Below are 72,089 nucleotides of genomic sequence, written 5' to 3' on the forward strand. Positions count from 1 at the left end.
TACAGCGCTGAGCGAATCATCGGTGCTTTATAAATACTGTATAATAATAATAATATAAGTACCTGTAATAATAATATCTGCGCGACACCTCATTTTTTAATCTGAATGTTTTAAGTCAGGTGCATTGCTTTGATTGTAAAAAATTTTGTGCAACCCTGGGCGCACTGGAAAGAGAAATCCCAAGGAACGTACAGTATATCATACCACAGTGAACGTTGGAACAAAAATAAAAAAAGAAACCGCATGCCTTCCTATGCACAAAATATAGACATTAAGCTAACTCTATGCCTTTGCCTTCCTTAACTTCAACATTTGTGGAAAAAAATAGAGAAAATGCAAAAAATAATGAAGCATATACTGTGGAATTGCAACACAAGCCATGTTGTAATGTTATCTTATTAAAATTACCTTTCTTTTTCAATCTGATGCTGTAATCTTATGAAAAATTCAATGTAATATGGCAACCTGATTGTGTTCTATACACTGCTGGTGTAGAGAAGGGTCCCAGAAATTCATATTCCTGTTTATTTGATTGGTTCACTAAATTTCCCAGATGTTTTCACTAAGATATAAGTAAAATTTTTAAACACCCCCTGCACAAGGGATTTCAGTTTGGGTTAGGTACTCCCCAAGGGTTAAATGATTCTTCAGGGATGTAGATACTGCAGCTTTTCTCATTAAAATACTGAGAGTACACCAGCTGATTATAATGAGTCAGCCCCTCCCATTCAGAATCAGTCTGCAGAGGACATGGTGAAACAAAAACAGAGAAAACTTCATGGTAAAGGGCAAGGCAGGAATCTGCCACAAAGTTTGATAAAATCCTTGAGATGTACATTGGTCACCCAATAGGGATTGGAGCATACAGGTGGCGCAAACACCTAGTGCATTATCCAAGTTTTATTGAAAAGTAAAAAAGACGAAAACATACTCACAGACATATCATGTGTGTAAAGCTTTGTATGATAATAGAGATGGCCACTACAATGGGCAGGGTGTTCCTACTGTCAGTGTGGTCGGCTTGCTGACACGTTTTGGGGATGAATCCCTTTCCTCAGAGCTAATGATGGAAGCTTAGCTTAGCTCTGAGGAAAGGGATTCGTCCCTGAAACGCTTCAGAGAGCCAACCACACTGACAGTCGGAACACCCTGCCCATTGTTGTGGCCATCTCTTATTATCATACAAAGCTTTGCACACATGCTATGTCTGTATGTTTTTGTCTTTTTTACTTTTCAATAAACCTTGGATAATGCAGTAGGTGTTTGCGCCACCTGTTTGCTCTTTTTAAGTTGTTGATTTCCCTATCTGAGGAGGGCTGCATCTCCAAAACGCTATCCATAGGCCACCTTTTGCCTTGGTTCCCCTGGCCTTCCTTTGGCAATTGATTCCCGGAGTGCTGGAGAGTACACTGTTACCCAATAGGGCTTGCATTCTTCTCAACAAAAGTAGAGTTACTCTTTAAGTAAGAACTTGATTAACTAGGTTGGGTACTAGTTAGCAATCAGCAACCGCTGAGATAACAAACCCTTAGGTCAGGAGTATGTAATGTACAGCACTGCTTATGAAATTCAGTGGTATTTTTGCAGTATGTTCACATAGTGTTCAGTGTGGTATCACCTTATATTCCTTACATAGGCAGTCATAGGTGAAGTGCACCTTTTCACTGATTGTCAGTGGAGAAGTGTCTCCTACATTAGTGGTCAATGGTAAAAGTGGTCCTTTTAGGTTGGTGGTCAGTATTGTGTGCCCCTTCCATTGGAGGACATTAGAATGCCTTCTTTTGTTGGTGGCCGATTGTGAGTGCTCCCATCACTTTCCATTTTGTCACCTGACCAAACAGGGAAGGAGCTGCAGAGAAATATATTATTATTATACAGGATTTATATAGCGCCAACAGTTTGCGCAGCACTTTACAAAATGAAGGCAGACATTACAGTTACGATACAATTTGGTACAAGAGGAAACAGAGGGCCCTGCTCGTTAGATATGTTGCATTATTACCATCTCAATAACTAATAAAAAGCAAATTTTCAAAAACTAACTTTTTTTCAGCCTTCTGGACATGTCAGGGCCCACACTTAAAGTGATATTAAAGGCTATAATTTTTTTTGTTAAAGTAAAAAAAAGAGACAACCTTTAAAGCTCTCACCCCCAGAATTGCTCCATGGATTGAGCCTAACCGGACTGTATCTTAAATCAAAGGAATAATATACGTTAGTTTGACTAATGTACCACAATATGATTGGTTTAACAGTAACTACTTAATAATTGACCCCCCCCTTTTTTTTTCCTTCTCTCCCTCCCCTCTATGACATTATCTTTCCTATCTTTTCATCTGATGCTCCCTTCTCCTTTCTTTTCCTTCTTTCCTTCACACCTTTTTCTTACCCAACTGACTATATCTCTTATAAGGGATGGAGTGTCCTCTCGCATATAGGTGTGCATGTCCTTTATAAAAAAAAAAACCTACATTTTTTGGATACGGACACATACGATATGCACGCCTTTAGATGATATCGTTGTCCTATGCTTCATTGTCCTATTATGTGAGCACTCCCTACTCAATAGATCAGCATCCATCCTAATTTTCTAGACTACCATTTATAATCAATACTTTACTGGTTTATATCGTTCACCTGTTATAATGTGTTATTTTGCTTCAGAACGATTCACACTTCAAATGAATATCTGATAACCCGTCTGCGTTACGGGAGAATAGGCCAGATGTATATACGCGGACTGTGCTCCGTATCTGTATATGACCTGATATGCCTTTTACTTCAATAAATACCTTTTGGAATTAAAAAAAAAAAAAAAGAGGTTATACTTAGCTGCTCTGTGCAATATTGTGGCTTTTATTTTAAGGTTTTATTTAAAAGGTCCCTTACCTCCTCTTTGGCAATTCCCTACTGGCACTGTCTGATCCTCCTGCTCCTCCTCTGGGTGCCTCCCCAGCAAGCCGGATGCTAAGAAGGCACCCATGTGTATGCGCTCCCAAGCCGAGCGGTGTGCATGCATAGATACACACAGCGCTGGTAAGCCATGCCCATGCTCCCTCCTTGCAGGAGTTTGACTGGCAGCAGAAGGAGCTCCCTTCTATCTGACACAAAAAATGTTTGCTTTTAGTTATACTTTAATTCCAGAAATAAAGATTACAGCACTTCGGTACTTAAGAGTATAGTAACAACTTCTGCTTACACCATGTTATCCTGGAGAAAGGGGCCCTAAAACATTTCCCAGTCCTTAGCTGCATAATGATGTGAGGAAGCATAACTTATCAGATAGAGAAGAGTCTGGGCCTTCTTCAATTTAAATTCTCAGACCACTGAGAACCATACAGAAGAGGTTGGACAGTTCCCCAATAACCCTTGAAGTCTTCATCTGTTATATTTCAGTTTCATACATGCAGTATCACCTACAAATAATTTGTATTTATTCATTCTATGCAGGCAAAAACTGAAAGGTTATTTGCCCAGCGTAAACCTTGATTGGTATCATATAAAATAAAAATGGTGAAAAATAAGAAAAAAACTTGTACTCTTCAATGGGCTTTTGGCTACTGGCAACCATTAGAATTCATACACAAAAACCATTTTTATTTGTTAGTTGTATAGTTTTTTTATTTTGAATCTTTAGTAAAATCTGCATGGCGGCACCACGTAAGTTCACACGGTAGGTTCTGGCACTGTTCGCTCAGTTGGGCTACTGATGTCAGTGAATCTTGCTTCATTTTGCCTTTCAGTTCTGTATTGACTTTATATCCATGTACCTATGCTGTAAAAAAAAAAAAAAAAAAAAAGAGAGAGAAAGTAAAAATATTCAACAGAGAAATACTATTTGCTATTTGTTTTTGCAGCACTACCTGTATATACCCAAGACAATCCAAACTATTGTGTTAGAAATTGTTAACTAAAGCTGACCGTAGACAGTTCCTCCAACTACACAAACGGGTTGGATGGAGGAATCCATCAACCCCTCCTACCCAACTGGGATATTGTATTCTGACAGTGGGGCCCGGCGCTGTCAGAATACACTAATTAGCAGCTGCAGCCAATTGACTGCAGCAGTTGATCATCAAAAGTTTTCCGGCTTGTTCATTTGACAGTCATCAATCTAAGGGAAGGTCTCACACTAATTGAAATTTGTCCGGTCCTTGCTGAACTGGTCAAATTTTGATCCATCTATGGCAAGCTTTAGTCTCCAGACTAAAAAACCCTGTATGATGACTATATAAAGTCTCCTGAGGAAAAGGACATCATGCTTATAAACTGCACATTCAGACCTATTTATCAGATAGGGACACAAAGGAAGAGGGGATATTTGCCTGCAGCCCAGCCTGGTTCATATCTTCTTACTGACATACATATGTATCTGCATCTTTACTGACCTGGGGCCCATTCTGCTTTGCATAGGTCTCAGAGGATCCACATAAACCACCAATAGTCTAATGCATTTTATAAAGAAGATGTATACTATGTATGTATGTGTGGTTATATTGGTGCTGATATCACATTTTTATAGGCATTTTTGCACACTACATAAGCACTATTTAAAAGAGACAAAGGGTCAAATTTATATCCATCGGTTGATTGGATGGCTGCATAGAATTTAACAAAACAATACAGCTTTTAGCACAAACAACACTTTCTTTTGATTATATTGTCTTGCAAAAAAATATTTTATTGTCTATTAAATCCATAGAATATCTATCTATCCATTCAGTTGTATCCGACCCTTGGCAATTGCATGGACCATCACTCGCAAGCGACTTCTTCCATGAATTCTCTTAGCAATTATTGTACAGGGTAGGTTTCCAGGTCTTTCCCCAACCCCTACCATGCAGGAGATCCCGCATGGCCAGGGATAGAATATAAATAAATATATATATATATATATATATATATAAACTGTTTTGTTTTCTACTTTGAAAAGTATTTTTTTAAAACAACTAGTGTAGTAGATAAAAATGTCTACATTGTTCTTTGATTTGTCCAATTTATAACAACACTAAACTTACAATAATAGAACAAAGCATTGGTGGACCTACTTATAATCAAAATAAAAGTTTTTTTTTTTTTTCATTTGGAGCATTTTTAATGTGATAATAAAATAATTAGGGAAAAAAATTAATTCAATCATTAGAGAAATAGCTAAGGGGGGGGGGGGGCGCAAGGCCCCAATCACAAGTGTGACCTTTGCGACCTTGGTAGTTCCGCCACTGGTGTCAGTAGTTTTCTTTATTGTTGTTGTTTTATTTTATTTATTATTCTTTTTACCATTTTTAAATTTTTTAAAATTATTTTTTACAATTTTGTTTTTAGGAGCTCTTTGGCTTTGGTGAGATATCAGGGGTCTAAACAGACCTCTGATGTTCCACCTTTGGGACAGAGAAATGAGATTAAGGAGACAGCCCTCAATCTCATTCTCTGCATCCTCAGCTGCACAGAATGAATGGACAGGAATAGGTCTGTACAGATTTCCCTGCCCATTCATAAACTGAAGCATAGTAAACACAGTTTACTGTGTTTCAGTTATGAATAGATAGAGTCAGTGATTGGTACTGATCACTAACTGTCTGTTGAGAAAATGAAGGGGCCGCTAAATGACAAAGCAGAAAGAAGCTGGATAGGAGGAGATATGGGGGAAGCTGCATATAGAGGAAATGATCTCTCGATTTTCCTCCTGTAACCACTGAATTCCTGCGGTCGAAGCTGCCCTGCCTCTCCTCCTATCCAGGCGTACAATTGACCACATGGGCTCCCTGAAGCATGGGGCTAGGTCTCAGTTGCGACCCCTGTAGGTACACCTCTGGATACAGGCATGCCATAGAGTATAAAAGAGTGCCTGCCTCCCTGCATGTCTGTAGATAGATGGGCATTCCATTATACTCCACAGCAGAGAGTGCAATATTGCAGGAATGCATGCCACATTCAAGGTCCCATTCACAGTGCTGTGTCACATTTGTCACCCATGTTTTTCTGTGCTTTTTCCGCAACAGAATATGGCAGTTTATTCATTTGAATGGGCTGCCCTATGGGGGACAAACGTGCCAAAAGAAGCTCTCGGACGTTTTCGGGCATTAAGTTTCGCACACGTTTTACCATGCCGCAAAACACGTGTTTGCTAGCCATATTTGGGGTACCATTAACAATTAATGGCAAAACAAGTGTGATGTGCATTTTTAACACATTTTTTGAGCATTTCAAGAATGCACATGGAGAGTTTCCGGAATGTGCGCCTTAAAGTGAATGTGCCGCTATAATAAAAAATTCCTGAAATTGGATTCAGTGCCCACTGGATAGGTAAGTACCGTGTTTCCCCGAAAATAAGACATACCCATAAAATAAGCCATAGCAGGATTTCTAAGCATTTGCGCAATATAAGCCATACCCCGAAAATAAGACAGTGATAGGCGTGGCTATGCAGTGTACGGGCGCGGAGCCGGGCAGCCCTTCTCATCTCCCCCATTGTGACAGCTGCTATCTCGGAGGTGAATGGAGAGGTTGCGGGCAGCCCCATGAACAAGGTCAGCTCCCAGTCATTCTGTGCGTGCTGCAAGCCAATTCATAGAGGGAGATGGTGAAGAGGTAGAAAGTGAAAGTAAAAGTCTTCTCAGTGAAGTGAGGATCAGGACGCTCTGCTTTAGGTACCATATTGTGTGGCCTCGGGGAAGAAGTAAAGCTGTGCCTGCTGTTTTACTCGGCACTGTGGGTCTCTCTCCCCCAGCACCAACCAGCAACAGTCTGTGGGTCTCTCTCACCCCCACAAACACCAGTAAAGCTGCTGCTCCCCAGCACTGACCAACAACAGTCTGTGGGTCTCTCTCGCCTCCCACAAACACCAGTAAAGCTGCTTCTCCCCAGCACCGACCAGCAACAGTGTCGGTCTCTCTCACCCCCACAAACACCAGTAAAGCTGCTGCTCCCCAGCACCGACCAGCAACAGTCTGTGGGTGTCTCTCACCCCCCACAAACCAGTAAAGCTGCTGCTCCCCAGCACCGACCAGCAACAGTCTGTGGGTCTCTCTCACCCCCCACAAACACCAGTAAAGCTGCTGCTCCCCAGCACCGACAAGCAACAGTCTGTGGGTCTCTCTCACCCCCCACAAACACCAGTAAAGCTGCTGCTCCCCAGCACCGACCAACAGTTTGTGGGTCTCTCTCACCTCCACAAACACCAGTAAAGCTGCTGCTCCCCAGCACCAACCAGCAAAAGTCTGTGGGTCTCTCTCACCCCCCACAAACACCAGTAAAGCTGCTGCTCCCCAGCACCGACAAGCAACAGTCTGTGGGTCTCTCTCACCCCCCACAAACACCAGTAAAGCTGCTGCTCCCCAGCACCGACCAGCAACAGTCTGTGGGTCTCTCTCACCCCCCACAAACACCAGTAAAGCTGCTGCTCCCCAGCACCGACCAACAGTTTGTGGGTCTCTCTCACCTCCACAAACACCAGTAAAGCTGCTGCTCCCCAGCACCGACCAGCAACAGTCTGTGGGTCTCTCTCAGCCCCCACAAACACCAGTAAAGCTGCTGCTCCCCAGCACCGACCAGCAACAGTCTGTGGGTCTCTCTCACCTCCACAAACACCAGTAAAGCTGCTGCTCCCCAGCACTGACCAGCAACAGTCTGTGGGTCTCTCTCACCCCCACAAACACCAGTAAAGCTGCTGCTCCCCAGCACCGACCAGCAACAGTCTGTGGGTCTCTCTCAACCCCACAAACACCAGTAAAGCTGCTGCTCCCCAGCACTGACCAGCAACAGTCTGTGGGTCTCTCTCACCCCCACAAACACCAGTAAAGCTGCTGCTCCCCAGCACCGACCAGCAACAGTCTGTGGGTCTCTCTCACCCCCCACAAACACCAGTAAAGCTGCTGCTCCCCAGCACCGACCAGCAACAGTCTGTGGGTCTCTCTCACCCCCCACAAACACCAGGGGATAGGGGAAAAGCTTCAGCTTAAGACAACTTAACTATATTTGAATAAATGTAGATTGCTGTACGATACTTAATAAAAATAAGACATCCCCTTAAAATAAGCCATAGTGTGTTTTCTTGAGGAAAAATAACTATAAGTCGGTGTCTTATTTTCGGGGAAACACAGTATTTAGCTTCTCAGTGTTCTTTCTCTTCCAGAGCTAGTGGCATCACTGTTTTTCAACACTTCTGGGTTTGTAGGTTAGTGTTTTCCCTGCCGTGTTCTGCAGTATCACCTACCTGCTCCTACACTACTTTAAGGTGCTGGAGTGACATAGTGACCAGCAGATGGAACCACAGAGTGCAGTGAGTACACACTATCTGACACACCCAGAAGTGTCAGATAGCAGCAGCACCCTTTAGCTCTGGAATAAAACAAATACTGGACTCTCTGCCCACCGGACAGGAAAGTATTCACCTTTTTCTTTTACAGAGTACTTTGGGTTTATATCCTGGTATTACAACAGGGTCACTTTAAAGCTTGGAATTGCATTTGCTCTGCAACATATCATATGCACAATATTCTATCATCAGTAAGGGCAGATATGGCTCACAATTATGCCCTTTTGTGGGACATTGTTCTATATCACCAAAGAATACATGGGCAATGAATACACTTACACAGCTGGTTCCTGTTGCTTCTGGCATTCCCTACAGGTGCGCACACAGGACAGTCACGCCGTGTGCAATTCTTCCAATGAGAGATTATCTGCCTGGAGGAAGCGCAGTGGGGAACTAAGGGATGAAAAGGCACAATATTCTGTAAGTGCATGCTGTAGGGTAAGATATAAATAAAAACTTTATTTCATTTAATGTGGCCCACCCACTACACGCTGCCTGCAAAATACAATAGGGGCAGATACAAGACTAGTCACCCTGCACAGGGAGAGAGATTAGCAGTGACCAGTCTTTATTAGGTCTTTATTCATAGCCATGGCTATGAATAATGTTTTTTTACCAAAATGCGTAAGCTGCTGTAACTTGCACACTGTACCCTTTATTAACCATTTCCCGTCCTGCTGTTGTATATAAACGGCTGGACGGTGGCAGTGCAGGGTGGAGTGGCCGTTTATAAACGGCCTCCCCGCACCCTGCTTGTGCGCGCTCCCTGGGAGCACGCAGCACCACGATCTGGAGCCCGCTGTGTCCTCCGGACACAGTGGAACACCGATCGTCAGATGGGACTGTCACGATCGCGGCGTCAGACCCCAGGCCTTCTCACCAAACTTGTGACCGAAGGACTAGCTGATCTAAAACCGCAATGTCACGTGCGTAACAATGCCACACCCAACTGCACCCTGCACAATGATTTTCCAGCTAATTGGACCACAATCGATGTACCGGCAGCCTGAGCGATTGTTACTGGGTCAGGTTAATTACGCAATTAACCCTTCACACTGCCACTACCTCCTTTTTGTACAGAGAAAGAGGAACCTCGGAAATCTCAGCAATAACACTATAATGGTTGAGGTAATCGTCTGCATAACACGGTTATACAGAGGGTTAAACAAACAGCAGCATTTTCTTTAGAGGCAGGAATTCGTAAATTGCAATAAAAGCGCTATAGAAACAGTTCAACACTTTCAGAAGGAAAGATTTATTACTAAAAGGTCAAACGGGTGCAATAAAAATATTTACAGAAAAGAGGTAACTAAGATATATATATAAACATACAGAGACCAACAGCACAGCAAAGAGATATCAGAGAGAGGTGAAAGGGTTAAGGTACTTGCCAAAATCCTGGGTTAGCAGATCCAAGTTTCAGAGCAAAAGGGCACGGGTCTCCCCAGGTGGCATTGATGTTAAAATGGGAGACGTCTTCAACTCCCACTCTTAGGCCTGACAGCCTATTTTGTAGTCCCCAACAGGGGGTGTCTCTGAAGTCAAGGACCAATACCCCGTGTAGGGCGTGGAGGTATGGGTGGATACCTCAACTAGAGCCAAAATCTCCGTTACTCATATTTTGGCCCTTAACTTTCCATCTGCACAAGTGACATTCCACCCGCAGGTAGATTATTATGCAGACACGTCTGAGGATTGATTAGAGGTGAAATATGTAATTCTATACTGAACGGTTCACGAGATCTACTTTTCTGCTTTCCTGTGTATTCGAGACAAGGCAAGTAATCCAACAAACTGTTCGCCTTTTTGTAGCCAATCTGACGATATGTCAGGTTTTTATGTAAGTCTCTCATATTCCAAGATATGAGACATAGGGGGAAAATGGATTTTAACAATGGTTATCTGATTCTGTCACATACGCTGAGTTAGGTTTATTAGGTCGGAATCTCTTTCAACTCCTGGGAAAGCTTACCTTATCTCTTCTGAGGTGTTACAATTTTCAGGATCTTTGGACAGGGAGGCCCCGGCTCCCTTGGGGGGCTTTATAGCTCCTATGACCCTTCTGTGACACACATACACACTGGCCAAATGTCGCTGGGACTCTCAGAAAGGGAGGGGGGAAGAATGAGGGAGAAATATATTTGTCAGGATGGTTAATCCCTTTGCCAAGATGGAGGTTGAAGCCAAAATGGTTGAACTGCGTCCATTTCTGGGTATACGCTGTTACAGGGACCTCTGTGCGAGGTCCCGATCATGTGATCACTGATTGGCAAGAGTAGTAGGGAAGATGTCACTTCTGACATCACTGCTTACTACGTGTGAAATCTGTGAATGATCACAGAGGTCACATGGTACAAGGCTATTTACAACAGCTGTGACCAATCACAGCTCACACAGTAGTTCTCAATGGCTGCAAGAATGCAGCTACAGAGACAGAGAAATTATTGCTTTTACAGCCTTTATGGGTGTAAAAGCAATCAGGGTAAAAAAAAAAAAAATCTTCATCACCCCCCACAAGTAGTACAATGTCACCATGGTGACACTGTACTGCTAAGGTGACAGTATGTAAAAAAAACCCATAAAAAAGAATATAAAAAAATAAAAAAAATGTTTAAAAATTATAATTTTGGGTTATAAACTAATTTGGGTTATTTTTATTTTTTTACTAAAAAGATAACGGAATAAATTTTGGCCAAGATTTATGATGAAATACTATTTATTTGCAAAATTTTATAAGAAAAACACTTTTTTTCAAAATTTTTGGACATTTTCATTTACATAGCAAAAAAAAATAAAAATCCCAGTGGTGAATAAATACCACCAAAATAAAGCTTTATCTGTCTCAAAAATATGCTAAAAAATTCATATGGGTAAAGTGTTGCATGACCGCGCAATTGTTATTCAAAGTGTGACAGCACTGAAAGCTGAAAATTGGCCTGGACAGGAAGGGGGTAAAAGTGTGCGGACTGGAAGTGGTTAATAAAGTAGTTTTATCTGGAGAGCGATTGCTGGCTCTTCACCTTATACTCTCATGCTATTTAAAGTGCCAAGAAGACACTGTCCTTTGGAGCACCGTCGGTCTACCTCAAAGGGAGAATTCACTTAGACCTACATCTTCGTTTGTGAATCCCACAGGTTTATTTCAAAAGTTGAAGAAGAAGCCTACAATTCTTTAGACAAAGCTCTGTTATAAAATAAAACACTCTTAAAACATTCAGTTTTAGCCTACCTAAAAGCTTAAAATTGTTTCATCTCAAACGGGCAACCAAATCATAAGCAAGGTGGGCTATTTAATGTAGAATTGAAGAGTCAAATTTGGTCTCCAGCAGCAATTTTATGGAACCAAGAAATATACAGTAAAGACATCGAAAATGATTTAATAGCTGGCTCCTGAACGCTAAGATTTACATATTGGAATCCTATTCACATTCTGCATCTTTTTTCTTTTAATTTCATATTTTACAGGCACTATGATGTCACATTCAGAAGCTACAATGACTGAGCAGCCTGACAGTTTTTGCACTGAAGGCAATGGAAAAAAATATCTAAAAGTAGGGAGTCAAAGGTTGGGAATAGAGATGAGCGAATCGATCCAGGCGAACTGGAATTCGATACGAATTTCAGGAAAAATTCGATTTGCGGCGAATCCGAATATTTGCCTACTTCGGGTGCGCGAATCGGATTTTTCCCGATCAGCCGGCAAAAGTGTCCCTGCAGAGAGCTCCGCTATTTCTGACATTTCTCTGACAGTTCCTTCACATGTACAGCGGTTGAAACATTGTATCTATTAGTTTCCATTTAGGATACAGATGTTTTTATTCGGAAACAGATGTTTCAACCGCTGTACATGTGAAGGAGCTGTCAGAGAACTGTCAGAAATAGAGGAACTCTGCAGATACACTTTTTGCCGGTTTGGAATTCTTATTTTCATCCTACTTCTTCTTCTTCTTCTTCATCCTCATCCTCATCCTCAGAAGAAGAAGAAGAGGATGAGGATGAGGATGAAGAAGAAGAAGAAGAAGTAGGATGAAAATAAGAATAATTCCAAGCCGGCAAAAAGTGTATCTGCAGAGCTCCTCTAAGTGTATCTGCAGAATAGAGGAGCTCTGCAGATACACTTTTTGCCGGCTTGGAATTATTCTTATTTTCATCCTACTTCTTCTTCTTCTTCCTCTTCATCCTCATCCTCTTCTTCTTCTTCTGAGGATGAGGATGAAGAAGAAGAAGAAGTAGGATGAAAATAAGAATAATTCCAAGCCGGCAAAAAGTGTATCTGCAGAGCTCCTCTATTCTGCAGATACACTTAGAGGAGCTCTGCAGATACACTTTTTGCCGGCTTGGAATTATTCTTATTTTCATCCTACTTCTTCTTCTTCTTCATCCTCATCCTCCTCAGAAGAAGAAGAGGATGAGGATGAGGATGAAGAAGAAGAAGAAGAAGTAGGATGAAAATAAGAATAATTCCAAGCCGGCAAAAAGTGTATCTGCAGAGCTCCTCTAAGTGTATCTGCAGAATAGAGGAGCTCTGCAGATACACTTTTTGCCGGCTTGGAATTATTCTTATTTTCATCCTACTTCTTCTTCTTCTTCCTCTTCATCCTCATCCTCTTCTTCTTCTTCTGAGGATGAGGATGAAGAAGAAGAAGAAGTAGGATGAAAATAAGAATAATTCCAAGCCGGCAAAAAGTGTATCTGCAGAGCTCCTCTATTCTGCAGATACACTTAGAGGAGCTCTGCAGATACACTTTTTGCCGGCTTGGAATTATTCTTATTTTCATCCTACTTCTTCTTCTTCTTCTTCTTCATCCTCATCCTCAGAAGAAGAAGAAGAGGATGAGGATGAGGATGAAGAAGAAGAAGAAGAAGTAGGATGAAAATAAGAATAATTCCAAGCCGGCAAAAAGTGTATCTGCAGAGCTCCTCTATTCTGCAGATACACTTAGAGGAGCTCTGCAGATACACTTTTTGCCGGCTTGGAATTAATCTTATTTTCATCCTACTTCTTCTTCTTCTTCATCCTCATCCTCATCCTCAGAAGAAGAAGAAGAGGATGAGGATGAAGAAGAAGAAGAAGTAGGATGAAAATAAGAATAATTCCAAGCCGGCAAAAAGTGTATCTGCAGAGCTCCTCTAAGTGTATCTGCAGAATGTCATTTATGGAAACAAATAGATACAATGTTTCAACCGCTGTATGGAGTGAATGTCTCAGAACTGTCAGAAATAGGCTATTTCTGACAGTTCTGTGACATTCCCTCCATACAGCGGTTGAAACCGCTGTATGGAGTGAATGTCACAGAACTGTTAGAAATAGACAGAAACTGTCACAGAACTGTCCTTCTTCTCATCCTTCTCCTTCTTCTCATCCTTCTTCTCATCCTTCTTCTCATCCTTCTCCTTCTTCTCATCCTTCTCCTTCTTCTCATCCTTCTCCTTCTTCTCATCCTTCTTCTCATCCTTCTCCTTCTTCTCATCCTTCTCCTTCTTCTCATCCTTCTTCTCATCCTTCTTCTCATCCTTCTCCTTTTTCTCATCCTTCTCCTTCTTCTCATCCTTCTCCTTCTCCTTCTTCTCATCCTTCTCCTTCTTCTCATCCTTCTCCTTCTTCTCATCCTTCTCCTTCTCCTCATCCTTCTCCTTCTCCTTCTTCTCATCCTTCTCCTTCTCCATCTTCTCATCCTTCTCCTTCTCCTTCTTCTCATCCTTCTCCTTCTCCTTCTTCTCATCCTTCTCCTTCTCCATCTTCTCATCCTTCTCCTTCTCCTTCTTCTCATCCTTCTCCTTCTCCTTCTTCTCATCCTTCTCCTTCTCCTTCTTCTCATCCTTCTCCTTCTCCTTCCTCATCTCCAAGGGCATTTAAATTAAAGGTACAGTGTTCTGCACTAATTTAAAGGCTCTCTGAAGCCTAGAAACCCTTTTTATAAGTTAACTTCGTAGCGAATAAATTCGCATCGAATCGAATTTCTTCCTGAAATTCGCCGAATCAGCCGAATCGAATTTTTGAATAATTCGCTCATCTCTAGTTGGGAACATGGTACAGTGAATACGGAGCAGCAGTAAAGGTTATTTTAACAACTTGGTACATTTGATAACAGCTTACCCTGGCAGGTTCTCCCAGCTTTACAATGTGGCATGTGATTCAGAACATTCTTCATGGTAAGACAATGGGGAAGACTGCATACATGCATGACACCACTGCCTTTCTGCTGTCGTTGACACTTGTGTGCACACTCGTGTGCATGTAGCAATAACACCAACTGCTGCTGGATAAGCTTGCGACGTTCTAGGCCAGTAAAGGTTCTGGTTCCCATTGAGGAAAGTGTACCTGTGCTGGTTTCAGTGGTAGGAGTTGTGGCTACCGGGTGAACCCAAGCCTGTAAAGGGGACTGGAGAATGGAAAGAAGACATCCAAACACTGTAAAGTACATACGCTAAAAATAAAGCATACTTTATTCAATCAATAAAGTGTATAAGCAATAAAGACATGGGGCAGACATAGAGAGAGCTGACAAAAACTTACCCACTTCAATCAAAAATTAATAAGTGCAGTCAGAAAAAACAAAAAACCTACAACAAAGTGTTAGCTTTATGCTCCAAGCATTGCCTTGAATCTGTCGGGGAAGGCTCTTGGTTTAACTTAAATACAAAACAGTCTTCAATCATATCAAAGCAAACCAAGCCCTAGCAACCTGAAGGTTGCAGACTGATAGTGCTAAGCCACTATCTTCCAATTGACAGTGGCATTGTCAGTCTGCTGTGCAAGTTGCCTTAGTTGTCCATTTGGCTGCCTCTCTGACAAATCTGATAGGCAGCCCTATGGCCAACTGAACGAATTCACTCATCAGACTGGAAATGGTAACTGGAAACACAAGGGAAATGTGAAAAATATTCTGAGAATTACATGGGACGAAAGTGATCAAAAGGTAAAGATTAGGTGGCCAAAGGAATATTGTACAAGTAGGAATGATGACAAGGTGAGTTATATGGGGTCATTGAAGGTTTATGAGGAGTTACCTGGAAATAGTGAGTGAGGTGTGGTCAGGCAACAAAGGGTTCATGAAATGGTGTTGGTCAATGTGATTTAGGTGTGGACAGCCAGCACAGGTTTCATGGAGAAGTTCTGTATCAGAAATAGAGGAGTGATGTGTAGTAAGGTAGTAAAGGGTTCATGGAAAGGTGTAGGACAGAGGTAAGCAAGGTGTGGTTGGGCAACAAAGGATTCCTGGAATAGAAACGGAGAGGTGAGTGACGTGGGGACACGAATCAGAGGGTTCACAAAGAGGTGTCGGGAAGAGGAGAGTAAGTTGTAGGCAGGCAGCGGAATGTTCACAGAGAACAGACAGGTAGAGATGAGTGAGGTGAGTGATGTGTGGACACAAAAATAAGAGTTCATGAAAAGGTGTCAGGTTGAGGTAAGCAAGGTGTGGGCAGGTAGGAAGAGGGCTCCTGAGAAATGTGAACGAGAAGTGGGCAAGCAATAGATTGAGATTATAGAAGGAGAGTGGATGGCAGAAATGGAAACATGAGCAGAATGCTCTTAAAGTAAAAAATATAGGACATATAGGAAATTAATAAGGTGTAGTCAGGCAGCAGGGGTTCATGGAGAGGTGTTAGGGAGAAGTGGGTCAGTTGTGGTCAGGCAGCAGAGGGTTTATGGAGAAATGCAAGTGAGATGTGGACAAGGCATAAAATAGCTAGTATTGGGAGGTGTGGACAAGCAGCAAAGGGTTCATAGAAAGGAAACAAAGAGATGTGAGTGAGGTGTAGATGGCAAGCAGAGGGTTCATGAAGAGGTGTCAGGCAGAGGTAAGTAAGGTGTGGGCAGGCAGAGGGTTCATGGAGAGGAAACAGGGAGAGGTGAATGAAGTGTGGGCAGGAAGAAAGCGGGTGGGAGAGGTGAGAGGTGGGAACAAGTTGGAGAGGGTTCATAGGGAGATGTTGAGAAGAGGTGAGCGAGGTGGGGACAGGTAGCAGAGCACTGATTGAGATTACAGAAGGAGAGTGGAGGGCAAAAATGGAAACACAGGCAGAATACCCTTATGACAAATATATACAGAACAGAATTGGTAGCAGGGGTTCATGGAGAGGTGTTGGGCATTGGTAGATTACGTGTGGTCAGGGAGCAGAGGGTGTATGGAGAAGGGTTGTGTAGAGATGAACAAGTTGTGGACAGGAAACAGAGAATTCATGGATAGATGCAGGTGAGTTGGGAACAAGGTGTGGTATGCCAGAAATACAATCTAAGAAACAACAAGAAGCTATTTAAATTGGCCAGTGAGCTCCTAAATCACCAGCCTGGCATGTCCTCTTCATACATTGTGGGGGACATTTAACAATTTTATTGCACAGCAAGGTAGTGCTAAATAGGGATGAACTCTGGTGTGTTTGGATCCTAGTCTAAACTCTACTACTTACTCCGCATTATATTCACATCATCCTCTGCCTCGGAGCCTCTATACTGGAACACAAGACTAAGATTCCAATACTAGAATCTACTTATCTGAGACCAGGGTTCAGAATGAGAGCCCTGCTTAAAGTGGTTGTGGGGTTGCTAAAGCTGGAGAAACACTCCCTGAGCACAAAAGACAATAAAGACTTCCATGTGATCTCATACCAACAGACTTAAGGATACAAACACGGGAACAGAAAATGAAATAGAATACATACATGATACCCCGGTTTTCTCCTGTTCTCTCTGCATTGATCTGAAGTATTCCACTATATTACGTAGCTTCCTGTTCTTCTTCAGACAAGGCCTCTTTGGGTACTTTCCTCTGCATTCAGGACAGGTATAAGATCTACCCCCTTCCTGGGTGTCTAGTGCCTTCACTATGCAGTCATGGCAGAAGTAGTGAGCACATCTCAATGATACGGGATCCGTGTAAATTTCCAGACAGATACCACAAGTCAGTTCTTCTCTCATAGCAGCAGACGCCATACTAAACAGAGCAAAATAAAAGTGAAAGAAATCTCAGGAATAGGTGACTTCTCAAGGACTCCAGATGGTGTCAATACTGAGCCACTGGCCTGAAATAAGCAGAGAGGTAGAAAAAATGACAGCACCTGATCCGCATTCTTGTCTTGGGTTGGTGATTCTTTACTTCTGACCTTCAGCCAGCAGTAAACTTGTACAAATACGGGTAGATAAGCGTTGCCTTATTGGATATTCAAACGCATAAGTGCAACACAACGTGTAAACAAATATCACTATAAAAAGTCCATCATATCAAAAGTACATCAATATCAGTGCCAGTGTGCTGTTCTCCATACAATTAGTGGCAAATTCACATGCTGTGCTCCCCACCAATGATCCCACTCACTCACCGACTTCAGCGGACTCTTAGACTTGGACTCTAAAGCACTTAGTGGGAAATTCTGGCTCTGCTGGGGCTTGTAGTGCTCCTTGATTCAGACAATATCTTAGAATGTAAGCTCCAAGGAGCAGGGCCCCCCTAACCCTCTTGTATTGAACTGTATTGTTGCTGTATTGTCTCCCGTTATATTGTAAAGCGCTGAGCAAACTGTTGGCTATATAATAATAATAATATAATCTCCACATATTTATTTATTTCAGGTACTTATACAGCACCATCAATTTACACAGCACTTTACATACATATTGTACATTCACATCAGTCGCTAACCCTCAAGGGGCGTACAATCTAAGGTCCCTAACTCACATTCATACATACACACACTAGGGCCAATTTAGACAGGAACCAATTAACCTACCAGCATGAGTGGCGGACCAATGGACTGTAGAGCCTGTGCAAGAGTTTGGAGTGGAGAACTAAGAGAGGAGAAGGAATAAGGAGTTTGCCAGGAGGGATATACCACTGAGGTGGAAACAGCTCTGCGGCCCTGTGAGGGTCAAGGAGGGGAGGTGAGCAGGCATTGCTGCCATTTGGAGGATTCATTTTACACCTAGAAGTGGAGAACACGAGTGGTTTTAAAAGCACAGAGTCACATGCATGGACATTTTATCACCTATGATGTATATATAATGTGTGTAAATTAGGCACGATATTTTAGTGGTTAATTGATATATTATATGAGTTTTTATTCACTTGTATATTCACTCTTAATTTGATTTGTGGAGTCCTTTTGATTATATGCCCTGCAAAATAGTATCTTTCACAGTGTGTGTTAATTCACCAATTTAATAAGTTTGGTTGCACCATTTTTCTTCCTCCACTAGAGGGAGATATTAGCGTATATTATATAGAGTTGTCACATATTATTATATTTATTATAATTTTTGAAGGCACTTTTTATTTTATATTAATTTTTATGTAATGTAAGCGCTTCACTATTTTTCTTTATTTATTGTTGCTGTATTGTCTCCCGTTATATTGTAAAGCGCTGAGCAAACTGTTGGCGCTATATAAATCCTGTATAATAATAATAATATAATCTCCACATATTTATTTATTCCAGGTATTTATATAGTGCCATCAATTTACACAGCGCTTTACATATATATTGTACATTCACATCAGTCGCTAACCCTCAAGGGGCGTACAATCTAAGGTCCCTAACTCACATTCATACATACACATACTAGGGACAATTTAGTCAGGAGCCAATTAACCTACCAGCACGTCTTTGGAGTGTGGGAGGAAACCGGAGTACCCGGAGGAAACCCAAGCAGGCACAGGGAGAACATGCAAACTCCAGGCAGGTGGTGCTGTGGTTTGGATTTGAACCAACGACCCTGTACTGCCAGGTGGAAGTGCTAACATTTTAGCCACTGTGCTGCCCAACATATACCAGGATGTCCCGGTTTGCACAATCACAGGTAATGGATGCTCATGTATGGAAAATAAAGGATGGGGGCCATGTAGTGTAATTTATGAAAAGCGACATGTTTACTTACTTTCCCTCACCCCACCCACCTTGCTTAAAGTGGAACTCCACTTTCTCAACATTGATTATTTTAATTTTTTTGCTGCCAGCAAATGAGGTCATACATCCCAGGAGTCTTCGGGAGGGAAGGAGGGGTTTTCTCAGCTAAGCACACCTTCCTGCCTGTATTCCTGAGCTAAGGGCAGATAAATTCCAGGAAGTGAATGTTACATGAATCATCTGCCCTTACTCAAGATGGCAGCAGCCAGAAACGCTAGGGAGTTGTTTTTCAAAGTGATTTATAAAAGGACAATAAACCATGGAGACATGGCTTGATGGGGGAGTTTGCTTTGCATATTAAAAATGAATTAAATAGCGATCTTGGTTTGTGGTGCTCAAATGCAGTGTAGTTCCACTTTAACTTAAAGGAATATTTTACTGAAATGAAACAGAATATAGACAGATAGCTAACACTTTGTCTGAGCCTACCTTGAAGAAGAATTTCATTAAAGTGCTTCTAAACGCAAAACCTTTTTTACCATTAAAGTTAAAAAAGTACTGCAATACCTGTCCTAGCCCCCCTGCCCCTAAACATCTAGCTGGCTCATCTCACCAATCCCGTGCTGTCTTGGCTGCAGCACTGCCCCTCCACTTCCTGGGTTCAAAGGCTCCTACTGCTGTCATCAAACTTCTGAGGAGGGAGCACAGATGTGGCTTACCAGTGCTGTGTGTGTCTATGGATGCATACAGCCTTGCTCGGAACCGCTGCTGCACGGGTGCCCCCTTAGCACACGGCTTACTGAAGGGGCACCCAGAGGAAAGGGGAGCAGACAGCACTGGCAGGGGACCCCAAAAGAGGAGTTAAGGAGCCGCTCTGTGCAATATCACAGAATATCCTTCTACAGAGCAGGGAAGTATAACATCTTTTTTTATTTTAAAGCAAAAAAAGTATCCTTTAGTATTGGTTTAAAATAGTTACAAACTACACAGCAATGAGCAACTTTTGAGAAAATAAACACTTTATGCATAATTACTGTATGTAAAACATAACATAGCATATCAGGTCTATGTGACGCTCTAAACCAGTGGTTCTCAACCTGTGGGTCGCGCCCCCTTTGGGGGTCAAACGACCCTTTCACAGGGGTCCCCTAAGACCATCAGAAAACACATATTTCCGATGTGTAAAGAGCAGCTACTGTGTAGAAAGCAGCTGCTGTGTTGAAAGCAGCAGTATTGGAGGTAAAACGACACTCATGAATTATAATTACTGGATAAATAATTTTATGGTTGGGGGTCAACACAACATGAGGAACTGTATTAAAGGGTCATGGCATTAGGAAGGTTGAGAACCACTGCTCTAAACCGTATATAGAGCATAGCGGTCAGGACTATGCAATGTACATAGCAGTGCTGGAGAATGTACTTACATTTCTGGTCAATGGCAGAACAAATACCCCAGCATCAGTGGAAGGAAGAAGCCTCAGCAGCAGTGGTCAGTAGGGGAAAATGCCTTAGCTTCAGTGGTTAGAAACAAATACTTGTGGTTAGTGGGAGGCTGAATATCTGGCATCATTGTCTGGTGGAAGAAGAATGCCCTGACTTTGGTGGTCAGTAGGAAGAAGATTGCCCTGGCGAACATGAGCAAATTAGTTTTTTTTTCAAAGTGTAAAATCTTCAGATCCCCCTTTACATTGGTGGTCAGTATGAGGGCTTTCTACCCCGACCACCAATGTAATCTGAGCATTACACTGACCACCAATATAATGGAACATTTACATTAACCACCAATGTAATGGAGCAATTACGCTGACCACAGAAAAAAAATGGAGAGTTCTACATTGACTTAAAATTTAAAGACGATCCTACACTACCCCGACCTCCTTTCATCCACTGATCACCTCTGCACCCCCTCCACCTGCTGGTCAATTCTTCCCCCACCTCCATCCTCTGGTTACCTCTCCACCTCTTTCCTTAATCCACTGGTCACCTCTTTACCCACCTCCCATCATCTACTGGTCACCTCTGCACCCCCTCCATCCACTGGTCATCTCTGCACCCTCTCCATCCGCTGGTCACTGCTGTACCTCCTTCCTTCTCTGCTTACCTTTGCACCCCTTTTCCATCCATTGGTCACCTCTACCCCCACCTCCATTCACCAGCAATCTCTGCATCCCTTACCTTCATACGTTGGTCATCTCTGCAACCCCCCCTCTTCTATCCACTGGTCACCTCTGCATCCTTCCTCTATTGGTCATTTCTGTACCACCCTCCATCCACTGGTCACCACTGCACCCCCCATATCACCTCCATTGCTCACCTCTGCAGCCACTCCCTTCCTCTGTTCACCTCTACACCCCTCCCTCCATACACACTATATTGCCAAAAGTATTGAGACACCCCTCCAAATCATTGGATTTAGCTGTTCCAATAATTTCCATGGCCATAGGTGTATAAAATCAAGCACCTAGGCATGCAGACTGCTTCTACAAACATTTGTGAAAGAATGGGTCGCTCTCAGGAACTCAGTGAATTCAAGTGTGGTACCGTGATAGGTTGCCACCCGTGCAATAAGTCCATCCGTGACATTTCCTTGCTACTAAATATTCCACGGTCAACTGTTAGTGGTATTGTAACAAAGTGGTAACAACAGCAATTAAGCCATGTAAAATCACAGAGCGGGGTCAGTGCATGCTGAAGCGCACAGTGCGCAAAGTCACCAACTGTCTGCAGAGTCAATAGCTAAAGGCTGCCTTCATATTAGTTCAACAACAGTGTGTAGAGAGCTTCATGGAATGGGTTTCCATGGCTGAGCAGCTGCATCCAAGCTTTACATCACTAAGCGCAATGCAAAGCATCGGATACAGTGGTGTAAAGCATGCCGCCACTGAACTCTAGAGAAGTGAAGATGTGTTCTCTGGAGTGACCAATCACGCTTCTCTGTCTGGCAATCCAATGGGTTTGGCGGTTGCCATGAGACTGGTATTTGGCAAACTGCATTGTGCCAAGTGTAAAGTTTGGTGGAGGGGGGATTATGGTGTGAGGTTGTTTTTCACGGGTTTGGCTTGGCCCCTTAATTCCAGTGAAGGGAACTCTTAAGGCGTCAGCATACCAAGACATTTTGGACAATTTCCTGCTCCCAACTTTGTGGGAACAGTTTGTGGATGACCCCTTCCTGTTCCAACATGACTGCGCACCAGTGCACAAAGCAAGGTCCATAAAGACATGGATGAGTGAGTTTGGGGTGGAAGGTATTGACTGGCCTGCACAGAGTCCTGACCTTAACCCGGTAGAACACCTTTGGGATGAATTAGAGCGGAGACTGTGAGCCAGGCCTTCTCGTTCGACATCAGTGCCTGATCTCACAAATGTGCTTCTGGAAGAATGGTCAAACATTCCCATAGACACCCTCCTAAATCTCATGGACAGCAGAAGAGTTGAAGCTGTAAAGGTCGGGGCCAACTAAATATTGAACCCTATGGACTAAGACTGGGATGCCATTAAAGTTCATGTGCGTGTAAAGGCAGGCCGAACAATACTTTTGACAATATAGTGTATATGGGAGTGGCCTCATAATTATTTTGAGGGGTATTTTATGTGGTGGAGGGGAGGGAGGAGAGTGGACACACGTCCACTCTCCTCCCCTTCTTGCTGTGACCCAGAAAACTATGTGTATGACATCTTTTCCAGGTCACTTGTCACTTTCGTTGGCTAGCAGAGTCGGGAAGGAATGTATTGCAGTGCGATTTGCATTGCAGTACACTCAGTGAAGTACAGAGGAGACATCTTTTAGACTGAGAACCTGTCACCTAAAAATCATCAGCAGGTAAGTAACTTCAGTGCAGAAGAGACAAAGCATGTCTTTTCTGCATTAAACTTCCTGCCTGTTTGCCCATTTTTATTATTTTAGCTAAAGTACCACTTTATTGACTGTAGGCATGTGGCCCTTTCATATATGATGTGTGGCCCTCAGACCTTAGTGGTCTATAGTGGAAACATCGATTGGGGCAATAGAATTGATGTTTACTAGTTTCATGTAACGTGTTCCCTGTTTTCTATTGTCTTCAAAAGCACACCCCCAGCCCAAAATGTGGCACGTCTACACTCTCTAGCCCTCATTTTCATCTATTAAAGTCTGAAGTCTCCGACAGTCCACTCAAGCATTATATATATTGAACAGTATGTGCGGTCCTTTGGTGATGTCAGGGGCCACATTTGATGCCCCCTTTATCTCATACGTTGACAACCACTGATCTAAAGTGACTATAGATCTTTCCATAGGGTGCGAATGAGCCAGTCATTAAAACACACAGGCACATTTTCCTTACTGCAATGATTGGAAACATATTTTTATTATAAATACTTTACTGCCAAATAACAGTACAAAAGCACCAGTGATTATGTACTAGGAATTTAAGTCCAATACCAGTTCTGGATTGGTTGAGGTCATGAACAGCCAGATGCGTCGTGACAAATCAGGACCAATGCGCCTCTCTCTTGTCTGGTCTTGGTCATTAGACTGTGTGACATCTTCATCTGGATACTCCATATCGTCTGTGGCACCTCCAGCACGTGGTACCCTCAGGTTACTGAGGAGAGATAGTCTCTCCTTATCAGTATTACATGCCACATATGCCTGGATAGAGAGAAAAGATACAGAATTTACTTTCTTTGAATAACATCAGCTTTATACACCGACTACTAGAATTAATACGGAACAGATGAAATGCGTACATGTGAGCTTATTTACCTGCTAAAGGATTTGTGTTTCTGTCCATCCGGTCTTACCATTTACACAGCTCTGCCTCACAGCACATCCCTGCCTGGAAGGGGAGGGGACTTGATTTGTCTCTGCTGTGGATTCATTTTTACTTACAGATCTATTTTCCACCCCACCCTGTGTCAGGGCAATGAAAGGAGAAGCAGCACACTGCGCTCATCCCTTCATCACTGCTCTTTTATCAGCATGCTCCTTTTGCACTGCAGCAACACCTGGCTGATTGTGCTTCCTCCTTTCTGAGCTCTGCTGTACAGGGGAATGCAGGCTGATACCAAGCCAAACATGGTGCTTACACTGCTGACACTGAAAAAAATACATTAATATGATGTAATAATGATTACAGAACAGCATCAATGTATGTTTCTATTAAACTAGTAAGGTAAAGTCTAAGAAATACTTGAAGCACTTACCTTTTAATACCTTCCAGACTAGTATGGTAAAGTCTAAGAAATACTTGAAGCACTTACCTTTTAATACCTTCCAGACTAGTATGGTAAAGTCTAAGAAATACTTGAAGCACTTTCCTTTTAATACCTTCCAGACTAGTATGGTAAAGTCTAAGAAATACTTGAAGCACTTTCCTTTTAATATTTTCCAGATCCACCAGAGATCCCCATATTCTGGGGTGCTCGAATATGCAAATATTGCCTTAAAAGAGTAATGGTGAGGGTTGACACCCCCTCCCCCTCTCCTGGCTCCTGTGCCTCCCTATTGGCCACTGAGCTTACCTGTCAGTGGGGAATAGTAGATGAGAGGGGCTTTGGGAAAGATTGTAAAATTTCAAAACCACCTTATACAAGCAATTAAAAAACAAGGTCTATTTTTATATATACTGTACATCAGCTTGATGTAACTAAGTAAATGTCTTACTTCCAGTCAATTTCAGATATGTGCTTTTCTACGGCATGCCTTAGAACAGTGGTCTCCAAACTGTGGCCCGGGGACCAGATGCGGCCCTTTACTTGCTTTTATCTGGCCCTTGGGGAACTATTTCATCCAATGATACCAACAATGGGGCATAATTACCCTCACTGACACCAATGATGGGGCACTATTCCTGCCAATGACACCAAGGATGGGACACAATTTCTCCCAATGACACTAACAATAGGGCCATATGACATTAATGATGGGGTACAATTCATCTCAATGACACCAACGATGAGGCACAATTCCTCCCAATGACACCAAAGATGGGACAGAATTTATCTCACTGATACCAATGATGAGGCAAATTTCCTCCCAATGACACCAAAGATGGCGTCAATGACTTTTCCCCACTAACATCAGGGACTTTTTTTACTCCTAATCCAGCCCCCAGAAAGTCTAAAGGACATTACCCCTTGGCACCGGCGCCTCCTGGCCCTTTAAGGGTTTCAGAAGTCGGGAGGCGGGGCAGGGTTTAGCGTCATGTGACCGCCGTGACACACTGTCACATGATCGGGAAAGGTCGCGATCGAAAGAGGAGATTGGGACCTTTCCATGAGTACTGGACATGTGTGCTGGGAGTGCGCAGGCGTGTGCTCTCAGCACATATGTTTTTTTAATAGAACGCAAATGTGCGGCCGCTCAGCGTCTAGGCCCAGACACCGGGAGGCCGCACATTTGCATGCGTCAAGAGGTTAAACTGGCCCTTTGTTTGGAAAGTTTGGAGACCCTGCCTTAGAAGATGGTCCATTGTTTTGATAGGAGTGACCAATGATCCCTATGGCTATACACTCCTCTGTCTAATATCTGCAGATGCTCAAGCTTTCCCTTTAGTGTGAAAAATAGTGGGGGAGATTTGCTAAAACTGGTGCACACAGAATCTGGTGCAGTTGTGCATGGTAGCCAATCAGCTTCTAGGTTTTATTGTCAAAGGATAACTGAACAAGCTGAAGATTGAAGCTGATTGGTTACTATGCACAGCTGCACCAGCTTTAGTAAATCTCCCCCATTGCATGTGGATCCTGGGCAGAAAACACATTACACAAAGACACTGACCTGCATAAGGAGTTGTGGAGAAGGATAGGCCTCTGTTATAGTTGCAGCCATTGCTGGACTGACTCTATTAAACTGCTGATTCTGTCTCTTCCAGGCCAATGGTAAGCCAGTGAGCGATCCTTTGGGTCCCCACCCTCGCCAGGTGCCTGCTGAGGTGCAGAAGGAGTAGCTCTGAGCCTCCCAGTGCAACCTGCAGACAGAGAGAGAACGTTGTTTACCACGGTCCACCTTGCTGCGCCATCACTTATAGGTCATCTGACCTCAATGTTTGCTGCAAAGAAAAGAAAAATTTGGGTCACGCATGCGTGTGCCCACTGCTGACCCCCACTGAGACTGGACACTGTGCAATTTTGTCAGCAGGTTTCATCCAATGATTTATGGCTGACACCTGCTGATTGGCTGTATCCATTCACAGCACACAGCCCTGTGTTTACAAACACACAGGACTCTGTACACAGAACAGCGATCTGTCTGTTTCTTCTCCCTGAAAAGCAGGGAAAAAAAACAGCCAGATCTCTTGGGCCCCTTTCACATAGACGTTCTGATCGGGTCCATCTGCCCGTTTTTCAGGTGGACCCATTGAAACCTCTATTCTCCTCTATGGAGCGGCGGGTGTAAATGGACATGTGTCTGTTTACACCCAACGACATCCAATCCGATTTGATCCGTCGAAAAGAGATGGATGGGGATCCATTCCCCTTCTGTCCACCGGATCGGATGGGATGGCAGTTGGATGGAAACACACAGGCGGTTGTTTTCCATTCGACCGCTCATAGAAGACAGTTGATCCGCTGACTGGTCCACCCCGTCTGAAAGGGGCCTTAGTAAAAGCAGCACATATTACACATACAACACTTGTTAGGCACACAGTTAACCCCTTGACTGCCCCTTGATGTGAACCCTTTCCAAGCCAGTGTAATTAGTACAGGGACAGTGTAAAGTATTATATCTGATCACTGTATTAGTGATGTCAGTGTCATTTAATTTACCTCCCAGTGACGGTCTGTTAGCACTAGATTGCCCACCACACTATCACAGTCCAACTGTAAGTCACTGATCACCAGCACAGCGTTAAAGCTGCGTAAATTCCAGTATATATACACCATAGTTTTTAGATGCTATAACTTTCAAACAAACCAATTATTATACACTTAGTGGGATTTTTCCTTTACCAAAGACATGTAGCAGCATTTTGGCCTAAATTTATGAAGAAATTAGATTTTTTACATTTCTTTATTTTTTATAACAGATAGTAGAAAATATTGTGTTTTATTTCCCCAAACTTTTTTGGGGTTTTTTTTTGTTTATATAATAAAAAATAACACCAAAAGAAGACTCAAATTTCACTTGGGTACAGTGTTGTATGACTGAGCAATTGCCAGTTAAAGTAGCACAGTGGTGAATATAAAAAAAATGCCCTGGTCATGAAGGGGGTAAAACCTTCGAGAGGTCAAATGATTAAACAGAGGCTAAGAAAATAGCTTCCTTGGCTGTAAAGGGCAAGAGGGTTTAGCTCTGCTCTAAGTGTATGTTATTTCAAGATGTTGCAGTTTGGTTATTGGCGTACACCTAAAACGGAAATAATTTAGTAGGCATTCAGTGGATTCAAAATAGACAATTCATTTTAAATGTAAATTCTTTTTCCTTTATACCACCTGAAAATGCTGATTTGCTGAAAAACAGAAATCTAAATAATCCATTAAAGCAGGGCAATGATTATAAGGCTGCTCATGTCACTTGTATAACCTTTCACTCACAAGGAATTTACATTGTCCAGTCACTTTTTTGTGAACTCACCGGAACGGGCGCTGAGCTATACTCTTGGTCACAGCACACACATGTTGCCCCAGTTCTCTCCATGTATCCAAGAATAAGACTTCGGTCTCATGGTACAGCTGTAGAAAGATAAGTGCCTACCTCCACAGAGGAGGATAACAGTTATCAAAGAAGGTGACATCACAGAGAAAACTTTATTAGAATATACATAATGCTTTCACATTAAAATTTAGATTTGACAGCATGCCTAACCGTGATAATAAACTAGAGAAAAATCAGAGTTAAAGGGCAACTCCATCTTTTTGCACCATGTTACGCCCATATTTAGGTGCTGCCCCAATCTAAAAGGATCTTGTAAAGAGATGCAAAGGTCGCTCCTTTTCTTACAAAATAATTTTACATTCATGACTACAAAAAGTAAAAAAAAAAACAAAAGAAAAAAAAACACCTAAGCCGGGGCCACTGATGCAGAGAAGGTCTGAGATTCTTATTACAGCTCTGAAACTGATCAGAAAGAGGGCTGATCTTGCCACTTGGCAGTCAGTTTGCAAAAAGTTTTGACAATAACTCAGTTTCTACTGTAAATTACACAGGAAGGTTAAATAAAGTGACAAATCTTTAGTAAATTCTCCCCAGAAGCTAGTTTGAAAAATATATTATGGCTTCAACATAAAAGCCTCATTGCTCACTGGGTGTTTAGCCCCCCGTGCCTGAAATCCTGGCATTTTGGTGCAAATGAAAAGTTCACCATCCAGCCCCACTGCTGACAGTCTGAAAAAATCTATGAGAGGCTGAAAGCTGCTGCGGATGGATGGGACTGGATGGTGCGCAGAGTGGTACTAACATTTAGGGCAGTATGTTCCCAGGAACGAATACCCAGAATACATGCAGTGTGCACTCCCAGCATTCATCCTTGGCCACATACTGCCCAGGGGCGGACTGACCATTTGGAAACTCGGGCACTGCCCGAGGGCCCGGGGTCAGTAGGGGGCCCCATGAGATGCCCCTGGTACCTTTTTCATAGGCTTTTTTGAGTTTGGACAAGGACACAGGGGCCTCATAATCCCCTATTGCCCGGGGGCCCCATGAGTTGTCAGTCCACCCCTGATACTGCCACAAACATTAGGAACACTCAGTGCAACATCCAGGCCTGTCCAGCCGCAGCAGCTTTCAGCCTCTCATAGAGTTTTACAAGTTGCCGACAGTGAGGCTGGATGGTGCAACCTTTGCCTTCCGCCCGCATCAAGATGCTGGGATCTCATGCTTCGTTGCTAAATGTCTAGTGTGCATGGGACCTGAGGTGTCTGGAACATGTAAACTTAAAGTGGAACTAAATGTAAAATAGAAACATTTGTGAACAGGCAGTCTTTTTATTGCAGAAAAAAAATGCAATGTTACACTTTCCTGCCTATTTGCAGTCCTCTGTAGAATGTACACTGAACTGCACAAACTGGCAAACTCCCAGCGTGCCCGGATGACTGCACTCCTGCACATGTATGGGAGTGATGTCATCCCACATCAGCCAATCAAAACAAACAAAAACCAGGGTCCAAAAGAACCCAGGGAGAAGAGAACAGCGCCGAGCAGGGACTTTATGGGTGTCAGATTGTTGGAACTAGAACTAAGGTAAGTACGTGTGCCTTTAGTTCCACTTTAAGACAAAAATGTATTGCATAAGCTCACTGGGCCACATAGTCCCCCCCCCCCCTTTAGGACACAATGCAGCAAAGTAAAAGAACTATGTAGCAAAACAAAATTCATTTTAGGCTCTTGCTTAAAACAAAAAATTGTATTCAAAATTTAGTTTCCAAAACTAATCCTAGAAGATGATACTAAAGAAGATGATGTATGGAGAAGTCTTTAACCGAGGACTGGTATTTAAATGTAGATTAGCTACCAACCTCATCTATATGTCGCCTGGTCACTTGGCTTTCTGGCTGTTCATCATAGCAAAGGCTTGGCTCTAGAGAGTGTCTCTCCATCTTACGCGACAGTCTTTGACATCTGGTGGTCAAAAAAACATTTACTATTAAAGCTCAGTCAGTTCACTTATACCATCTCAGTGTTTTCCGTCTTCAAGCATAAAAAGAGAACCCCAAATAAATAAATAAAAAAGTGAGTGCTTTCAACGTCAGCAGCTATGCACTAAAGGTAACCAAATAAAACTTCAGTCAAAACAGTAAGTAAAGTGCAGCGCTATAAATAATTAAATAAATGATAATAATGTCCGTATAAAATGAATATTCTTATGGTGACAATCCGTGTGTAGAGTGCCCACTATGGCGGTACTTCAGTGCTTGTGTTTTTAAAAGTGGGGTAAGAATACGCACTCACCAGATGTGTAAAGAAATTACGCATTTAAATCAATCATCAGAGGTCCCCTTTAAGGAAGCGGATTAAGCCATGTATAGAGATATCCTCCCTCTGTATGGGTGGTATGTCAGGCACTTCTGGGTGGTATATGGATCCAGTAAACCAGAGGTCCCCTTTAAGGGATGAGTGGGTGTAGCAACCTGTGTAGCAGGAACTCCCTCCTCTGTGTAATAAGGTAGATCTTGATTCAGGGGTGAGCTCTAGGAAATCAATCACTCCACTTCATTAAAGGGGACCTCCGATCATTGATCTATATGCGTAATTTCTTTACGCATCTGGTGAGTGCGTATTCTTACCCCACTTTTAAAAGCACAAGCACTGAAGTACCGCCATAGTGGGTACTCTACACACGGATTGTCACCATAAGAATATTCATTTATACGGACATTATTATAATTTATTTACTTATTTATAGTGCTGCACTTTACTTACTATAAAAAGAGAACCCACCTCTTTGTTACGTTAGCTTTTGGAACCAGAAGTCTGGTGTTGTTAGTGCACGGTTTTTAGCAAAAAACTGAGGACTTGGGGTAAATAATGCAGGTGCCTGTGAACTACACACACTATGCACTGATTACACTTGCAATGCTCTGCAGGACTGAATGCATATATTTAAAAGAGAAGCATTGCCAATCGTCTCCTATGGATCATAGGTGTGCAGCTTGTTCTGCACTCCTGTGATCCATTTTCTGACCTCACAGAGCCAGTCCAGGCTCCGAAAGATCCTAACCACATGGTTGGAATCCACCCAGAATCCTGGACCGGCAACTGACTCAGCTTCTCAGCAATCCACTGATATCCTGAGCCAGCCACTCCCACCCCCGCCTATCACTCCAGTGAGTGCTGGAGGGGCAGAGCAGAGAGCCAGTCACTGACAATCACTGCTCCCTTCTCAGAGTGGAGGGGAGAACTGAGCGATCAGCAGTGTCTGATCACTTAATTCTCAGTGGATAGCCGGTGGGGGACAGATGCAGCATCAGATTGATGCTGCATCAACCTAGGTGAGTAGAAGATTTTCTCTTTGTATAGCCCATACTTCTCTTTTAATAAATGCACATTTTTGATTTTATTAATGTGTGTGCAACCTCACCTTCAACACTTAACCTTTAAGCAGAAATCGGGGCAAAATGTTTTTTGAACCATTCAGTGGTGCTGTGCCCATACTGCACGGGCCATCTGCTCGTTTTTGTCTAGGGGTCATAAGAGTGAAAATATACTTACCGAATCAGATGATCCTCAGAGCGCAACACTGGTCCTTGCCGCTTCCCCCCCCCCCGCATACTAGCGGTCTTGTCAATGGACTGTTCCTGACGTCATCATGCCAACAGACCGTCTCAGAGCCTGAGGATGGCAGGAACAGTCCACCGCTGGACTTGGGGGAGCGTGGTTTTCCGGAGGATCGGAGGACGGGATATATATAGCTTTTCCACTAAACCCCTGGACAAAACGAGCAGTTTTCCCATGCAGCGCACAGCCCCACTGCATGGGAAAGTAAAATTTTACATGGAGTTCTGCTTTAAATTTCAATCTGTAAACCAGACTTGCATCTTAAAATCAGACTGACTATTGAACACTGTAGCTTTGAACAGAAAGTTTTTTGGACAAAAAAATGTAAATAAAAATGTTTAACTTGAATCAGACTAATGGTATTATTTCAAAAGTGAAAGGTCCTCTTTAATGAAAGTTGCAGTCTGTAATCCAACTTACCTTCTATAATCATGTAGCCCCAAAACAGCCAAGGTGATCTTCTTTCCAGAACACTTCCTATCTATTCCAAACACAGAGGTCGGAGTCATGGCGTTTTCAGGAGCCAGGAATGGAGAGGGATCAGCTACTTTAGATCTTACAAGGCTGTTATTAACTTTTTCACTGCTGGGCCGATGTCCATTTTTTCACCTCACATACCCAGACCACTTTGGCAATGTTTTCACTGGTTATGATCGGCAGCTGCTGATTGTGGCCCTGCATGAATTAGGAGAGTCTCAGGTACCACTCTGCCATAAGTTCATGATCAGCGTAGTGGCTATTAGCTTATAGACTAAGGCAGTGGTCTCCAAACTGTGTCCCGGGGGCCAGATGCAGGCCTTTGCTTGTTTTTTCCAGCCCTTAGGGCACTATTTCTTCCACTGATACCAACCATACCTCCCCCCATCACTGATCCCAATGAAGGGACACAACTCCCTTTAATGACATCAACAATTGACACCAATGATGGAGCACAATTCCTCCCACTGACACCAAAAATGGGGCATTGTGTTTTCCCACTCATGTTAGGACCTTTCTACTCCCAAGGGCCACAATCTGGCTCCCCAAAAGTCTGAAGCACAGTAATGGCTCTTTGTTTAGGAAGTTTGGAGACCCTTGGCTTAAGGGAATGCAACTGCAAAAAGGATTACTGACATGGCCTACTGCAAGCAGTTCTGCCCTTACGTCAGTGCCAGTGAAAGGATTAAACACAACCTCCACCCCGATCATGCCATGCTTTTAATACCAATGAAAGCGGATCTATCATTACAAATTAGAAAGCACATGAATCAATATGGGAACATTTTACCATGACATTCTTTTGAGTAAAAAAAGTACCTTTTTGTTGTTATTAAAAAAAATGGCTGCTCAGGTGATCTAAAGCCTGAGTGGAAGAAAATGTGGGTTCAGTTCGCATCACTCCCTTGTTTTCCCCTTTGTTCTATCTGTATACTTCATATCTTTTCTATATCCATCTACAGTACATGCCTTTTCTTACGTATTCCTTTGTAATTAAACTACTTCCACGTATAATCTCCCAAAATGAAAACAACTGAAATATACATAGACATTTAGCAACATTTTACTACTTCAAGTCTCTCTAAGGTAAGATTCACACTACTGTTGGTTGTGAACAAAATTGTGCGCTTTCCTGACGCAAAACATCCTGTACAACAAACACTTTACTCCTGCGCTAGGAAAGGACTCAGTAGACCTAATAAGAATGTTCTGGAATTTTCTGGAATATGCACTGCTTGCTGCCCTCAACAGACCGGGGTGGTCCGAATACACTGGATACAAATGGAGAAACAGAAAAAGGGCGCACCGACCTAGTGCATTATCGTTTAAAATAATGTATTAAAGAAACAAAAATAGGTATCATACTCACAATGGACATAATAACACAGGCATGTCAAACTGAACAAGGTGTATGATCCAAACAACATCTGAGTCCATACGATGGAACCCTGGATGACCAACTGGCTAACGCGTTTCGAGGACACAACCTCTTCTTCAGAGCCAACACTACAGGAGTCTGTACTTCTCTTTATATAAGTTACTAAATGGTAACAAAAGGGCTGTCCTTTGGCAGACACATGGCAGTGCCAATATTTCTGAATTAATTAATTATTATTATTAGTAGTAGTAGTATTTATCAACTCCTAATGGCACTCCCATGCGTCTGTTTTCACACATACTGAAATGCAGGGTACGTTTTGATGCGGCATAATTTTTAACAGGGGTCAGGGGCTTCTTTACCATGATTCCTACATGTAGGGAAGCCCACTGAAATTAATAAACTGATCCACACATAACTCACAGGAACTTGATAAAAACGCAGTTAAACGCACAGATGTAAACTGAGCCTTAAGGCGGAGCTCCTCCCAAAAGGTGAAGTTCCGCTTTAAGGACTGCTCCCCCGCTCCCCATTAAGGACTGGCACCTTTGGGTGCCCAAATTTGACAGGTACCTGCTCCCATTTCCGGTCTGATTGCCTAGGCGATTGGAAACAGAAGTTGTCCTCCCTCCCTCTCTGTAGTCTTTTGGGACACGTGACAGGTCCCAGAAGACTACAGGACCATTCAGGAAGTGCAGCACTACTCGCGCATGTGCAGTGGGTACCCGGCTGTGAAGCCGCAAGCTATCACAGCTGGGTGCCCACACTGAAGATGCCGGCCTCCTGGAATACATGACGGCCTGCTGGCCTCCTGGAATCCAGGACGGCCGGTGAAACGGGCTGCGGGAGACACACCACAGGACCGAGGGACAGGTAAATGGCTGTTTTTTAAAAGTCAGCAGTTTTTGTAGCTAATGAGTTATTTTTTGACAAGTGAGTAGAACTCCACTTTAAAGTGTTACTAAACCCTGGACCCTGCATTAACTATATCTGGCCTCCCACAGTACATAGAACATGGAAATATAATTATTTTAGTAAATATAAACTGCTAAGTACCTTTTATTTTATCAGCGGGTAGAGCAGTCTTGAGACTTCTATCAATGTCCAGCAGAGTACTGGATAAAGATGGTAGGAGGAGTTTTCATTCTCCCGACTGACTTATGAGGCTGCATGACCCCTAAACCTCTGTCTGGACAGTGCTTATTGACCCTGTGCTGGATATATGCACTCTCCCAAGAAAATAAAAAAAGGTCTCTAGCAATACACACCAAACTGTGCATGTGCAGCTTGTCTCCAAGGCTCTGTTCTATCAGCAGATGGATTGGGGACAGCAGTAGAAGGGGAGGATCAGAGAAGTCTGGATCAAACATAATTTTTACACAGTGCAGAGGATTAACCCTTTAGGTTCCACAGTGAGTATAACAAGCATGATTTACTGCATATACAGACTGATTTTACTGTTGTGGGTTTAGTAACACTTTAAGCACAAAAAAATAAAAAATCTAGGACACATACTGTAAACCTTTTTTTACATCTATTATAATTGACCTCAGCAAATGCAATTATTGTACATATGGCACATGGATATTGAGCTATATGCCCCATGGGTCCCTATATTATTATTAGTATATTATTATACAGGATTTATATAGCGCCAACAGTTTGCTCAGCGTTTTACAATATAACGGGAGACAATACAGCAACAATACAAGAGGGATAGGAGGGCCTTGCTCCTTGGAGCTTACAATCTAAGAGGGAGGGGCTAGTGGTTCAAAAGTTAGTAACTGTGGGGGATGGACTGGTAGGAGGAGTAGAAGATTCCATTATTAGCTGAGGGCAGGATAGGCTTTCCTGAAGAGATAGGTTTTCAGAGATCACCTAAAAGTGAGCAGAGTAGGCGATATTCTGATAAATTGGGGTAGAGAGTTCCAGAGCATGGGGGAAGCTCTGGAGAAGTCCTGGAGATGAGCATGGGAGGAGGAGACAAGGGAGCTAGAGAGTAGAAGGTCGTGCAAGGAGCGGAGAGTACGGTTTGGATGATATTTGGAGACAAGATTGGTGATGTAATTTGGGGCAGAGTTATAAATGGCTTTATATGTTATTGTTAATGTTTTGAATTTTATCCGTTGGGCAATGGGAAGCCAGTGGAGGGATTGGCAGAGAGGGGTGGCAGATACAGAATATATATAAATCTGCATGTTCTTCACCTTTCCAAATTTTACCTGAATGTAATAGAAGACACTCTTGAGAAATTCTCTAGGCTCCACCAGAATCAGCATTTGCTCTTCTTTCCCTTTACATAGATCCAGACCATCCTGGAATATAAAAACAGCGATTGGAAAATCCATAAATATTTTTGTGTTAGCTGAATGAAAAGAGTTCGGAACTTAATTTCTGTGTTTCTCGTGTGTAGAGCAGTCCATGGAAATGAACAGGCTGCCATTCATGCCACACATGGAAATGCACCTGCATTTGGTTGCATCTGCAGGTGTGAACCAAATCTAAGAGGAAGAGAGGACACCCCAAGATAGCAGCTCTCAATAGCTGGCATTATATCACCATTCTGAGTAAATATTTGTAGTAGGTCTTATGTGCACTCCTTATCCCCCCCCCCCCCCACACACACACACACACATACTTCTTTTTGCCTCATAACATATTATTATTACAGTGCTAGTGTTACTGTTTGTGTTCTTGTTGTATAATTTTGCTGTTGTTTTGGTAAAAATTCTCTTCTTTGGTCCCGGTAGAGTAACAATTTTCTTACTTAATCCCCCAATACCAGGGTGGATTTGATTTAAATCAAACTGATTTAAATTACGATTTAAATCACTAGTCAGTAAGGCTTGATTTAAATCAGAGTTTTCTACATAAAGACTAATTCTTGCTGGTATAACTTTAATATGCAAGTAGATGAAGATTTTTAGAATAACAACTTTTCATATTAGTTTTTTTATCCCCAGTTTAATAGGTTAATCATTCATATTTGGACAACTTTTCTGTTGTACTTAGGAAGGAGAAAAATAATCATTACCTTAATAATAACAATTTAAATAGATTTATTCAACTGAAACAATAACATTCCAGCATATGTTATTTGCTTAAACAAACATCCATGTTTATTTACTAATTTGGCTAAACAAAATATATATATTTTAAGAAACTTAGACTGTCAGCCCCTTCCTCCTCACACTTAGTTTCACTTTTTTCTTGTGCAGATCTATTCCACTCCAAACAATCAGAAAAATATTGTTTCTATTCTATTCACTGAACTTCTTGAAACTTAGCAGTGAAGGGGTTGATTCTGTATTCATAGGTTTGTAGAAGTTAGGATGAAGGTCTTTTTCTTAACTCTGTTCATGTTAAAACATTTTTGCTGTGAAGAAGAGGCATGTGATCTCCGCTGAGTCAAATTCAGTTTTGAGAACTGCAAAAGTAAACCAAGCATCTGTGATAATATCTTGTAGGCAGAGAAACTGCCCAATAATCTTACAAAAACCTCTGGAAGAGCAAGACATTGTGAATGGATTCATGGAATTTATTTACCAAAAAAATTAAACATATACAGCCTTATTCTACATAATTAAAAAACTAATCTTTATTTCATGATGGAATAACCTTTGGATGGTAATATATTTTCCTCAAAAAGCATTTTATTAAAAAAAAATCCGATTTAAATAAAAAAATCAGATTTTTTAAAAAAAGCATTGATTTTTATCCACCCTGCCCAATACTGATGATCTCATCCCTCTGATTCCCACCCTTGGAGGCTGCTCCCAGTGTTAGCCATGATAAGCTCAGAATACCTCTCTCAGTCTTAGTGCCCCCTGTGCAGGCTGATATCAAGTCAGAGGATTTTCAAAGTCCCCCCCAAAAAATTAAAAGTCAGCAGCTACAAATACTGTAGCTACTGACTTTCATTATAAGGATATTTAAATATCCATGGATCAAGTGCCGCCCTCACCTGGGCTGGTTACTCACTGGTCTTTGGCAGCCCGGTGCAAGCATGTTTATTAATTGAAGTGCGCAGTGAGCCCTAACAGCTTCACAGCCAGCTACCTACTGCGCATGCACAAGTTGAGCTGCACTTTGTGAATGGTCTTGCAGCTTTCTGGGACTTGTGATGTGTCCCAAAATGTTGCGGGTTAAGAGGGGGGTGGGGGTGAAGTTTCTCTTGGATCGCCTGGGCGAAGTTTCACTCGGATTGCCTAAGCGATCCAAGTGGAAGTGGGAGCAGATACCTGTCAAAACTAGATACCCGCTCGACCCCCCCCCCCAGTATGACCGTAACGTAACAACGTATGACCAAACATGTTGGGGGGTGAGTTGGCGGCAAAAAAGAAGAACTCCCTCTTTTGTGTGAAATTCCACTTTAACACTGTATGCTAGTTTTATGATACATTGATTATAGTTTACTGAATACTTACCAGATTACATGATGACATTATATACATGCTTAGCATTTGGCATTCAGGTTTAAAAAATGTATTCTGCATATAGGTAAAAGGAATTACAGAAAACAGTGTGTGAGAATTACATTGTGTGCAGTGGCTTGCTGTTTGTGCACAAAGGTGGTGCCATAAAAAGAATACAATGGAAACCTTTTCTCATAAAATATGAATTATTAGAATGTATTATTCTCTTTTTAACATAATAACATAAAGGAAACCAGTACTGACACTGCCTGGATGCCTTCATTACTGACCTTCCCCTGAAAATGTTTGTTGTTTGGCTATTTTTGGCATCAATAAATTCAGAGCTTCCAACTAGAGATGAGCAAATTATTCAAAAATTCAATTCGGCTGATTCGCCGAATTTGCGGGAGAAATTTGATTCAATGCGAATTTATTCGCTGCGAATTTAACTTATTAAAAGGGTTTCTAGGCTTCAGAGAGCCTTTATATTAGTGCAGAACACTGTACCTTTAATTTAAATGCCCTTGGAGTCTGCTGGGGAAGAGAAATAATACTGTCAGTCAGTATGACATGCAGATGAGTGCCGTCGATCTTAGAATCACCGCACACTTCACTCATTTGGGCAGTCACGGGGCACAACGAAGAAGAAGAAGAATGAAAAGAAGAAGAATGAAAAGAAGAAGAAGAAGAAGAATGAAAAGAAGAATGAAAAGAAGAATGAGAAGAATGAAAAGAAGAAGAAGAAGAATGAAAAGAAGAAGAAGAAGAATGAAAAGAAGAAGAATGAAAAGAAGAAGAAGAAGAATGAAAAGAAGAATGAAAAGAAGAAGAAGAAGAATGAAAAGAAGAAGAAGAAGAAGAATGAAAAGAAGAAGAAGAATAATGAAAAGAAGAATGAAAAGAAGAATGAGAAGAATGAAAAGAAGAAGAAGAAGAATGAAAAGAAGAAGAATGAAAAGAAGAAGAAGAAGAAGAATGAAAAGAAGAATGAAAAGAAGAATGAGAAGAATGAAAAGAAGAATGAAAAGAAGAAGAACGAAAAGAAGAATGAGAAGAAGAATGAAAAGAAGAATGAAAAGAAGAATGAGAAGAATGAAAAGAAGAATGAAAAGAAGAAGTATTCCAGTACAGCAAAAAGTGTATCTGCAGAGAGCTCCGCTATTTCTGACAGTTCTCTGACAGTTCCTTCACATTTACAGCGGTTGAAACATTGTATCTGTTTCCGAATAAAAACATCTGTATCCTAAATGGAAACAAATAGATACAATGTTTCAACCGCTGTAAATGTGAAGGAACTGTCAGAGAACTGTCAGAAATAGCGGAGCTCTCTGCAGGGACACTTTTTGCCGGCTGATCGGGAAAAATTCGATTCGTGCATCCGAAGTTGGCTAATATTCGGATTCGGCACGAATCAAATTTTTCCTGAAATTCGAAACGAATTCCACTTCGCCTGGTTCGATTCGCTCATCTCTACTTCCAACCTAGGGCAAGAATTTAGCTAATGAACCCAGAGAAAAATCAGAACGGCTCATCTAATCTGAGTTATTGACTCAAAGTACTGAAAGCCTTTGGGTTAGCATAATAGTCCAGCAACTAGAATTTCCAAAAGAGATTTTAGTACTGACAGCTCCTATTTGCTCTTACCAATTGTTCAGTGTCTGCCACCCCTCTCTGCCAATCCCTCCACTGGCCTCCATTCAGTGTCCTCCACCCCTCTCTGCCAATCCCTCTACTGGCCTCCATTCAGTGTCCTCCACCCCTCTCTGCCAATCCCTCCACTGGCTTCCATTCAGTGTCCTCCACCCCTCTCTGCCAATCCCTCCACTGGCTTCCATTCAGTGTCCTCCACCCCTCTCTGCCAATCCCTCCACTGGCTTCCATTCAGTGTTCTCCATCCCTCTCTGCCAATCCCTCCACTGGCTTCCATTCAGTGTTCTCCACCCCTCTCTGCCAATCCCTCCACTGGCTTCCATTCAGTGTCCTCCACCCCTCTCTGCCAATCCCTCCACTGACTTCCATTCAGTGTCCTCCACCGCTCTCTGCCAATCCCTCCACTGGCCCCCATTCAGTGTCCTCCACCCCTCTCTGCCAATCCCTCCACTGGCTTCCATTCAGTGTCCTCCACCCCTCTCTGCCAATCCCTCCACTGGCTTCCATTCAGTGTCCTCCACCCCTCTCTGACAATCCCTCTACTGGCTTCCATTCAGTGTCCTCCACCCCTCTCTGACAATACCTCCACTGGCTTCCGCTTACTCAACTAATTAAATTCAAGGTACTTACAACAACTTCTAAAGCCATCCACAACTCAGCCCCCAGCTACATCACTAACCTAGTCTCAAAATTCCAGTCTTCCAGTTCTTTTCCTTCCTCCCAAGACCTCCTGCTCTCCAGCTCCTTTGTTACCTCCTCTTATTCTTGCCTTCAGTACTTTTCCAAAGGTACTCCCATCCTCTGAAACTCCCTTCCCCAATGTGTCCGACTATCTCCTACCCTGTCCACTTTTAGACAATCCCTAAAAACCTCATCTCTTAAGAGAGGCTTATCCTGCCCCCTCCTAGCAACGGTACATGTATTTTTCTCTATCAGCCCATCCCCCGCAGTTATTACTTTTTGTATCAATTGACCCTCCCTCTTAGATTGTAAGCTCTACTGAGCAGGGCCCTCTGATCCCTCCTGTATTAATTTGTATTGTAACTGTACTGTCATCCTTTGTGCAAACTGCTGGCGCTATATAAATCCTGCATAATAATAATAGTACAGATTTCCTCAAATAGGACTAACCCTCTCAGATGGATATTTTATTGCAGGTGACGTCTGGCAGACTGAGACTGCCCCAGGTTTCTTTCTTAGATCTTGATTGCTCTTACAGGGAGATCTTCCTGCTATAATCCATGACTGTTCCTGGCCACCTTTGCTCTGGCTATGTTTTCCGCAGTCTAGAATAAATATGAAAACCCAATAGAGAGAATGGGACATCTCATAATGGCCACATCAGTTGTGAAAACCTGTGATGCTCAACAAAGATCTCAATAAGAGAATCCCCAGGAGATATAAAGAACTAACAGGCATTTTATCTCAGCAGCACCTACAAAGAACTAAAATATCAGTTTGGAGTTGACTGATCCTTCCACTTTAAATATAAGCGGCTCTAATACAAAAACGTGTTGTCTGTTCCAATCACAACTTACTACACATGTCCAGTCAGCAGGCATCTCTCTTCTCCAGGTAATGCTCCATGGCACAGAGTGTGGCTCTAAGGAGTAAGTATACCCAGCTGAACTCAGAGCTTCCAGCATACCTTCTGACCCTGCATCTTGGAGAAGACCTGCGCAATAAGAGATCAATCAACAACGCAATGTAGACATATATGTGTGATTTGCAATGATGCAAAAAGTTGATCTGTAATGTTAGCAAGCACCAAAAGACAATTTATATAGTGCCAACTCTCAATGAGTCAAATTTGCTTGTAAACTCTACATGTAAGAACACAAGGCCTAACCTTGCAGATACCCTCTTCTGGTCCTCCAAAAAAGCTGCCAAACACTAATCTGAAATGGTAGCTTGCGCCAAAAGACTATATATATATATATATATATATATATATATATATATATAGCCAGTTCTCAATGTGCCCCATTTGTTTGTAAACCCTGCATGTAAGAACATAGAGGTGACCAAGAAGTCCTGGCTGGAGCAATTCGATGAGCCTTGCTACTGGAATATTACTAAGGTCAAAGTGGATTACAGAGCTGAGGTGAGGGAGAGTTCAGAAGATCATGACCGCCGTCCTGCAAAATTGAGAGGGTAGAAAGTGGCGCTGACAATCTTAGCCAGAATACACACCATGGTATTTAAGCTCATCAGACTCTAAGGACTGATTCACACTAGGAATCGCACCGGTATGCGCTGCACGTTCCTGTACGATTCATATGCAGTTATGTGCAGTACGATTTCAGCCTATTCATTTTAAATGGGCTGAAATTGTACTGCACTGCACCTAAATTAGTGCATGCACTACTTTTGTAAACGCACTACAACTGGATTGCATGGTACTTTTGTACCATGCAATGTGGTGTGGGCCAATGCACTGTGTTTACTGTGTCAGTAATATTGCACTGACACCCACTGCAGGTCGCAAGGGCAGCGCATTCAGAATGCGGTGCACGAAACCCGCGCAGCATTCTAGTGTGAATCAGCCCTTAAGGATACTGCACACATGGACATGGTAGACAAGACAGCACACTTGCTTGCCTGCCTCTTACGTCTTCTGCATGTTGTGTTCATTTTTGTGGGCTAGAAGCCAAGGTGGGGTCATGTGTAATATGGGGCTGTGGTGATGCCATGGGAACCTCATTTCATTTTTTTTTTCCCTCCTGGTGCATCAAGGGAGGGAGGCCTTGGGGTACTTTACAATGCCACGTCATCAGGGGGCTTGCTGAGGCTCTGGTTCTTGCAGCCAGCCCCCTGATGAAGTGAAACATGCATGCCATCATGAGGCCAGCTACAAGAACCCAAAATAGATAGTTCCCCCCTGATGTTGTAAGTAAATGAGATGGTGGAGCAAGACCTGGAATGCTGCAGTGGATCGGTGGTTTGACCCAGGACAACACTATATCAGCTGGATGTGTAAGTATGTATTTTGAAGGTAACCCTGCTAACAAGATAGGAGGGGAACAAAAATAGAACACAGGGATGGTAAAGGGTCATTGAGGTTGCTCTTTTAATAATACATAGAACCTTCCTAGATCTATTGCCATAATTTTCCCTACAGTTCCACATATCACTATTCTTATAGTAAATTATTTATTGTATGGTGACATAGGTTCAGATGTAACAAATACTCCAGTACAGGGTGGATTTGATTTAAATCAAACTGAGTTAAATCACGATTTAAATCACTAGTCAGTAAGGCTTGATTTAAATCCTAGTTTTCTACATAAAGACTGATTCTTGCTGGTATATCTTTAATATGCAAGTAGATGAAGATTTTTAGAATAACAACTTTTCATATTAGTTTTTTTATCCCCAGTTTAATAGGTTAATCATTCATATTTGGACAACTTTTCTGTTGTACTTAGGAAGGAGAAAAATAATCATTACCTTAATAATAACAATTTAAATAGATTTATTCAACTGAAACAATAACATTCCAGCATATGTGATTTCCTTAAACAAACATCCATGTTTGGTAACTAATTTGGCTAAACAAAATATATATATTTTAAGAAACTTAGACTGTCAGCCCCCTCCTCCTCACACTTAATTTCACTTTCTTCTTGTGCAGATCTATTCCACTCCAAACAATCAGAAAAATATTGTTTCTATTCTATTCACTGAACTTCTTGAAACTTAGCAGTGAAGGGGTTGATTCTGTATTCATAGGTTTGTAGAAGTTAGGATTAAGGTCTTTTTCTTAACTCTGTTCATGTTATAACATTTTTGCTGTGAAGAAGAGGCATGTGATCTCCGCTGAGTAAAATTCAGTTTTGAGAACTGCAAAAGTAAACCAAGCATCTGTGATAATATCTTGTAGGCAGAGAAACTGCCCAATAATCTTACAAAAACCTCTGGAAGAGCATGACATTGTGAATGTAGTCATGGAATTTATTTACCAAAAAAAATTAAACATATACAGCCTTATTCTACATAATTAAAAAACTAATCTTTATTTCATGATGGAATAACCTTTGGATGGTAATATATTTTTCTCAAAAAGCATTTTATTCAAAAAAATCCGATTTTAAATAAAAAAAATCAGATTTAAATAAAAACAAATCAGATTTTTTTTTAAAAAATCATTGATTTTTATCCACCCTGCTCCAGTATATACACTATATTGCCAAAAGTATTGGGACACCCCTCTAAATCATTGGATTCAGGGGTTCCAATCATTTTCATGGCCACAGGTGTATAAAATCATCACCTAGGCATGCAGACTCCTTCTACAAACATTTGTGAAAGAATGGGTCACTCTCAGGAGCTCAGTGTATTGAAGTGTGGTCCTGTGATAGGTTGCCACCTGTGCAGTAAGTCCATCCGTGACATTTCCTTACTACGAAATATTCCATGGTCAACTGTTAGTGGTATTATAACAAACTGGGAAGAACAGCAACTCAGCCACAAAGTGGTAGGCCACGTAAAATGACAGAGTGGGGTCAGCGAATGCTGAATCGCACAGTGTACAGATGTCGCCAACTGTCTGCAGAGTAAGTAGCTAAAGGCCTCCATACTTTGTGTGGCCTTTAGATTAGCACAACAACAGTGTGTAGAGAGCTTCATGGAATGGGTTTCCATGGCCAAGCAGCTGCATCCGGGCATTACATCACCAAGTACAATCCAAAGCATTGAATGCAGTAGTGTAAAGCATGCCACCACTGGACTCTAGAGCAGTGGAGATGTTTCTCTGTCTGGTAATCCAGTGGACGTGTCTGGGTTTGGCGGTTGCCAGTAAAACGGTACTTGCCTGACTGCATTGTGCCAAGTGTAAAGTTTGGTGGAGGGGGGATTACGGTGTGGGGTTGTTTTTCAGGGGTTGGGCTTGGCTCCTTAGTTCCAGTGAAGGGAACTCTTAAGGCATCAGCATACCAAGATATTTTGGACAATTTCATGCTCCCAACTTTGTGGGAACAGTTTGGGTATGTTCCCTTCTTGTTCCAACATGATTGTGCACCAGTGCACAAAAGAAGGTCCATAAAGACATGGATGATTGAGTTTGGGGTGGAGGAACTTGACTGGCCTGCACAGAGTCCTGACCTCAACCCCATAGAACACCTTTGGGATGAACTAGAGCGGAGACTGTGAGCCAGGCCTTCTCATCCAACATTCGTGCCTGACCTGACAAATGTGCTTCTGGAAGAATGATCAAACCTTCCCATAGACACCCTCCTAAACCTTGTGGACGGCCTTCCCAGAAGAGTTGAAGCTGTTATAGCTGCAAAGGGCGGGGCCAACTCAATATTGAACCCTACGGACTAAGACTGAGATGCTATTAAAGTTCATGTGTGTGTAAAGGCAGGTGTCCCAATACTTTTGGCAATATAGTGTATGTTTAGATAGCACAAACTGAGAGCTGTTGATTTCATGATAGATGTACCAGCTACATCTTGCAGAACTTTAGTTAAACCTCCAGTGTATACTTATGATAGGGACAGATTATAATTTAGAGTTGTTATTGAAAGACTGTCAGCTAAGAGCACGCACACATAAAGAGGTTTAAGGGGTGTTTTCTTTGATGTACTCCAGTGAAGATAGCTGCAGGATTCTAGAATACCACTGAAGAACTCTGAAGACCTAAGGTGACCGAAGGAGGATGGATAAATTTGAAAGGTTATGTTTGCCAACTTGCTTGATTTTCCTAAATAATATATGAAACTAGCTAGGTTTTGTTAACAGTGTGCTCATTCTTTAATCTTAATTTACATATTTTACCTTGTGTTTGTGTCTTCCAGAACATGGACCATGGGCAAGCCTGGGGTTATTTAACATATCGCGGTAGGTCCTGGTACATTAAATGTCATTACAAATTTAAAAAAAAAGCAACAGACCAAAAACATACTGTAAAAAGTTTAATAGAAATCCATGTTAATATTTTAGTTCAACGAAATTATTAAGGGAAAGTTAATGTGTATTAAGGTAAAAAAAACCTTCTGCATGTAGCTTCCCCTTGTACTCACCTGAGCCCAATCTCAATCCAGCAGTGTGCACAGGAGCAGCCGTTCTCTTGGCTCTCTCCCTCCTCATTGGTTCCCACTGCTGTCAATCAGAGCCAGGGAGGAGCCGCGCTCTGTGCGTCTATGGACACACAGAGCCAGCTCGGAAGCAAGCATGCTTGCTATGAGGGCACTCGGTGGGGGCAAAGAGCCAGGAGTGCCAGCAGGGGAACTCACGGAGAGGAGAATTGGGGCTGCTCTGTGCAAAACCATTGCACACAGCAGTTAAGTATAACATGTTTGTTATTTAACCACTTCAAGTCCGGACACTTTTACCCCCTTCCTGTCCAGGCCAATTTTCAGCTTTCAGTGCTATCACACTTTGAATGACAATTGCGCGGTCATGCATCACTGTACCCATATGAATTTTTTAGCATTTTTTTTAAACAGATAAAGCTTTATTTTGGTGGTATTTATTCACCACTGAGATTTTTTTTTGCTATGTAAATGAAAAAGTCCCAAAATTTTGAAAAAAAGTGTTTTTCTTACAAAAGTTTGCAAATAATATTTCATCGTAAATCTTGGCCAAAATTTATTCCGTTTATCTTTTTAGTAAAAAAAAAAAATAAATAACCCAAATTAGTTTATAACCAAAATTATAATTTTTAAACATTTGTTTGTACATTTTTATTTTATTTTTTTATTATTATTATTATTATTTTAACATACTGTCGCCCTAGCAGTACAGTGTCATCATGGTGACACTACTACTTGTGGGGGGTGATGAAGATTTTTTTTTTTTTTTTTTTTTTTTTACACTGATTGCTTTTACACCCATAAAGGCTATAAAAGCAATCATTGCTCCTTCTCTCTGGCTGCATTCTTGTAGCCATTGAGAACTACTGTGTGAGCTGTGATTGGTCACAGCTTGTCACATGGTACAAGGCTGTTGTGAATAGCTTTGTACCATGTGACCTCTGTGATCATTCACAGATTTCACACGTAGTAAGCAATGATGTCAGAAGTAACATCTTGCTTAATACTCTGCATGTGATCACTGATTGGCCAATCAGTGATTACATGATCGGTACCTTGCACAGAGGTCCCATACGACGATCGGTGTTCCACTGTGTCCGGAGGACACAGCGGGCACTAGATCACAGTGCTCCCAGGGAGTGCGCACAAGCAGGGGGCGGGGAGGCTGTTTATAAATGTTTACCCGACCCTGTACTGCCACCGTCTGGCCGTTTATATACAACAGCTGGACAGGAAGTGGTTAAAAAAAAATAAAAAGCAATCCTTTACAATTAGTTTAATAATTAAGGTTGGTGGTAAAAATGTCTGGATGACATCTAAAATACTGTTTTCTATAAAGGAAGGGGTGTGGGAGTTTGCTTAAAACCGTGCGTACATGCTCTCTGATGATCCCGTCCAGCTAGTCTTGAGGGAACATATCAATGTAGAGGAATCTTGGGGATGCATTTTGTTATATAATTCTGTTTTCATAGATCCTGTTGTCTGCAGATGACTTTATTGAAGAAAAAAAAAAAAAGCAAGTCTTTCTGGCAGGACTGCTTAGAACCCAGTGCAGCCTTCAAATGATAGCATCTGAAAGGGAGTATGCCATAAAATTTGATTGCAACATCCGACCTTTTACTCATAGGCAAGCAACACAAACTGAAGCCACAGCAAATGAGGGGTTATGAAATGTGAAAAAAAAAAATAATTGGCCAAACTAACTCATTATATTAATTTTCCAAATTCTAGTATACATTCTTACACATATACATAGGAATAGATTTACTAAAACTGGAGCGTTCAGGATCTGGTGCAGCTGTGCATGGTAGCCAATCAGCTTCTAACTTCAGCTTGTTCAATTAAGCTTTGACAAAACCTGGAAGCTGATTGGTTTCTATGCAGAGCTGCACCAGCTTTTGCACCCTCCAGTTTAAGTAGATAACCCCTATTGTTTCCTTTTAATTCTTTGTAGAGTTTGCAGTGAATAGTTTGGTAAACAGTGTAGAAAAGTAATTGATGAACTAAGCTGTTTAACCACTTGCCTACCAGGCACTTATACCCCCTTATTTACCAGGCCAATTTTCAGCTTTCAGCGCTGCCGCACTTTGATTGACAATTGCACGGTCATGCAACATTGTACCCATATGAAATTTTGATAATTTTTTTCTCACAAATAGAGCTTTCTTTTGGTGGTATTTAATCGCCACTGGGCGCTTTACTTTTTGCGCTATAAATAAAAAAGTGCAAAAAATTTGAAAAAAAAAAAAGTTTCTTTGTTTCTATTATAACATTTTTCAAACAGGCATTTTTTTCTCCTTCACTGATGTGCGTTAATGAGGCAGCACTGATGGGCACTGATAGGCGGCCCTGATGGGCACTGATAGGCAGCACTAAAGGGCACTGATAGGCAGTACTAATGAGGAGGCACGGATAGGCGGCACTGATAGACAGCACTAATGAGGTGTCACGGATAGGCGGCACTAATATGCAGCACTGATAGGTGGCACTGATAGGTGACACTGATGATGGGTACTGATAGACGGCACTGACTGGCATCACTGCTGGGCACTGACTGGCAGCACTGACTGGCACAACCCCTGGGCACTGACTGGTGGCACTGACTGGCAGCACTGCTGGGCTGCACTGGTGGGTGGCACTGGTGGGCAGCACTGGTGGGTGGGCACAGGTGGGTGGCACTGGTGGGCACAGGTGGGTGGGCACAGGTGGGTGGCACTGTTGGGCACATGTAGGTGGCACTTCTGGGCACAGGTAGGTGGCACTGCAGAGTGGCACAGGTGGATGCACTGCTGGGCACAGGTGGGTGATCTGCTGGGCACAGGTGGGCGGAGCTAGTGGGCGCACTGCTGGGCACAGGTGGGCGGAACTTGCGGGTGGCACTGCTGGGCACCGATCATCAGGGCACTGATCATCAGTGCCCTGATGATCGGTGCCGATCCCCGCTCTGACAACTGCAGGTTCTCGGCAGTACTTTCCTCACGATCTGACAGCGTGAGGAAAGTGCAGCCGAGAACCGGCACTTGCATTTCCCTCTGATCAGCGTGTCATTGGACACCGCTGATCAGGTGGTAAAAGGCGCTGTGATTGGCCTTTTACCACATCACGTGATCAGCTGTGTCTGTAGGACACAGCGATCACGGAGATCGCCGGGTGCGCGCCCCCTGGGGCGCGCAGGAGAGCGCGTTCTGGGGGGACGTCATATGACGTCCACTCAGAACTGGCCGGCCGCAGTGAAGCCGTCATTCGGCTATCTGCGGTCGGCAGGTAGTTAAGAAAGAGAGTGAAGTACACTATATGGTTAACGATTTGCGGACATTTATTGACCATCAAACCCATATGAGTTTGTTGGACATCTCAGGTTAATTAAGGGTATTCGTATTGAACAATTGCCACCAGATTGTAATTGTCTGAATGTCTTTAGGAACAATCGAGTATTGTCCATGATACTTTTTTTATTTGCACTAAAGCCTGGTACACACTGAATGAGAAAAAAAACGGACAGCTCAGGAGGAGCCACTGTACTAATTATTATTGTTATATAGGATTTTTATAGCGCCAATGGTTTGCTCAGCGCTTTACATTATAGTGGGAGACAATACAGTAACAATACAGTTCAATACAAGAGGGAATTGAGGGCCCTGATCCTTGGAGCTTACAATCTAGGAGGGAGGGGTGAGTGGTACAATAGGTAAAACTGTGGGGGATGGAGTGGTTGGAAGCATAGAGGATTCCAGTATTAGCAGAGGGCGGGATAGGCTTCCCTGAAGAGAGAGATTTTAATGATCGCCTAAAGGTAAGTAGAGTAGGTGATAGTCTGATAGATTTGGGTAGGGAGTTCCAGAGAATGGGTGATGCCTTGGAGAAGTCTTGGAGATGAGCATGGGAGGAGGAGATAAGGGAGCTAGAGAGTAGGAGGTCTTGCGAGGAGCAAAGAGTACGGTTTGGGTGATAGAGATAAGATCAGATATGTAAATTGGGGCAGTGTTGTGGATGGCTTTGTATGTCATAGTATACTAATGATCCGATATTGGTACAGCGAGCTCCCCTGCTGTGCTATTGGGTTCTGACAGGGATGCCCCCCATCCCGGACAGAACACTTCGGTCAACACTGTCAGCCATTGGCTGAGAGCACTGATCAGGAGCTGATCAGCAGACCTTCTTCAATCATGCCTCTTTGACAGAAGCCGACCGAACGTCTGGCTTCTGACAGACCGGCTACCACATCGGGCCAAATATCCAATAAAAATTGGAAGATGCCAAAATACCGCTCGACATTTGGCCCGTGTGTAGTAGGCTTGACATCCAAATCTAAATGTCTTTGTATGCTAGAGAATTGTAGAATGAACAGTACCCTTCACTAAAACACATTCACTCAATTATTTGGAGTGGGGTCCTTGTAGCTTTGGCCATATAGCGTATTTCTCATCCAGGATCATAAGCAGAGCCTATCTTAGGTAGAGTGACTTGATGATCTTATATTGATGGTCATCTTCTTCATTCACCCAGGTAAAACCGTGCCTGAAGAGCAGGAGATCAGCAAAGTCATGTACCATGACTGGCGTCTTATACCACGGCATGAAGAAGAGAACTTCAAGCAATTTATCCCTCTGCCGGAGCCAGAACCTGTCCGCTATGTGCCATACCCACCACTACTGAGGGCTATTGCTCTGGCTCAGTTGCAGAAAGAAGGAAAGCCTTTAACAGAGCCCATGCTGGACATTGGGAGATTACGGGAATCTGATCATGAGCTCCAAAAGGAGCTTAAAGTGAGGAGAGCCAAAACAGGGACACCAGTGTGATAAGGCCATGGACTTCTGCTACTTCCTAGAAACATGGATTCATGTACAGTTTATTGTCAGCAGCGTGACCTTCAAACCAAAATGGCAACAAAGTGCCATGGTAATTGGGGTTGTGGGCTCTGCTCTTTGTTGAGGGTTGTTTTCAGTTATAGACCATACTGAGTAAAGACTACACAACACCTTCCGTAATTGAAAATTGTCATTTTTACTCAATGACACCATAAGTAACTGTTGGACTTTCCTATTTGATGTTTACTGGGCTGTAATAAAACTTTATATAAAATCACACCATTATGTGCTACTGAGAATTTAAAGGCATTCCATATATGCAGTGCTCAGCATAAATGAGTACACCCCTTTTGAAAAGTAAGATTTTATTCAACATCTCAACACAAGAACAATTTCCAAAATGTTGGCAAAACTGAGTTTTATGTAACATTTGTTTTGCTCATTACATGAAAGTAAGGTTAATAGTATAACGTAGATTACAAAATCTTCAGTTTTACTCCAATTAGTTGATGCAAAAATGAATACACCCCACAACAAAAACTACTATATCTAGTATTTTGTATGACCTCCATGATTTGTAAGGACAGCACCAAGTCTTCTAAGCTTGGAATGAACAAGTTGGCAACATTGCAACATCTACATTTTTCCATTCTTCGAGAACAACCTCTTAGAGCCTGGATGCTGGATGGAAAGTGATGCTCAACTTGTCTTTTAAGATTTCCCCATAGGTGTTCGATTGGGTTCAGATCAGGAGACATACTTGGCCACTGAATCACTTTCACCTTGTTCTTCAGAAATGCAACAGTGGCCTTAGATGTGTGTTTTGGATCATTGTCATGTTGGAAAAGTGCACAACTTCTCTTTCAATACAGAGCAGTACATCAGTGAATTCATGATACCATGAATTAAATTCAGCTCCCCGACACCAGCAGCACTCATGCGGCAGCACAGAAGGACATTGCCACCACTATGTTTCACTGTAGGCACCATGCATTTTTCTTTGTACTCCTCACCTTTGCAACACCGTACAGTTTTGAAGCCATCAGTTCCAAAAACATTTATCTTGGTCTCATCACTCCAGAGTACAGAGTCCCAGTAGTCTTCTTTTTGAGTATGCTCCCTGGCAAATTCTAGGCAGGATTTTTTGTGCATGGGAGAGGTTTCCTATGTGGATGACACCCATGCATGCCATTCCTATGCATGCCATTGCAGTATACGCCATATTGCGTCATAGGAAACAATTGCCCCAGTTTTTGCTTTCTATTTTAGACAACTGCAATGAACTTGCATGGAGATTTTCTTTAACCCCTCTCATCAGAAGACGCTCTTGTCAAGGTGTCAACTTCCGTGGACAGCCTGGAAGTCTCTGTGAGATGGTTGCAGTTCCATATTTTTTAAATTTTTGTATCACTTTTGATACAGAATTCTGACTGATAAGTAAAGTGTTGCTGATCTTCTTGTAGCCTTCACCTTTCTTGTGTAAAGAAATTATTTTCTTTCTCAGGCCTTGTGACATTTCTCTTCCATGTGGTGCCATTGCTGACAGCATGAAATGGGAGGGGTTTTCTTTGTTAAGTAATGCCCTTTTATAATCAACTGCTGTACACCTGTTTAATGAATATTTAGACTCACCTGTAGTTGAATTCTTGTTAATTAGGATTTTATTGTCTAAAACTTAGCTTTGCGTCTAAGACTTTCATTGAGGTGTATTCATTTTTGCAATATGGTCTTGAATGAATTTGTTAGGAAAAATATTTTCTTGAATATTACTGAATAAGTTTAAACTAGGTGGAAACTGAACCCACATCAGAGGGAAGCAACTCTGCCCATGGTATCGCAGGACACTAGCACATCGAGGGGAGGGGATATATGAGCCGTGGCATATAGTGTGGCCCCTCTCGGAAGCCACGTAGGCCGTGAACCTCCAGCTCTACGGATGGGGGTCAAACAGAACCCGATTCCCCGCTCCAGGCAGCGGAGCAGGTCTACAGGGATCCCCAATGTCGGCAGGATCCCATTATCCCCAGGATGGAGACAGATGCTGTAAGGTGCTTTTTATGGTGGTATTTATTCACCACTGAGTTTTTTTTTGCTAAATAAACAAAAAAACACAAACTTTTGAAAAAAAAAACACGCATTTTTCTTTGTTTCTGTTATAAAATGTTTTAAATAAATAACCTTTTTTCACAAATTCAGGTCAAAATGTATTCTGCTACATTTCTTTAGTGAAAATAACCCAAATTATTGTATATTATTAGTCTGTAGGAAAGTTATAGAGTCCACAAACCATGGTATATACAGTGGGGATCGAAAGTTTGGGCACCCCAGCTAAATATTTGTATTAATGTGCATAAAGAAGCCAAGGAAAGATGGAAAAATCTCCAAAAGGCATCAAATTACAGATTAGACATTCTTATAATATGTCAACAAAAGTTAGATTTTATTTCCATCATTTACACTTTCAAAATAACAGAAAACAAAAAAATGGCATCTGCAAAAGTTTGGGCACCCTGCAGAGTTAATATCTTGTACTGCCCCCTTTGGCAAGTATCACAGCTTGTAAACGCTTTTTGTAGCTGAAAGGAATTGACTCTCGTTCCTCTCGAGCCACTGACCCCCGTCAGTCCCTGGCCTTGATCAGTGTCTGTCCTCAGGCCCGGAGCCCCCTCTGAGACACAGGAAATGCACACAGACACAAGGTGGTATCTCAGAAGGAACTGAATTTATTCTTCCGTGTTTAAACTTATATATGAAACTTAAAACAATGCATGGAAATAGAAGAACCAATCAATTGTCAGATATGCATAAACCAATCAGAATATTACATACGTCAGTCATGCCCAATCATTTGGCATTTATGTAAATTATTATTAAGTGCGTCAAACATGAAATTTTGCTCAGTATAGAAAGTAGACAATTTCCCTATTTAACATTGGCTATAATTATTAATAATCTTGCAACAGGATATATCCAACCGCAGACTTTCAGTCTTGTGCTAGCTAAAAGAAAAAGGGAAGTTACACCTGAAGGGAAAAGAGGAACCTTAGGCTCTTATCGAAAGTAAAAAACAGTCTTAAAACACAAATTCATCTTTAAGTACTGACTAAGTTTTAAAATGGATACTTATCTTAAAATGGCAGAGCTTAGGCTAAGAGACAAAATGGCGGTATGGTAATGCTGAGAGGCTGATTCCTTCAAACCCCCTCTTAGGTCACGCACGTGACCTTACACCTTTTTTACAGGTTGGTACCTGGGGCCCTTAGTAGGTCCTTTATCAAGATACTGATTCCACATGGTTCTAGTAATGGTGGCGTCAATAAGTTTCTGCATTAAACCTCGGATGCAGGGGATACAATAGCAACCACACAGAGTTAATACTGCAGCAGCCATTACTATGGAAATCAGCATAGTTTTCATCAGGGTTCCCCATTTACCAAACCAATTTTCAAATAAACCAGCTAGTGGATTTTCTACTCCTGAGTTTTCAGCCAATTCTTCAGACAACATTTGGAGGCCTTGAAGGGCTCTAGTAATGCTTCCATCAGGAGCGGTGTTATTGGGGATAAAAGTACAGCAGTAGGAACCAAACATTTTACATACCCCTCCTTTCTCAGCTAATAACATATCAAGAGCAATGCGGTTTTGCCAAGCAGTAAGGGATGTTGCATCAAGTTGGGCAGAGACCCCCTTTAGAGCATCTCTAGTATAGTTAACAAACCTTTGTTGATTATAATAAATGTAAATAATCCAATCCACATTTTTGTTAGGCTGTACCCATATAGCAATAGAGGCAAACCCTGCAGCAATCTGGTCCTGAGCTTTAAATTCATCAGGGACTCCTCTTGGTACACCTATAGCATCTATGTAAACTCTATTGTCAAAGGAACCACTGGGTGCATTTCTTTTATACCTTCTAGATCTGGATTTTTCCAAGATGGGCAAGCTTCTTATCCCATCTTCTACTTTGATCATAAAGAAAGGCATGAGAAGATGGGTCAGAGCGCAGCTTCCCTTCCATCTGCTGGGGAGTCTGGCTCTGAGTCTCATATCTCCACACAGCCACCACACATCTGACAGTTGCTGCCGGTGGTCCTGAAACCATTCCTTCCGGTAGCCTTCTGCGGAGGTGTGGTTGGTCTTAATACAGTAATTAGGTGGAAATGTACCTAAATCTTTACCCTTAGCATCATCATGTTCAAAGCAGGTGAAATTTCCTGGTACCGGTTTAGAGGCCAAAGGTAAATTTCGTAATCCGGTAACAGGGAACTTCTTAACAAAATCAGAACATTCCTTCTCAGTGATGTTATCTTTATACATTCTAATTAGGCAGGACATATTAGTTTCTTCTTCTAACAAAGGAACTGTGGCAAGTAGGGGGCGGGGATTGGCACATGAAACACAGTCTCCCTGTCCCTTGCTCTTAGTGGTCCATCTCACCCATTCAATCCATTCATTTTTGTCAGAGTAACCAGTTTCAATGCTTAATCTGTCTTCTGATTGCATCACTACTCCTGTCACCTCATTATCCAGTCGATCCCTAACTTTGGGGAATGAATTGTCTATGGTATTGACATGGACTCTTGGGGAGGGTTTTACCTGTAATATGAGGTTGGCCCAGGGGTCTGTTCCTGACACAGTTATTCCCAACCTATATTCCCCACTATCTCTGACCTGTGGGTTCCTTATTGTGAAAATGATATTCCCTTGGCCTTTTGCTATAGAGATTCTTTGATAGGTGCCTATGTCCTCTAGGGGAATTCTAGCTGATTGGGTCTCCCATTTATGAGGGTCTGTTGTCCACCATATATTCTCCCAGTAGCCACATGGCTTATTCCTCCCACACATGTACACATTATAAGGTCCAATATCATAAGTAACTTTAGTCGGGTCAAACACCTGGTTTTTAGTCAGAGTAAACACTATGGTCTGATTTACATCCTCAGTAGTCAAGACTGGTGTTTCCTGTAACCCCCATCCCTTATCTTGTATTGACATTCTTCTCATCCTTCTCTTAGTGCGGGTTAGACCTCGTTTCTTTCTGACACTAGAATGTTGTGTACTATGGTTTTGTGTGTGCACTGGTTCTGCATTATCTGGGTCATTAGCTTGGATGGGGGTATTACATATACTCTTAATCACTCCATAATCATCTGGGTGATAAATACAGTTAGTTATTGTCCATACTGGGAGGAACACAGTCAGGGTTGCTAGTATGAGGAAGCAAAATGTCTGCCCAGAGTTCTGTGAGAGCATCAGAAAGGTCATCTTCTTCAAAGACTTTTACACCGGCTTCACTTCCTTTTTCTTCTTCTGTATCTGTGTCTTTGTCTTGCTTCTTAGGGGCTTGGTTCACCCTTTTTACACGACTGGCATGGATCCAGGCCTTGGAATCCTCAGTCAGGACAGCGGTCCTGGTGACAGCGATCACAGAAGTAGGGGGCCCAAAGGGATACTCTTGCTTCCGATTCCTATGGAGGGCTTGTATCACCACACGGTCCCCGACTTGGAAAGAGTGAGTTGGTTCCTGTGAAGAAAGAGGAAAGGTGCGAGCAACATTTCTTTCAACCTTGTCCAAAGTTTCAATACGTTTTCTCACATATTCCTCCTGAATCAATTCCAAATCCCCTCTTTCTACCATGAGTGGCTGTCTGGCCCAGGGAGTGGGACATTCCTGACATACCTTGGCCACAAATGCTGGACCGTTGTCAGAATTAATCTGGAGTGGACATCCCCACCTGGGAATAATTTCCCATGTGAGGATCCTCACTACAGTTTGGGCATCTTCTTTTGTGGTTACAAAGTTTTCTACCCAGCGGCTAAACATGTCCACAATTACCAAAAGATATTCTTGTCTTTTTCCTACCTTTGGCATGTGTGTAAAGTCTACTTGTAGGTGGGTAAAAGGTGTTGATGGGTATGTCAGGTGTTCATGTCTTGCCTTGTGACTTGTGAGGATTGTTTGGGTTATTCCTTATGCATGTAATGCATCTAGACACATAAGATTTTACCAAAGAGGGAAGGCCAGGAATGAAAAAATCATTATCCAGCAGTTCACATGTAACCTGCCATCCCCTGTGACCTACTCCATGATACTGTGAGATGAACAGAGGTGCACTAGCCTTTGGAATGCATGGTCTCCCCTCTGTGACACAAAGTCCAGTTTATGGATCTTTGGTCACACCAGCTGCATTCCACTGCTTAATATCTTCTGAGGTAGCATATGTCTGTAAATCCTGCAATGTTTGATCCAACAGTGGCATTTCAGGGGTGAGCATTGGCATCTGGATCATGGCAGGCTGGGTAAGGGCCGCCTCTTTTGCTACTTTGTCAGCTAGAGCATTTCCCTTTGCAATATCAGTTTGTTCATTTGTGTGTGCCCTACAGTGTAGGATAGCAAGGGATCTTGGCAGTTGTATGGCTTTGAGTAAAGCCTTCACCAGAGATGAATGTGAGATGGATTTTCCTCTCTTTTCCCAAATTATTCCAAAATCGTGGCACACGCCAAACGCATATCTGGAATCTGTGTAAATATTTACATCCTGTCCCTCAAAAAGCTGACATGCTCTTGTAAGGGCTATCAGCTCAGCGGCCTGAGCTGACTGGTATGGGATGGGTTTTGCTTCAAGTACTTTATCTGGCAACTGCACCACCGCATATCCTGCATGGTAAACAGTATCAGTGGGTCTTGAGCAAGAGCCATCTACAAAAACATTCTGTGCCTCTGGAAGAGCCACAGAAGACATATCCTGTCTTGGGGAGGTGTCCTGATGAATCAATTCCAGGCAATCATGCTGTGGAACAACTTCATCCTGCTCTCCCTTTAAGCCTAATAAGGCATTCAAAATTGGAGCTGGACCTGAAGTGGGAGAGGTATATTTTATTCTCAACTTAGGGTTTGACAACAGTATAACCTCATATCCACTAAGTCTCTGGGCTGACATGTGTTGGGTATGTATATTCTTGAGTAGAATAGACACATTGTGGGTGGTATGTAAGGTGGTCTCATGTCCCAGAGTGAGTGACGTAGCCATTTGGACCACCATAGCGCATGATGCTAGTGCTCTGAGACACGCAGGCATGCCTTGGACCTGTACTGGAACCATTTTTGAGAAAAAAGCAACAGGGCGGAGTTTTCCTCCATGCTCCTGGGCCAGGATCCCTGCCATAGTTTTACAATTTTCCCTAGCATACAGATGAAACATTTGATCATATGCGGGCAGACCAAGACCAGGGGCTATTACCATAGCATTTTTCAGATACACAAAAGCATTGCACATATCATCTGACCATTTCACAAGATCTGACATTTCTGAACCTGTGGCTTGTCTCAAAATGTTGTCATAGTAGGAACAGTCAGGTATCCATTGGCGGCAGTAACCAATCATACCAAGAAAGGTGAGCATGTCTTTCTTGGTCAATGGGCGGGGCAGACCCATAAGAGCCGCAGCTCTTTTGTGGCTGACTTTCCTTTCACCTTTTGTGAGAACAAAACCAAGGTATTCAACAGTTTTCTGACACCATTGTAGCTTTTTCTTAGACACTTTATGACCACATTCATATAACCAGTTCATGAGATCTACACTATCCCCCTGGCTGGCTGCCCGATTAACACTACAGAGAAGCAAATCATCTGCGTATTGAACCAAAACTGAACCATGGCGAGGAGTCCATGGCTTTAAGGTAGCCTGGAGGACGACAGAGTAGACCACAGGCAAATCTACATACCCTTGCGGTAACTTACACCAAGCAAGGGTCTTTCTCCTGTAATGAAACGCAAAAATTGGGCGTGTCTCCTTGGCAACAGGGATTGAAAAAAATGCATTTGTCAGATCAATCACTGTGAAAAACTCAGCATCAGCTGGGATGGAGGAAATGAGTGTTGGTACATCAGGCACTATTGGGGCAATGGGAATCACAAGATCATTAATGGCCCTCAGGTCCTGCACAAATCTGTAAAAGCCGTCCGGCTTCTTAACTGGATTTATTGGGCTGTTGTATGGTGAAATCACCTCTTCAAGAACTCCTTCCTTGAGAAAGTGTTCCACCATGGGCGTTATTCCTTCCTCCTTTTCTTTTGACAAAGGGTATTGTTTGTGAAACACAGGTTGAGCCCATGGTTTCAGTGTGGCCTTATATGGAGTGCAGGAAATGGATCCCACATCCAAGGCACTTTTTGCCCAAACTTTGTCATTAATTATTCCAGCAGGAAATGAGGGGTCTTCTTTAGTAATCATTGTCATGGCAGGGATGATTGGCATTTTGGCAGAGTGAGCCACAATACCACCTCTCTTTGTGGATTTCAAGTTGATGTTCAACTCTCCCAGGAGGTCTCTCCCTAACAAATTAACTGTACAATTGGGTATGATTCTGAATGAGTGATCTAGCAGAGTGATTCCCTGTATGGGGTCAAAAATTGGAAGAGGCGGTGTTTTATAAGTCTTGGTCAGTATCCCATTTATTCCCATGGAAGGTTCAGCATTCATTACCTCTCCCTTATAATAATCCTCACTCAGACTCGAACGAGTGGCCCCGGAGTCCAACAAAAATGGGATTAATTTGCCCTGTATATGTAAGGATACAAGGGGTTGTTCCTTATAAGAATGAGAGACAAGCGGGAATGCTGGGATACCACCTTCTGGGCACCTTCATTTATTTTGTGATTGTGTCTGCCAAGAGATAGGAAACCTCACATTCTGCTGTGGGAGGTCCCTTTGTGGTTGGCCTGGGGAGGGGCTATGCTGGGCGTGGTCCTGAGTTTCATATGGACATTGATTTCTCCAATGATCCTCAGCCCCACAGTTGAAACAACCCGTGTCCCGTCCCCTATTATTCCTCCCTCTTCCCCTAAACCGGCCTCTGCCTCGGTTATTGAAACCCCCCCTTCTCTTGTACGGCGGGTTTGTGTGGGGAAAAGGATCTTCCTGAAAATGAGTGGCCACCGCCTTGGGTATCTCTAGACATCCGGCAGCATCTTTCTCAGTCAATTTTAATTGAAATTGTTCTCTGGTACAAGTGGGCCATTCAGAAATCATCTGTTTTACAGTTAACATGACACTGGGTTTTAGATTGGACAGGAAAGTCTGAATCAGTAGACTATGCATGGTGTCTTGCAATGTCAATCCTGCCTCTTGTGTCCATGTCTCATTAAATCTTTTCCAAAAATCTAACACAGTTTCTCCTGACTTTTGCTTGCAGGCTACTGCGGTAGGGAGGGAGGATCTAGATTGGAAAGCTCATTCCATTTCTTCTGAGACCTCTCTCCACATATTGTCCCTATCATCTTCTGTGTTTAATTTATAATTTGTGGCAGTAATGTTGCCTGCTTCTAAGATGGATATGGTCCCAACATTACCCCAATTCCAAGGGGATGTTTGTCCCAATATTCCATCGAGGATAAGGCGCATATCCTCTTGTGTGTAATTTCTACCTTTACATGCTTTCTTCAAATAGCTCACAGTAGCCGTTGAAGAAACAGTGGGTCTTGGACAATGTTTGACAATCCTATTTATGTCTTCTATCTCAATGGATCTTTAATAGATTGTCTCCTATTGTCATGAAGGGCATCTGTTGTGTATTGGAATCAATACCATATTGGGTATTATGGCGTGTGTGTGATGGACTTAGCATGTCCACTATACCTAGACTATTAGCTGCTCTGAACAGCAGAGAGCCTGAACTAGCGGAATCATCAACAAGTGAGTCATCTGCTTCAGTAGTTGAAGAAACAGCTATTCCCCCTGTCACTCCCTGTGTGGTAGGAATTTGAACCACACCCTGGGAGTGCGCGGGAGTTTGAACTGTACTAGGCTGTGTGGTACAAATGTAAACAGCACTAGGTATTTGAGGGGTCTGTGGAAGTGTTGGTGCTGGAGGTGCAGTGGGGTGCTGGACTGCATAATGTCTGGCTAAAAAATCAATATCTTCTTAGAGATGGATAAAGTTTTGTGGGCTGTGGGACAGGTGGGACATATGGGGGAGGGAATGGCATGAGAGGGTGTGTGGGTCTGTCTATTTCTGACTCTAATGCATGTCTTTTAGTGGCATCTACATTTCTAGCTTTGGCTTTATTTTGTTTCCCAGTTTGTCTATGAAACCAGAGAGGGGCAAATTCTAACCAATTTTGTCCTCCTCTGGCCATATATTTCTGATCCCACGCAGGATCTCCCTCATACCATGGAAAAGCCTGTTTATCCCCCAGACAGAGACCCCTAATCATATCCATATGAAAAGTATCATTACTCCCATCACGGGGAAACGGGTCAACACTTCCCATGAATTCACTCCAGTCTGCTAATTTATCCACCCAGGGGTTAACTAGATAGTAATCTGTCCCACAGATACGGGCTACATAATCTTTACATATCTCACCAACATTTGGGGGGGGGAGTTTATCCTTACTTCGACCACTTCCCATTTTTTACACTTACAAAGGTCTGTGTTACAAATCTGTCCTATAGGCTGTCCCAAAAGACAGGGGTCAACTTCCAAATGACAATTTACTTTATAAAAATGTCTGGACTTAAGATATTGATTGGGTCTTTCTCTAGTGGTTGACCAAAAGTGGAGATGATAACCTGGATATACAATACTTCTAATAATATCCTGACTCTGACTACCTCCCACTTTTTCTAACAATAAGCCTACAACACAATTTGAACAAGACATTTACATAGGCACCCAACTCAGTGTTGCCACGCAATCACCCCATCCAGATCATCAACCAATAAGGTTTAGCTGAAGGGGTGGGGCATGTCACACTGAAATTGACAATACCTTCAGTAACCGCTGGTCCATACACTTACCACCTGGACACTTGTGTCACACAAACAAATTATCTTATACTTCTATGCGATAGGAAGAAAAGCAAAGAGTTGCAGGACAGAACTGATCAACCCCGGACTTTTTCTGGTTTCTTCTCAAAGAAACTCTTTTCAGTCCCTTCTCTTAAGAGACTTGCAGTTCCCAAAACTGCTCCGGTCTTTCCAGAGTGCTTCCCACAGCACTCTGCGCCTGGCCACTGGCGTCTTATGACGTGAGGTCCAGTGCTACAATAGGGCATGAAATTTTTATCAGAGCCTTAACGGCAAGAGACTTATTTGGCAGAATGACAAAAAATCTTACTTACCGAAGGGTGATTATCTCATCCCGGACACGAGCCCCCAATTGAAAGGAATTGACTGTCGTTCCTCTCGAGCCACTGACCCCCGTCAGTCCCTGGCCTTGATCAGTGTCTGTCCTCAGGCCTGGAGCCCCCTCTGAGACACAGGAAATGCACACAGACACAAGGTGGTATCTCAGAAGGAACTGAATTTATTCTTCCGTGTTTAAACTTATATATGAAACTTAAAACAATGCATGGAAATAGAAGAACCAATCAATTGTCAGATATGCATAAACCAATCAGAATATTACATACGTCAGTCATGCCCAATCATTTGGCATTTATGTAAATTATTATTAAGTGCGTCAAACATGACCTTTTGTTCAGTATAGAAAGTAGACAATTTCCCTATTTAACATTGGCTATAATTATTAATAATCTTGCAACAGGATATATCCAACCGCAGACTTTCAGTCTTGTGCTAGCTAAAAGAAAAAGGGAAGTTATACCTGAAGGGAAAAGAGGAACCTTAGGCTCTTATCGAAAGTAAAAAACAGTCTTAAAACACAAATTCATCTTTAAGTACTAAGTTTTAAAATGGATACTTATCTTAAAATGGCAGAGCTTAGGCTAAGAGACAAAATGGCGGTATGGTAATGCTGAAAGGCTGATTCCTTCAGTAGCCAGCCAAGAGTCTTTCAATTCTTGTTTGAGGTATCTTTGCCCATTCTTCCTTACAAAAGTCTTCCAGTTCTTTGAGATTTCTGGGCTGTCTGTCACGCACTGCTCTTTTAAGGTCTATCCATAGATTTTCAATTATGTTGAGGTCAGGAGATTGTGAAGGCCATGGCAAAACCTTCCGTTTACGCCTCTTGATGTAATCCCCCATGGATTTTGAGGTGTGTTTAGGATCATTATCCATTTGTAGAAGCCATCCTCTCTTTAACTTCAGCTTTTTCACAGATGGCATCAAGTTACCATCCAAAATTTGCTGAAATTTTATTGAATCCATTTTTCCTTCTACTCGTGAGATGTTCCCTGTGCCACTGGCTGCAACACAACCCCAAAGCATGATTGATCCAACCCCATGCTTAACAGTTGGACAGAGGTTCTTTTCATTAAATTCTGTGCCCCTTCTTCTCCAAACGTACCTTTGCTCATTCCGGCCAAAAAGTTCAATTTTAACCTCATCGGTCCACAGAACTTGTTTCCAAAATGCATCAGGCTTGTCTATATGTTCATTTGCAAAGTTCAAACGATGATTTTTGTGGTGAGGACGTAGAAGAGGTTTTCTTCTGATGACTCTTCCATGAAGACCATATTTGTACAAGTATCTCTTTATAGTGGAATAGTGTACCACAGCTCCAGTGTCTGCCAGATCTTTCTGGAGGGATTGTGCAGTCAAACGTGGGTTTTGAATTGTTTTTCTCACAATCCTGTGAGCTGTTCTGTCTGATATTTTTCTTGGTCTTCCAGATGTTGCTTTAACTTCCACTGTTCCTGATGATTGCCATTTCTTAATTACATTTCGAACAGAGGATATTGACATCTGAAAATGCTTTGCTATCTTCTTATAGCTTTCTCCAGCTTTGTGAGCGTCAACGATTTTCAGTTTCAGTTTTCTAGACAACTGCTTAGAAGAACCCATGGTGCTGATTGTTGGGGCAAGGTCAGATGAGTCTGGGCATTTAAAACCTTTGAGCTTGACATCACCTGGTCTTCCCAGACGATGATTGAGAACAATCCATGACAATGGCAGGTCTCAGATTTGCAAAGGGGGCAGTGCATGCTATAAATTCTGCAGGGTGCCCAAACTTTTGCAGATGCCATTTTTTTGTTTTCTGTTATTTTGAAAGTGTAAATGATGGAAATAAAATCTAACTTTTGTTGACATATTATAATAATGTCTAATCTGTAATTTGATGCCTTTTGGAGATTTTTCCATCTTTCCTTGGCTTCTTTATGCACATTAATACAAATTTTTAGCTGGGGTGCCCAAACTTTTGATCCCCACTGTATATCTACCAATCAATCAATTCTAATGTACTGATGGCCAATCTCAATTCTTGAGGCCCAAAAATGCCAGGACAGTACCAATACCCCCCAAATGACCCATTTTTTGGAAAATAGACAGCCAAAGTTATTTAGTAAGAGGCACGGCAAGTTTTTTGAAGTTGTAAATAAATATATATATATATATATATATATTTTTTTTTAACATATTGTCACCAGTCCAGTCCAGTATTATCATATAAGTGGTGTGGTGGTGATTAGGGACACTGACCTGGTGACAGTATGTAAAAATAAATAATAATTTAATTATTTTTTTCAGTTTTTTTATTACTTTTTTATTTTATTACCATTTTCAACACATGGTGCCCAAAGCAATACAATGTTACCATAGTAATATTGTACTACTCTGGGCAAGGATTTTTTTTTTTTTTTGCATTTTATTGGTTTTAGCAACCATTGTTACTGAATGAAACTGAAATAGTCTGGGGGAAGGGTTCGATTTTTGTCTTTTTCTTTTTTTCTATTGGTGTCCCCATCTGGGGAGATTCACCCTTCACCCTCTCTATGCATCCTGCAGACCACTGCCACTGGGACAGAAAGTGCGACAAAATGCAGAATGTTAGCATTTCCACTAGAGCAAGAAGTGAAATGAAATGGCGTAGTGGAGAGACCTGTTCCTGTGAAAAAAATGAATTAAAAAAATAGTTTTAAGCCGCCACCCCCACGCATATTTAAAAGTAAACACGTATGTAGCATGTGCCCAGGATTTTTATATTATTGTGGATCATGTGTTTCCTACTCTAGGTGGGAGGAGGATACATTGTATCTTTCTCTTCTTGCACGAGAGGAAGAAGTAAATAAACAAATGTGTGTAAAGAAAATATATTAGAAAAAATGAAAACAAAGAAAAAATTAGCTATACCATGGTACGATCTAAATCAATGCCAGGGTCAGCATTAGGGTTAAGGTAAAGGTAAAAGGTCAAGGACAGTATATTTTAAGTAGGATTTAAAAAATAATTTTTTTTTTAAAATTATTAATTAGTACTGTTTAGGTAGGATAAAAAAAGCAAAATACACACTGTTGTCTATGGGCTGTACTACGGGTACAAACAAATAATGTACACATATGTGGTATCGCTGCGATCATCAGGAGTAGGAGATATTATTTTGGGTTGTTTCTTGGTGGTAAAGCATGGTAATAGCAAAAAATACAAAAGCTAAATTTTTAAAAATAAGTTTTTGCTTTTCTTTTTAAATAATTTGAATCAGTTTCCCTTTGATAATAAAAATAAAAATCAGGAGCTATCCATTACCATTTACCACTATAAGAAAGCCCCATTTGTCCTGAAATACACCATGGTATAATGGACCTGGATACAATAAGTAGTCGCACCGATATGTACAGTTGTACTAACACTTGCCAAAGTTGCAAAATGGTGTTCAGGCATTAACATTTGTTTTACCTTTGGTCACCAAGGGGTAATGCCCCCCACCGTCTACATAAGTGCATGCACATACAAATGTAAACACGTATGTAGAGTGTGCCAAAGAAAAACTGATTGTATCACACATATTAAATATGAATGAGAGAACAATTCTAGGGCCATCATTCATGGTTAACTGTGAACTGAAGAACACCAAAACTACTGCTCCAGGCTGGTCCACCCTTGTCTGCCAGGACTATCAAGTGCTAGTCTAGCTTAGATCTAAGGATGGAGGAATGACTGCCATCCGATAAAACCATTTCTTTATTAGGACAGATCTAAAAAGACAAAACTGATGACCTGCAAAGAGCCCTTTAAAGCATCACCTATGGATAATTTGGGGTATCAAAGTTTGTTGCCATTTCAATTTTATGGCTTGACATGTTGGGTTTGTACTTGGCTCAACCTTATCTTTTATATTTCATCAAACAATGAGAATTTTTTAGTGTTTGTATACATCAAAACTAACTTATATACATTTTTTTACTAACAATAGGGGGTTTATTAAACTGCTGTGCTAGTATGCTGTAAGATAAAAATTTGAAACTAGCATCAATGTGTTCTCCAGAGTCTCTGCTTTCGGAAAATATATAATTTATTAGGAATATAAAGTCATTGTGAGCCACAAATCGTGCAGTTTAGCCGGAGTGCAAGAAAATGAAGAAAGTCTCCAGTGATTGGTCGGTCAGGGTCAGGTGACCTCCACCTGTCACTTCTGACACTAACAGCTCACTCTGCTTTGAGAGATTGGAGAGGAGGGAAGCAGGGAGACTTTGGTAATTTCTAGTCACATCCACAGCGATTTTACAGTGATTTCGTTTCAGAGAAGACCGGAGATGACGCCTGAACGCCCAGAGACAATAAGTGAGTGTTATTAAATAAATTTTTTAAACCGTTGCTATGGTTACCGTTTCTCTGTTTTGATGGGCCTGTCCCCAGCAGTGTCCCTAGGAATCTGAATGGCCCACCAGTAATCCCAATTACAGTGCTAGCCCCACCTACAAGGCCTACCCCTCCTCTAGAGGACTAGTTATTCTCCCTGTGGGTGGGGTTTGGTGTGGTAGGCCTGCCCTGTGGTTTCCAGGCCCCTCCCATATGCCATGATATAGGATGTAGTGATGAGCCTGAGGCTGGAGTCTGTGCAGACTACAAGTCCCAGCATCCCTTTGGGTATCAGGGCTGTGTGTTATGCACAGCCTGCCATCATCCCTATGCAGCAATCACTGAAAGCCCTGTCTGGGGATGATGTAGGAGAAGTGTGCTGTGACAGAAATCTCTTGTTGCCCCTAGCAACCAGTCAGCCTCTAGCTGTCAGTGCTGCACCAGGCTGTGAAATGAATTCTGACTGGTTGCTAATAGCAACAATAGATTTTTCCTTATAATACACTTGTCATACAATGCATTTTTAATCCCCTAATTATGTAGAATTTGTAGAATTCATTCACTAGATCAGATTTTGGTGGATGGGGTTGTTTACATTTTGCTAGAATGTTATTGAAGTGTCCCAAGTGACATGTCATTCAGTTCTCTTCATCATTGGGGCCTTGTGATGTGGAGGCTTGAGTCCCTAATGCTGAACAGAAAACATGTCCATGTGTGAGATAGATAGATATATATATATACACAGGGCTTTCCTTCTGGCTGAACTAGGGTCTGACACCCCCACTGATGTACGCGGGGAACGAGTGGGACTTTCTCAGCTCTCTGCAGCTGTGCCGGCCACAGAGTAAGCAGGCGGATGCATTTGCCAACGCTGCCTCTATAGTGCTGGCCGGCGGCTGCAGCAGTTCTGACAGTCTCCAGCAGAGATCTATGTGAAGCTGCCCTCTCCCTGTATAGGGTAGGGGATATGCCTTGACAGGGGAGCCAGGAACAGGCTGCAGGGACTGAGAGAGATCTGCTGCCTGTAGGTTTGCTGCCTGTGCCCACTCCTAGTGTCCTCGCTCCTCCTGGCTGAGTGCACAGTTTCCCCATAACTAATTGTTCATGTTACATAGAGAATGTGGATCTATTGTTGCTGCTGAGGAACAGTATGGGCATCTATTGTTGCTGCTAAGAGGCACATTATTGCTGCTGGGGTATCTATTGTTACTGCTGGGCTATCTTTTCTTGATGCTTGGCTAATTATTGTTGCTGCTGGGGTAACTATTCTTGCTATCTATTGTTGCTCATACACCTACTGTTGTTGTTGGGGTATATATTCTTGCTGCTGGGGTAACTATTATTGCTATCTATTGTTGCTCATACATCTACTGTTGTTGTTGGGGTATAAATTCTTGCTGCTGGGGTAACTATTATTGCTATCTATTGTTGCTCATACATCTACTGTTGTTGTTGGGGTATATATTCTTGCTGCTGGGGTAACTATTCTTGCTATCTATTGTTGCTCATACATCTACTGTTGTTGTTGGGGTATATATTCTTGCTGCTGGGGTAACTATTGTTGCTATCTATTGTTGCTCATACATCTACTGTTGTTGTTGGGGTATATATTCTTGCTGCTGGGGTAACTATTACTGCTATCTATTGTTGCTCATACATCTACTGTTGTTGTTGGGGTATATATTCTTCCTGCTGGGGTAACTATTCTTGCTATTTATTGTTGCTCATACATCTACTGTTGTTATTGGGGTATATATTCTTCCTGCTGGGGTAACTATTGTTGCTAGAAGGGGCCTATAATTCCCGTAGTCAGTGGGGGTTATCGTTCATGCAAAGATGTGTTCTAATGGCTCATGCACATGGGAACTGAGAGCTGTACTGTATAAAAACTGGGCATGTTCCTGTGCTAGCAAATAACAGGTCTTGCATTCAGCTAGTAGAAATCAATGCCAAGGTGCAACACACAGCAGCAGTTCCCATTTATTAATGCCCATCCCCCGTGGTACTGGAGTTTTGTGATTGATGTGTATAGGGACATATGCTCTGCATCCCTGTAGGTATTTGTCCCTGTATGGAATTACTGCTGGGATGTGTAAATATGAATACAGCTGCTGCGTATATCATTCTGGTATTGATTTCTACAGGCTGTTGGCAGCCAACTATACATAAGACCTATGGCAAAGATATGCCTGGTATTACACTATATGGCTCAGAGGGCCTATGTGCATGAGCCCTCAACTTCTCTGTCACCCACCAGGCACGGAGTAGTAGAGCGCAACAATATGAAGCGCATCCATGCCAAATATCGCAATTAAAGCCTCATTCAGATGGGCATTGGACCCTGTCCTGTGTGCAGGCTGCCTTTGCCTGCATGCAGCTCAGGGTGGATGCAGAAACAAACTACAGAAGCGGATGCAGATGCAGCAGCTGCAATGACACAGCCACATGTCAAAATGTGATAGCTGCGCAGCCCCAAATGCAGATTGTGTGCACACAGGGCCGTGCAGATGATCCAGATTGTGACATGCATCTACTTCTATAGGCTGTTTGCATGTAGCTCAGGCAGATGTAGAGCAATGCTAGAAGGAGGGGGCGGCTCAGACAAGGGGTTGTGCTAGGAGTGGGTAGGAGGTGGAGAACAGCCTGACCTAGAGGCAGGGGGGTGAGTAGTTCTTCCACCTATACTTTGAGGAACTTTAGACAGATTTTATATATATATTGCTGTCAATAAGGAATGCTTTCAGAAATAGAAGTGTTAATCATTTATTTTTATTAATGAACAAAATGGAAAGTAATTGAACAGAAGAGGAATCCAAATCAAATCAATATTTGGTGTGACCACCCTCTGCCTTCAAAACAGCATAAATTCTTCCAGGTACACCTGCATACAGTTTCTGAAGGAACCCGGCAGGTAGGTTGTTCCAAACATCTTGGAGAACTAACCAAAGATCTTCTATGGCTGTAGGCTGCCGCAACTCTTTCTGTTTTTTCATGTAGTCACAGACAGACATGATAATGTTGAGATCAGGGCTCTATGGGGGCCAAACCATCACTACCAAGACTCTCGTTCTTGTTTACACTGGAGATAGTTCTTAATGACATTGGCTGTATGTTTGGGGTCATTCTCCTGCTGAGGAATACATTTGGGCCAATCACACGCCTCTCTGATGGTATGGCATGATGGATAATTATCTGCCTGTATCTCTCAGCATTGAGGACTCCATTGATCTTAAGCAAATCTCCAACTCCACTTCCAGAAATGCAGCCCCAAACTTGCATGGAATCTCCACTATGCTTCATTATTGCCTGCAGACACTCATTATTGTACCGCACTCCAGCCCTTTGGCAAACTACCTGCCTTTTGCCACAGCCAAATATTTCATATTTTGACTCATTGGACCACAGCATCTGCTGTCATTTTTTTGCACGCCAGTTTTCATGCATAGTTGAGTCGCCTAGGCCTTGTTTCCATATCTTATGCATGAAAACATAGGAACCGGGGTGCAGAAAAATGGCAGCAGGTGTTCTGGGCCGATGAGTCAAAATTTGAACTATTTGGTTGTAGTAGAAGGCAGTTTGTTTGCAAAGGGCTTGGGAGCAGTACAATAATGAGTGTCTGCAGGTAACAGAAGCATGGTGGAGGTTCCTTGCAAGTTTGGGGCTGTATTTCTGCAAATGGAGCTGAAGATTTGGAGTTGGAGATTTGGTCAGGATCAATGATGTTCTCAAAGCTGAGAAATACAGGCAGATACTTATCCATCATGCCATACCATCATTGTGGTGTGTGATTGGCCCCTAATTTATTCCGCAGCAGAACAACGACACTCAAACATGCAGCCAATGTCATTAAGAACTATCTTCAGTGTACACAAGAAAAAGGAGTCCAGAAAATAATGGCTTGGCCCCCACAGAGCCCTGATTTCAACATCATCCAGTCTGTATGTGATTACATAAGGAGAAAGAAGGATTTGAGGCAGCCTACATCTAAAGATCTGTTGTTATTTCCAAGATGTTTAGGAACAACTTACCTGTCAAGTGCCTTCAAAACTGTGTGCAAGTGTACCTAGAAGATTTAAAGAATTCATGCTGTTTTGAAGGCACAGGGTGGTCACACCAAATATTGATTTGATTTGGGATTCTCTGCTGTTTATTTTTATGAGCAAAATGGAAATTACATAAACTATTAACACGTCTATTTTTGAAAGCTCTAATTTTTTTAGTGTGCTACTAGCAAATGAACCCAGCCGCTGCTTTCAGTTGTACCCGCTAGGCAGCTCTACCTATAAGTCTGTGAATTATCACTCAACTTTAGAATATAGTTTCCTAGAATAAAGAACAAGCCATATACAGTATATATATATATATATATATATGTGTGTGTGTGTAGGTGACCCTAATATGCAAACAAAAATAGTGAAGAAAACACAACTGGGGAATAATTCTAGAAAGAAAACCCAGGGGATTTACAAATTGGAAGCCCTGAGCCCACAGGATTTGAAGATAGAGAAAGATCTCAATTGTTTTATCTCCAGTATCAAGGAGGAGATATTTCATACTTCTGAGATTTTATCATTCAAACTAAGCTAGATAGGTGTTGATAGCGATTTTATAAATGGGGAGCACACATTTTTTCATTTTTATTTTCATTTTACTATTTTTTATAAATGGCCACTAGATGACATTAGATTGTATATGCATTTTTGATGATGATGGTTATGTATTACAACATCACTAAATGGCAATTTTCTTAGATAACGGTTTATGGATTTTTATTATTACTGGGTACAAATTGGTTGATCTTATTGGTTCTTAATTGTAATCCTGCTCTTCCACATGATATTTGTAAAAAAATAATTGCTTATAATAATATATCATGGCCCAGCTGGCTAACTTACATGCAGATGGTTCATTGTAAAATAGTTCTTAGCGAGTGGAGGATGTCGCAGCCGTACCTCTGCTTGATGACGTTCGGATGTTGCAAAATGTGTAGGTTGTGACCAGGGGCGGACTGACAACTCATGGGTCCCCCGGGCAATAGGAGATCATGGGGCCCCTGTGTCCTTGCCCAAACTCAGAAAAGTCTATGAAAAAGGTACCAGGGGCATCTCATGGGGCCCCCTACTGACCCCGGGCCCTTGGGCAGTGCCCGAGTTTCCAAAGGGTCAGTCCGCCCCTGGTTGTGACTTCAGTTGGTGACCTCACCTCTGCTTAAGTTGTGACACACTCTGGCTCCAGGTGAGTAGTGGAGCAGCGGGGTTCCCTTACAGCTTATGCAGGCTTGTCATTCCGGGTGCAGGATCAGGCACAGGGCAACGTCAATACATATGCTTATGTTTTTATATGTGTGTTAAAAATAATACAGATGGAAAATGATGAGGGTTCTTTCTGGTCTGTGTCATCACATGAGCTTTATGAAGTGACAGTTTGGTGACCGACTCTGGGAGTCTGATGGTTAAAGGAAAGGAGCTAACTGGCGGTACAGATATTTTTACCTTCCAAGGTTGGAGAAGAGCAAGGTGGAGTATAACAGCAGGAGAGTGTGGAGATTACATCCAACATGCATTCAGGCCTGATTATTATTAAGGGGTCCATACAGTCTGATGAGTGAGCATTTTAAAGGAGAAGCAGCACCAATCACAAGTGTTTTTATGTGGATAGAACTGGGCTTTGAATATCTGCTATAAGTTAAGGTTTACATATATCTATGGTTTTCACTTTGCTTTTATATATATGACTGTATATCTCTCTCAGGGATGTGCAATTCATATGGGCCGACGCCGAGGACATGTAGTTCCGGGCGTCGGTCAGGTAGTTTTTTGTTACCTGTAGCCCTGCTGCGGGCAAGCAGCAGGGCTCACCTGTCAGGTGGAAGCATTCAGGTGGCAACGCTGCCGCCCGATTGCTTCCACACAGCCTACTATGTTGCCAGCCTCTGCCCCGGCTCCGCTTGCCCATCTGCGGGCTCAGGACCATTTCAGTGACTGCCAACGTGTATAGCAGAGGGAGGAGAGCGAACACATCTGTTCCCTTCCCCTTCTTGTCCTGACCTGGAAGTGATGTGACGTCACTTCCGGGTCCCCGTCGGCAGATTACCGGACATCAAGGCTGGAATAAAATGTAATGCGTTGCGATATGCACAGCATTAAATTCAGTGGAGCACAGGAGGGACATGCAGGGTCTTTTAGACCCTGTATGTTTTTAAAAAAAGAGAATCTGTCACCAAAAATCATCACTTTTTGTCCCATGTGTGATGAAAAAAAAAGTTAAGTAAAAAAAAAAAAAAAGTTTAATTTTTAAAAAATTAAAAGTTACATCCAAATATATAACCCCAACAAATTTTTCAAGGACTCCCCACCCCCACATATGTACGCACGTACAAACATAAAAGCGTGCGCAGGGGCGTCTACGCATGAAAGCGATGATTGCGATACACGTTACATATCGCAACACACGCCAGAATGAGAGCAATAATTCTAGCACGAGATATCCTCT

The 72,089-nt window shown here is 42.3% G+C and overlaps 1 protein-coding gene across 1 annotated transcript; it reads left to right on the forward strand.

The window, feature by feature from the left end:
* Window positions 1-31,859: 31,859 nt before the first annotated feature.
* On the forward strand, window positions 31,860-50,106 carry LOC149473086 (small ribosomal subunit protein mS34-like). The gene is made up of 4 exons (XM_089683767.1): window positions 31,860-32,051; window positions 41,284-41,376; window positions 45,071-45,113; window positions 49,814-50,106. Exons 1-4 carry the CDS (start codon window positions 31,860-31,862, stop codon window positions 50,104-50,106), a joined length of 621 nt encoding a protein of 206 aa, XP_089539893.1.
* Window positions 50,107-72,089: the final 21,983 nt, after the last annotated feature.

The sequence above is a fragment of the Staurois parvus genome, unplaced genomic scaffold (genome assembly GCF_062004578.1).
Source record: "Staurois parvus isolate SC_StPar_1 unplaced genomic scaffold, SC_StPar_1.0 ptg000018l, whole genome shotgun sequence".
Classification (NCBI taxonomy): domain Eukaryota; kingdom Metazoa; phylum Chordata; class Amphibia; order Anura; family Ranidae; genus Staurois; species Staurois parvus.

Excerpts from the sequence above, each read along its gene's own strand:
- LOC149473086 (XM_089683767.1), top strand. The coding sequence starts at position 31,860 with ATGGCGTTTTCAGGAGCCAGGAATGGAGAGGGATCAGCTACTTTAGAT. Across the intron at positions 32,052-41,283 it reads ATGAATTAGGAGAGTCTCAG|AACATAGAGGTGACCAAGAA; the intron begins GTACCACTCTGC and ends CCTGCATGTAAG. Across the intron at positions 41,377-45,070 it reads AAGTGGATTACAGAGCTGAG|AACATGGACCATGGGCAAGC; the intron begins GTGAGGGAGAGT and ends TGTGTCTTCCAG.